General features: G+C 36.2%; 4 protein-coding genes across 4 annotated transcripts; 1 reads left to right on the forward strand and 3 right to left on the reverse strand.

The window, feature by feature from the left end:
• The first annotated feature begins 22804 nt into the window (after window positions 1-22804).
• Window positions 22805-23800, forward strand: LOC130511168 (uncharacterized). Its single transcript, XM_057008041.1, has one exon. It carries the CDS (start codon window positions 22805-22807, stop codon window positions 23798-23800), a length of 996 nt encoding a protein of 331 aa, XP_056864021.1.
• Window positions 23801-30646: 6846 nt separating this feature from the next.
• On the reverse strand, window positions 30647-33387 carry LOC108853361 (uncharacterized). The gene is made up of 2 exons (XM_018626779.2): window positions 30945-33387; window positions 30647-30810 (listed from the first exon to the last, which is right to left on the reverse strand). Exons 1-2 carry the CDS (start codon window positions 32659-32661, stop codon window positions 30734-30736), a joined length of 1794 nt encoding a protein of 597 aa, XP_018482281.1. The 5' UTR covers window positions 32662-33387; the 3' UTR covers window positions 30647-30733.
• A 10372-nt stretch (window positions 33388-43759) lies between these two features.
• On the reverse strand, window positions 43760-47441 carry LOC108855298 (aspartic proteinase 39). Its single transcript, XM_018629082.2, has 12 exons — window positions 47031-47441; window positions 46824-46944; window positions 46192-46619; window positions 45965-46121; window positions 45734-45816; window positions 45565-45661; window positions 45404-45473; window positions 44988-45197; window positions 44623-44747; window positions 44425-44526; window positions 44233-44330; window positions 43760-44162 (listed from the first exon to the last, which is right to left on the reverse strand). The coding sequence occupies exons 1-12, from the start codon at window positions 47267-47269 to the stop codon at window positions 43967-43969; spliced, it is 1926 nt and encodes a 641-aa protein (XP_018484584.1). The 5' UTR covers window positions 47270-47441; the 3' UTR covers window positions 43760-43966.
• Window positions 47442-52745: 5304 nt separating this feature from the next.
• Window positions 52746-55302, reverse strand: LOC108853528 (pumilio homolog 14-like). The gene is made up of 5 exons (XM_018626941.2): window positions 54551-55302; window positions 54208-54370; window positions 53509-53672; window positions 53159-53408; window positions 52746-53061 (listed from the first exon to the last, which is right to left on the reverse strand). The coding sequence occupies exons 1-5, from the start codon at window positions 55300-55302 to the stop codon at window positions 52960-52962; spliced, it is 1431 nt and encodes a 476-aa protein (XP_018482443.1). The 3' UTR covers window positions 52746-52959.
• Between the last annotated feature and the right edge of the window lie 16787 nt (window positions 55303-72089).

The following is a 72089-nucleotide window of genomic DNA, read 5'->3' on the forward strand; positions in this document are numbered from 1 at the left end:
TACACTACGTCTTCCAGCCATGCTTTGGTGTCCGGAGTTTTTGATACCACCAAGTTGGTGATGTACGTGGTTTGTCCTCTCCTTAGTGAAATAATCACTGCAAACAAAAAAAGCAATCAGTTTTTGGTAGACTAAATCAAGCTATTATGGGTAAAGCAATCACTTACGGATCAGTTTTCAACCAATCAGCGAGCTCCTTCATCTTAGGTCTGTTTAGTGTGGGAAATGGATTAACTTTCCCACTCTAAGGAGTTTCCTTCTCTCTGCCGTATAAGGAGATATCTGCGTGGGAGCAGTTTCTTCGTTCGTCACAATCCTTGCACGCACAGAAGCAGTGGGAGCTGTTTGGTCCAATACAACCAGGCTCGGTTCTGAGCTGAAGCTGGATCGGTGGAAGCGAAGCTCGGTTGTTGATCGTTGAAGCGAAGCTCGGTTGGTCAGTGGAAGTGAGAGGAACAATCTCTTTGGAGGTGACACCATCTGCTTTATCCTCCGGCAAGATCTAATATACCGAGATCGCCCATCTGCTGTATCCTCCGGCAACAATCTCTGCAATAAAAGAGAACAAGTTAACCCTGGACGACTTAAATAAAAGTTGGGAGAGGATTTGGTTCCAGCTGGAGTTCAGACGACTTAATTTGTAAGTCTTCTGGAAGGTTTTCCAGCTGGACGACTTACAATAAGTCGTCTGGAAGGTTTTCCAGCTGGAAACCTTCCAGACGACTTATTTGTAAGTCGTCCAGCTGGAAAACCTTCCAGACGACTTATATATTTACAAATCTATACAAAGACCAGACGACTTAAAGATTTGATATTAACCTCTTTGGGCAGAGGAGAAGGCTGTTTCTTTTGTGGAGAAGGCTTTTCGTTGAGGAGCAGGCTGTTTCGTCTGAGGAGCAGGCTGTTTAGTTTGAGGAGCAGGCTGTTTCGTTTGAGGAGCAGGCTGTTTAGTTTGAGGAGCAGACTGTTTAGTTTGAGGAGCAGGCTGTTTCGCCTTTTGAGGAGTAGGCTTTGCCTTTTGAGGAGCAGGCTGTCTGGTGGGAGGAGTAGGATGATTGGTTTGAAGTGGAGGCTGATCCTTTTGAGGAGTAGTCTGTTTGTTACTAGCCCCGGTTTCTGGGGCTTGTGGGGTAAGGTGTTTTTTACTAACCCCGGTTTCTGGGGCTTGAGGGTAGCCTGATTGGTGACACCAACCTTCTTCTCCACAGCTTCCAATCTATCGGAGATCTTCCTAATCTCCCTGATGCACTTCTTAAACCCCTCTTTCATCATGTCACCTAAGTCCTTGAACATGTTTTCTAACTCCTCTCTGGTCACCCAACAGCCTCTTCTCTAGCCTCTTCTGTAGCCTCTTCTGTAGCCCTCTGTAGGAGCCTCTTCTCTAGCCTCTTTAGGAGCCTCTTTAGGAGCCTCTTTACGAGCTTTCTTCCGAGGTCTCTGATTGTCTTCCTCCACCTCCTCCACAACCATCTCTTTGGCTCTTTTCGATGGAGCACAAACTTGGGTTTTGTACCAGTGACTTCCCAGCAATCCATGGTCCACTTCCACGGTCTCCGATCATACATCACTTTAATGATGTTCCCGCGGGCACGTCATCAACCTCAGAGTCCCATTTTGGCCACATTTCACTAATGTCCTTCTCAACAAAGTTGATCACGCGGGTCTGCAGTAAATAGAAGAAGAATCGAGTTAGATATTAAACAAAATACTAAATAGACGACTTAATTATAAGTCGTCAACTAAGTCGTCCAGCTGGACGACCTTCCAGACGACTTATTATAAGTCGTCTACTAAGTCGTCCAGCTGGACGACCTTCCAGACGACTTATAAAAGTCGTCTACTAAGTCGTCCAGCTGGAAGACCTTCCAGACGACTTATAATAAGTCGTCTACTAAGTCGTCCAGCTGGAAGACCTTCCAGACGACTTATAATAAGTCGTCTACTAAGTCGTCCAGCTGGAAGACCTTCCAGACGACTTATAATAAGTCGTCTACTAAGTCGTCCAGCTGGAAGACCTTCCGGACGACTTAATTAAGTGAAGATGGAAAGGTACCTGACTCAAGATAGCAGCTTTCATGAATCTGCGGCCTCTGCTGCCGTCGTAAGCCAGAATCGGTGGAGACGGACTGTTTGCTCTGGGTAGACCAATACTAGCACCCAATCCCGGATAGCTTCGTCACGCCCAGACCTGAAGAACTTGTATAAAGCCATCCACGTGTAAACAGCCAGTAATATCTTTGTTCCACAAAGAGTCCATCAGCACCTTAAACGCGACTCTCCCCCATGGATAATTCTCAAACCTTTCTAAATCCATCACTAGCCTTGCGAGAGTAGCTCGTGTAGCGCTTGAGAACTTTTTCCCTTCAATGAATCCAGTGAAGATGGAAAGGTACGCGAGTCGCTTGCGATCTTCCCTGGACCAATCCCCGCATCTCTTCAGTGCTGCTATTATCTGATCAGTACTTGGCCCAGCTTCCCGATGAACTCCCATCATCTCCCAGAAAGAAACCATCTGTGGGGTAAACTTCACATTCTGGTGTCTCAAGGTCCTCGATGTAGTCGCAGTTTAGACCAGTGATTTTTCAAAACTCTAACAGTGAAAAACCTCGCAGGTTCTGGACCAACGAGACACCACATCTCGTACTTCTTCTTAATGTCCAGCTTTAAACCGAGCAAGTGGTGAACCAGCCTTGAAGCCCAACCAAATCCCTGCTCCTTGAACTTGATGAAAACTCCCAATCTCGACTCCTTGAGCTCTTCAAATTCAGCATCAGTGAGAGCTTCCCTAAGAGCAGTATGCAACTTCGTGTTATCCGTATGATACGAAATGCTATTGTGGGGTTCTGGCTCTTCCCCTAATGTGTATAACCTACGGGGGAGTTCTGGAATATCCATCCTTTTTGTCTGCAAAATAATCAAAGACAACAATAGAAGTCAGAACACAAGCTAAATCAATCACGCCTTAATGTTACTCCAGACGACTTAGTAGACGACTTAAATATAAGTCGTCTAGAAAGTCGTCCAACTGGACGACTTAGTTGACGACTTATATTTAAGTCGTCTGGAAAGTCTTCCAAATGGACGTACTAAGTCGTCCAGGTTGAAGACTTTCCAGACGACTTACTTACAAGTCTTCCAGTAGAAAAATTTCAAGCGGACCTGATTAGTCGCAGAAGGAGTTCGAGTACTCGTCATTGTGGTTATAGATCTGAAAAAATAAACGTGAAACGGTGAGAATGAAGTAAATTGAAAGAGACAACGTTTTATGTTCATCTTTTCCACGAGTTTGATGACTTACCGGCGTTAGGGTTACAGAGAAACGCGCTACGGTTTACAGAGAAGAAGCGGCGGCGCTAGGGTTTAGAAGAAGCGGCGGCCTAGGGTTTAGAAGAAACGGCGGTGCTAGCTAGTGTTTAGAGTAAGCGGCGGTGAGAACGTTGGTGAGCACGGTGGCGAGGGCGACGGTTTGTTCGGAAAATAGTGGAAGCGGGGCCGCTAGGGTTTTAGAGGAATCGGCGGCGCTAGGGTTAGAAGAAGCTGCGGCGACAACGGTGAGAAATGAAGTGAGATAGATAGCCGACGTTGAGAACGATGGTTGTTCGGAAATAGTGGGAATTCGAATCGCCTTTGATATCGCCGGTGAGAGAGAACTGTTAGGTTTCTGTTCGCTTGAAAAGAAAAAAAAAAAAAAAAAATCACCTTATATATTGGGTAAATAATCCGGTTAGCTTAAAAAGTACATTGGTAAACTTTAAGGTTTGGTCCGGTTTAGACGACTTATTCTGGCTGATAATGTACATCAGACGACCTAATATTTAGTCGTCTGGGAACAGAAGACTAAATATTAAGTCGTCCAATACCCAAAATGAACCCCTAAACTAAAATGACTAAATTAACTTACTAACTCACTTTAAAAATCAAATTATACTTCAATAGTGTTTTACTATATACACAGAAACGAACACGCCTAGGTAATTTTAAAAATTTTCAAAAACGGTTTTAATGCTTTCCAAAATCTAACCCTAAGAACACATACAATACTACAACATATGTTGATGAAACATAAACTAAAGAATATCATGACTCACTACTTTCACTCATCTGGGCTGAAAACAATTGAAATTTGTTATATATTAATTTATATCTCTTAAGACATATGTTAATTACATAATTCCAATTTTTCACTTATCAAAATATTTTTTACAAAATTTTTAAATTATGTTTAAGAATAACTGTCCAGACGACTTAACTTAAAGTCGTCTGGACGACTTATTTTCAAGTCGTCTGTTTACAGACGACTTGCGAGGGGTAGAAACGTAAAAAAAAATCCGTTTTTTTGTTTGTTCACAAGGAGATAGTTGTAATTTCAATAGCCTTTGACCCAAGTTGGGGTACTCTTTTGGGTTTGACTCCAAGTTTTGAGTCACAATTGGTAATTCTCCCAATTAATTAGGTAACATAGGAAATGATAGAGTTACTAAATAGTTATAATGAAATTTTTTTAGTCACTATTAGTTTTCCGAATTTCAAAATACAAATCAAGTTAAGTTTTAGAAAAGAGTAAATGAGATGATTCATAGTTTTTTTCTTTATTTCATGGAATCAATCATATAGACCAACTATGGACCAAACTTTACTTGATAAGACAAATCCTACATGTGCAACTTTTTAGAGTGTCTGAAATGACAATAAAAATACAAAACTAATATTGTTTTACATCATATACTATGTATTTAAGTCAAAATAATAAAATTAAAATTGTTTGTTTTTTTAAACATATGAGTTATGAACCTTAATTTGATAATCTCCCCAAATTGTTGCAAGTTGTTTGTACTACTACTAGGTTGATCAGTTTCAAAAGGACAGAAACGCAGTCCATATATGTGTGTTTGCACCTAAATCATGACATCACAATTTAACATGAGAATTGTATAACTGTGATTTGGTAAATTTGAACAATGTTTGAAACAGGGATTCCAAGCCAAAGAATGATAAATTGCATAGCATATTTTGTGTTTTTTTCACAAAATAAAGAAGGAAAATGCCAGTCATAGTCCTTGCGTTAAATCCAGATTTGACATCAATTATTTGTGTTTTCTACATGAATTTCTATAACAAAATAATGGTAAAAAAATAAACAAGTAAAAACAAAATGCGTGTAAAGAAAAACCCGATTCTGGTTCAAGAAACTTTTTCAAAAATGTTCCACCTGTTCAAATTAGATAGTACATATATTTTATCGGATTAAAATTTCACTATGTAATCAAACTATTTTAGAATATTTAGAAGAAGTTATTAGTAGATGAATTCAGCAAGAGTTATAAAATTTTGAGATTATGAAACTTTAAAATCTTAACAAAATTCATGATTATTTGTTTGAGAACTCCTAAATTAGATTCAGAATTCTTTTTTATTTAGAAGTTTATTCATCACTGATTTTCCAATTCTACTACACTCTATTTTTATTGAGATATAATTTTTAATAAGTTTTTATGTAACTCAAATTGGAAAATATCATGTACATTCATAAGAATCTGAAAATTTATGTAATAAAAATACACACACATAGAAACTCACAGAAGTGTTGTATTTATTTTGTAATTTCTAAGAAAGAAAAAAAACAGTACAAGCGAAATTCATGAAAAATTGTGTAACAACAAAACAACAAAATCTGGAATCATGGAAAACCTGACACGAAAATGAAGCTAAGGTAAAACATGAATACATTTGTTATTAGAATAACAAAGAGCTTCTTATTGAAATAGACCACTAATATGCTTCACTATCATGGTTGACTTTTTGTTCCAACTGTGTCTACATACAGTTGAAAAAGTTATTAACATACATTTGTTGTTCAGATTCAGGAGTGTCTACTTCCCCCATTATCTTCAAAATTAGTAATTTCTTCAATGTCTTCATTAATCACTTTTAAAACACTTTTTATAAGAAATAAAAATTTATGTAATCCAACACCAGCTGAAATCAACTCTTCTTGAACCTCAAACAGGACAACGACTTAGGACCGAGGTGGAGATACTGACATGCAAATCAGACGCGGTCTTTCATAAAAAAACAAAGAGGGCGGGACTTGCATGGATCATGAGAGACTCATCTGGAAACTCCCTTGAGAAAGGATCTATAGCACATGATCTCGTCAGTTCTCCCTGGTAGCGAAAGCGCTAGCTGTCCGTGCTGGAGTCAACTCAGCAGTGAATCTCGAGCTTACGCTTTGTTCTAACACTAAAAGAAAACACGATATTGTAATAATCGTATAATGCCTGCTGTAACAGGCCAACCACCGTAAATTCCTCATAAAATTTACGCCGAAATATATTTGTCGAGGCACCTTGGTTAATCGTAAAGTACTCCTTAACCAACAAGGAAATACTTGTGTCGTAAACGACTCGTAAATTTCGTTGTATCTCAACGTTCAGACGGTCTTCCAGAACCAAGGTCTGACCTGGGCTAAAAGCCCATAAAGCCAAGGCTTTAGGCGCCATGTTTAGTTAGGTCTCTTTGGTCAAGTGGCTTTGTTTTCTTCTGATTGAGTGTCATGATACGGGTTCGATTAGGTTTTCCTTTGTTCTTAATTTCTTTCTTACAATAGTTAAAAGATTCTATCAATCGATTGGATTTTTATTCACAAATTTTAGTTTCCGTTTTTATATGTTTTAGTAAATGATATTGTCATATAAAATAAAAAATAAATCACCTCGTAACAGAAAAAAATATTGAAATTTCCTTTTCTAATCAATGTTGTTTGCCGCATGCTATTCACCTTTCTTTTTATATTCTTTTTGGTTAACTTTCTTAAAAAACGTTATATTTTCTGTCAGAATTTCAACAATCTACCCCGGATCCTCTTTTTCCTATTTATATTTTTGTATGTATTTATTTAAAGTAAAAAAAAATATGAAATCTATTGTTGTGTTCTAATACTCTATCTCTTAGACTCCTTAAACAATTGAAGGATTCAGTTATACTTACCAGTTGTCTTGTGTTATATTTTCTCTTTTTCAATTTAAATAAAATAAATCTATTCTCTAGTTTTCATATATCTGCAGAAAATTTGGCTGAAAACAAAATAAGAAATCAGCTAAATGGATACATAACAAATTAGTGTAACCTGAAACCAATGGAATTCTCACGTAACCTGTTAAAAATGCTAGATGAACGTTTTGAATCCTTATTATTAATATAGTGGATCAATATTTTATGTTTCTTGAAATCAGCATTATAAAAAACAGTTATGGATTTTTTTTGTCTTAAGAAAACATATGTTAAAAATGTTGTTATTAAGGGCATTTTTAGTGCGCTTTAGGCACCACGACACTCTGGACCGGCACTGTCCACAGCCTTAGATCGTCTATCATCGAATAACTTGAAATTTGACCTTAAATAGGCAGCTTGGAGATGGGAGTTAATGATGAACAATGTTCAGTCAACCATTACGCTACACGACCAGAAAGATAAGTTCTTAAAAGTACGTTATATTTTTGAACTATACAAATATTTAGATTAAGTTGGCTCTTCATAACCAATTTTATAACTTAGATATGGATACATATGGTAAAAGAAGATCTCAAGACTTTACAATGCAAAAAATTATATCTTCTCGACTTATTGATAGAGAAATAAAACCACTATTTACAGCAAGATTCCCGCGAACATTAAGGTATAGTATTTGTTTTCTTTTTAGATAAATATATTATTATCTTTTGCTATTATGATGTTCAATTTTTTAATTTTTGTTTTATGGGTCACATATGATTTAAAGCCAAAGTAGAAGCATGATGCTGATTTAGTGGTGATCCTTGCAACTTCAGCCCATCTTATGGTTTCAAAGATCCCATGGGAAGGAACCTCAGGAGTCATCCGCATGGGAAGGATAAATGGAAATTTCATTATAAAGACGGAGGATCAGAGCTCGTCGTGTTCTTCTGTTTCTGTTTTGTTCTTATACATGTATTTTTCTTCCCCAACAAAAATAGAGCATTCTTGTGCTCGGAACTCCTCTCATTGTTTCCATTTATTTTGATCTTTTAGTTTAGGATCATGAGATTGTACAATCTTTTTTTACTGTTATAAAGTTAACATTTCAGAAAAAAAAATCATTATAAATCGTACCAAATAAGAGGTATTTTACAACACAGTTTCACTATTATCTTCACTCTTTCCTTGTATTTATATCTTATTATTCATGATTTCATATATCTGCGGAAATGTTTAAATGATATCAGTTTGTTTTATGCTTGTACAAGAGAAAACACCCGTCATGATTTATTTAGAAGAGCATGATTTATCAAACGGTCACATATAGCTCAGGTGACTTACAAAACTTTTAAGTATTTTATTGTAGAACTTAACCTTACTAAGCATTTTTTTTAATTTATATTGGCTATCAAATGCATTGACAATCAAGTTAAGAAAAGGAAATTTGAAAGGTTTATGGTGCTTTTTCTAAGAATCTTCAGGATCAAATATATTCTTCCAATTTTTCTAGTTGATTGCTGACTACATGAAATATTAATCATCACTACTTAACTATGCAAACTAAACCAATGTACACGAAGTATATGTTATGCATGACAAGATCCCTCAACTTAATGATGTTATGTAATTAACATCACGAGTTTAGTTTCATTCATCGAAAAACTGATGTAGATGTCAGAGAGCATTTAAATATTCAAGTTCATCAATTAAAATATGACCGATCCGACCGTAATTTAACTAAAATTAGATTTTAATCCACATTTTAAAAGCGTAAGAAATTTTTTAACAAAATATAATTTACAAAATCAACATGTTTTAACATTTTTGATAAGTTGTGTGTTTAGCATTTTTAGTGTATTTTAAAACTATATAATTATATTATTTTATTTATATTAAATATGAAAGTTATATAAGATATTATATAATTTTGTTTTTTTTATTTTAATCTATTTTCTTATGAACTTTTAATAAAAATTATGTACTGTTTGATTAATTGTGATAAATACTTATTTGATATAATTTTTATTATAAAACTTACTTGATGTCAACTTAAACCCAACATAATCTGGCGTATATAATTATTAATTATATACTTTTAAGAATAAAAATAATCTAAGAATAAGAACCTAATAAGAAATTTTTACAAAATTTAAATGAATGTAATTTTTCTTTATTAAAATATAAATTAAAAATTCAATAATTTAATTAATTTAATTAATTTTATATTAAACAAATAAAATTTTAAAATCGGTAAATTGACATCAAATAAGTGTTATAATAAAAAATTAGTCAAATAAGTATATATCACACAATTAATCAAACGAATTGCATAAATTTTATTAAAAGTTAATAAAAACAGATTAAAATAATTAAAAACAAAATTAAATAATATCTAACTTTCATATTTAATAAAAAAAAATATAATTATATATTTTTCAAATACACTAAAATAAAAATGTTAATACACTACTTATCAAAATTATAAGACATATTGATTTTGTAAATTAGATTTTGTTAAAAATATTTTTATGTTTTTAAAACGTGGATCAAAATTTAATTTTAGTTAAATTACTGTTAGGTACATAGTATTTTAATTGCTAAAACGAGAGATTTAAAAGGTCTCTTACTGTTTTTTTTAATTGCAAAACATTCAGGCCGACTTAGGTTACGATCATTTGTTCACTGTTGAGCCCCTTGGTCTTAGTGGAGAATTAAGTTTATTTTTATGGATGATTTACAAGTTAATGTTTTATTTTCAAATAACATAATGATTGACATTGAGACAGTCATTGATGGAATAAAAGTCTTTATGACATTTGTTTATTGGAATCATGTTTTAGAACAGAGAGATCAAGTATGGGAATGTCTTACGCATTTTTCAACAATAAAAACTGGACCACGGTTCATGATTGGAGATTTTAATGAAATTACAAGACATCAGGAAAAAGAAGGTGATCGCCAACGTCCAGATAGCTCATTCTTACCGCTTAAGCAGATGCTTAGTGACTGTGGGATGCTGGAATTTCAATTTAATGGAGACATGTTGTCATGGATAGGAAAGAGAGCTGGAAGAGTGACGGTTAGATGTCTCCTAGACAGAGCTGTTGGAAATGAGGATTGGCACGAGAAGTTCCCTCATACCAACGTCCAGTATATGAGATTATGGAGATCGGATCATCGTCCGGTTTTAGCAGATATCCTCACAAAACTGATACGAAAATCAAAGAGTTTAAAATTTGATAAAAGATAGCTGGAAAATGAGGGTCTAAGGCGAGTAATTCTGGAGAGGTGGAAATCTCGAGACCCACCCCATGATGTGAGTATTATATATGGATCATATATCAAGCTGTCGCAAAGCTTTGAGCCAGTGGAGACGCCAGCATAACTTAAACTCAGAAAAATCGTTGGAGGAACTCAAAGAGAAGGTAGAGAACCTGTATTTGAATGATGATGCTACAACAGAGGAGATAGCGGAAGCTTTGAAGGAACTCTCTGATGCTCTTAAGGTAGAAGAGATGTTTTGGAAACAAAAGTGTCACATATTTTGGCTACGAGAAGGCGATAGAAATACGAAATTCTTCCATCCACTGACAAAAAAAAGAGAGCTAGGAATAGAATTACACAGCTGTTAGATGCGAGTGGAAATGGCGTTGAAGATGGGGAAGGGCTGGTAGCCATTGCTACTAGCTATTTCAGGAACCTCTTTGAATCTTCCAACCCAGATGACATAATGGAAGCACTATCTGAGGTATCTACAACTATTACTAAAACAATAAACAACGATCTTACTGCTCTGATCACTGAATGGGAAGTAAAATTAGCTCTTTTTGCTATACATCTGGAGAAGGCACCTGGACCAGATGGGATGACAGCCCTATTTTATCAGAAATTTTTGGATATTGTAAAGGGTGATTTAACACATATGGTTAACCAATTTATTTTTGATGGAACTATGGCGAGTGGTCTGAATGATACAAATATCTGTCTAATCGCGAAGAGGACTAAGCCGAATGAGATGTCTCAATTCCGACTCATCAGCCTCTGTAATGTCAGCTACAATATTATCTCTAAGGTCTTATGCCAGAGATTAAAGAAAGTTTTACCCGATAGGATTTCAGAAACCCAGTCAACCTTTGTTGATGGAAGACAAATTACAGACAATATAACGATTGCCTAAGAAATGTTCCATGACCTACAAACAAAGCCGAATGGAAGAAACAAAAGGATGGCTATTAAGACAGATATGAGCAAGGCTTACGACAGAATGGAGTGGACGTTCATAGAGGCAGTTATGCGGAAAATGGGATTTTCTGAGAATTGGATAACATGGATAATGAGGTGTGTCACATCGGTGAAATACAAGGTATTTATGAATGGGCAACCTAGAGGAAATATTGTTCCAGGAAGAGGTTTACGCCAAGGAGATCATTTTTCTCCTTTCATCTTTATTCTATGCACGGAAGCGCTCGTTAACCTTCTTAATCATGCAGAGAATCAAGGAAAGATAACGGAGATGTGTGTTACCCGCGCATGTCCTATCCCACCTTCTCTTTGCTGATGATAGCCTTTCTTCTATAAGGCGGAGCCCCATGAATGTGAAGAAGTGATGAAAGTGGTTAGGAAATATGAACAAGCATCTGGCCAACGCATTAATTTTGCCAAATCCTCAATACTCTTTGGTAAAAGGATTAACGCAAATTCTAGACAACAGATTGAAGGTACCCTTGGTATCCAAAATGAAGGAGGAATGGGAACATACCTTGGTATTCCAGAAGACATTAGTGGATCCAAATGCAAACTCTTCGCTTTTTTTTAAAGATAAACTAATGCATAAAGTAAATGGATGGACGGGAAGATGACTTTCCAAAAGTGGAAAGGAAGTACTGATTAAATCTATCTTACTAACTCTCTCGACATATGTTATGTCCAGATTTATACTCCCGTTAGAGATTTGTGAAAATCTTGGGAGTTCCATTGCACAATTCTGGTGGAGTTCTAATCCCCCAAAGAGAGGAATCCATTGGGCGAAATAGGAAAAGTTCTGTCTACCGCGGGAGGAAGGTGGGATTGGTTTCCGTATGATTCATGAGTTCAACCTCGCCCTGCTAGCAAAACAACTATGGAGGCTTGTGCAGTACCCTGATTCACTGGTGATTAGGGTGCTGCGAGGAAGATACTACATAATGAGTTCGCCTTTGCGAAATATATCTGTAAGCAGCCCATCATATGTGTGGACTAGTATATCAGCTGCACGGAAATTATTATTTATGGGAATCAGACACAAGATACATTCAAGATATGAGGTCAAGGCATGAGAGGATCCTTGGATTCCAACAATCCCAGCTAGGCCAGCCCGACCTGTGGCTCCAGCATTGCATCCGAACATGAGAGTAAATGAACTGATTAATCAGGAATTAAATGATTGGGATGTGGGGTTACTGGAAAACTATGTCGACCCGGCTGATATACCTCATATAAGGAGTCTTGCCATAAGCACAACTCATCGTCGGGACACCTTCTGCTGGAATAACACCAAGAATGGTCAATATACAGTCAAATCAGGATATTGGGTAGCTCGGAACTTACTGAAAGTAGATGAAGAAAAGGCGATAATAGAACCTAGCATCACAAAACTTCAAGCGTTTTCTTGGAGTATAAAAGCTCCTAAGAAGATATGTCATTTTATATGGCAACTGATAACTGGGCATGTGGCGGTAACGAGGAACCTCATAAGGCGTAACATGAGATGTGATAATTACTGTCCACGATGCAGAGAACCTGAAGAATCTGTGACCCATGCTATTTTTGAATGCCCACAAGCTTTACAAGCTTGGTATTTATCAGCGACATCGACAAGCCAAGATATATTCCCTCTCCCGAGAATATATGCTAATATGGACTATGTTTTCTGGCAAAAGAACAACATAGTGGAGCCAGAATTAGACAGAGATCCTTACCACTGGATAATCTGGTATATTTGGAAAGCAATAAATGACAAAATGTTTACGGGAATAGACAGAGATCCTCTGGAACTAGTGAGGTATGCTGAGAGTGAATGTCAAACATGGTTCAAAGCAAATGAGAAGATACCAACAACCCCACAAGTTAACAGCGGTGAAGAATCTCAAGTCTTAGGCTTGGGAAATATATGCAAGATAGATGGATCATGGACATCATCAGCTCAATTCAGTGGACACGGATGGTTCTTGATGGACAGTCTTAGAAAGGTACAGTTATTGGGTGCACGGAACAGTAGCAGAAGAGAGTCGGCTTTGCACTCTGAACTAGAGGCACTACGATGGGCAATGGAAAATATGCTCCAACATTCGACATGTCAGAGTTTTGCCACGGATTGCAAGGACTTGATCGCCATGATAAAGGAGCCCCATGCTTGGTCACAATTTGCAACAGAGCTGGAGAGGATAGAGACACTGAAGATATGTTTCTCAGACTTAAAAATCACACACATTCCAAGATTACATAACCAGATTGCAGTTTTCCTAGCTAGAACTGCGAGATCTTTCAACAGATCCTTTATTTTATTGGTTGTTCTATTCCGGTCTGATTACCTATACCACCTCAAGTTTGAGTAGTAGAATAGTCTTTCGCCGAAAAAAAGGTCTCTAGCATCCACATCAATTTTTAGATGAATAAAATTAAAATTGTGATGTTAATTACATAACATCATTAAATTGAAGGATAACATATACTTCATGTTGTATAAGTTTAGTTTGTATGATTAACCATGTGATGACTAATATTTCATGTAGTAAACAATTATTTTTCCATCAGAAAACTCTTAGTGAATCTTCTAGATTGAAACTCAGAGAACCTAGAATCAAGAGTCTATTCCGCACCATTCGATCTTATTCTCTTTAGTTCGGATGGGTTGGGGATTATATGTGCCTTCTTATATTCATTTACAACTAAAGAGAGTGGATAGTACACTGCATATCATATCTTAAGATGAAAATCCTTCAACCAGATAACGAGGTCCCCGCCACCAAACCCAACAAATCTGTCTAAGCCAAAGACAAATATGTTGCCTGTAACCGTCGCATGAGTCTTTCCCGAATTGATGAGGTAAATGGGCAACTAAAATATAGATGGTCACTGAATTCCATGTGATGACAACAATAAACACACATCAGATTCATTATTGGTCCCCAATAGCTTGTTATTTCCCCTGTTGAAAGACTATTTAATGTTGAAATCCAATCTTGGACATGATGTTTCAAAAAAAAAAAAAAATCTTGGACATGGACATCACCATAACCTCCTCACAAATAACATATAATATATATAAGTCGATATTATAATATGAAAAATGTCCACATACTATTTTAAAGCACTAAAATATGCCAAATCGTTTTTTAATTTTCTATTTCTAAAAGTGTTAATATTATAAAATTGTTTATTTCTAAATAAAATATAAATAAATTTCAAATGTATTTAACTTAAAGTTTGAAAACAGTGTGTATATGTTAATGTAATATACAATAAATTTTCAAAAACAAACATAAAAATTAGTTATTAATTTGAAAAAATTATAATTTCAAAAATAAAAACGATGATTTCAAATGTTAAGTTATATGCTTCTAAAAATATTCAACAAAATATATACTATATATAATTTGATGCAATAAATCATTGTCAATATCTACATATTATTTTAAAGGACCTAAATATGCCAAAGTACAATTTTAATTATTATTTTTAAAAATTAAGATTTTCAAAAATGTTTCTTTCAAAATGAAGAGGAAATCAATATCAAATTTAGTAAAAAAAGGAAAAAAATTAAAGCAATCATTTTGATATAAAATCTTTGGAAGATCAACTTAAAATTGACTAACAAAAAAATCTTAAAGAAAACAAGAATTTCAAATAGTAAAACAATATAAATCTAAAGAACATATGATTTCAAAATTGAGCTATTTCTTTCATACAAGGAAATCAATATTAAATTTAGTAAACAAAAAATTCAGAATAATAAAAGGAATCAGTTTATTATATAAATTAAAAATTTAAAGAACATATGATTTCAAAATTAAGGATATATATTATTTAGAGTGTTCACATAGGATTTTAAACTACGATTGTAATAATATACCAAATCAGCATTTTAATTTGATATTAATATATATCAGAAAATTATTTATCTAAAAATAAAATAAGTTAAACAAATAATATTTTATTAAAAATAATTAATTTGAAATATTAAATAAATAATTAAAACTAAACAAAACATTAACTAATAGGAACAATATTAAAATAAATCATTTTTTCAAAAATAAAAATAAAACTTTTAAATAATCAGGTATGTAAAAATAAAATAAAATCAACAGAAAACTATTAAAAATAAATTAAAATTGTAAAAATTATCTTAAAAGTTAGATTGATATTTATAGGTAATTGCTACGGGAGAGAGAATGCGTACATGGGGGCTGCAGCAGCATTGCTTGTTGTGCGGGGAGCCAGATGAAACCAGGGATCATCTCTTTTTTGCATGTCCGTTCAGTTTTACAGTCTGGGACAATGTTGCAGGGCGTCTTATGGGCAGCAGAATGGACCCGGACTGGACGGCCACTCTGAGTAGTATTCACAGCACACGCTTTGGCCCTCTTGATATTGTTCTGGTGAAATTGGTTTTTCAGATGACAGTCTATAGTGTTTGGAGGGAGAGAAATGGCAGAAGACATCAGAAGCCATGGTCCACACCTGCTCAGATAACCCGACAGATTGATCAAACTATGAGGAACCGCATTTCTTCCCTTAGGTATGGCAGTGATCACAAATATGGCAGACTTATGCAGAGATGGTTTAAAGTTGCTCCTTAGGTCATGATACCATTTTTTTATCTGCTCTGTTAAGTTTCCACATTCTTTAAAACGTTCTATTCTTTTGTAAATGCTTTTTGATCAATAAATTTGAAATTTCATCAAAAAAAAAGATATTTATAGGTAATTATTTAAAACTTAACATAATAAGAGATTGATAAGAAAAAAAATCTAGGCGGAATGGGATTTTACTTGGGAATACCTGAAAATCTGAGTGGCTAAAAAATTCAGGTATTCGGGTTTATTCATGACCGCCTAAATGATAGAGTAAATGGTTGGACCTTTAGATTCTTTTCTAAGGGAGGGAAGGAAGTAATTATAAAATCGGTGGTCACGGCCTTACCAAACCATGTAATGGCCAGCTTTCGTATTCCAAAAACGGTAATCAAGAAACTAACGAGTGCAGTGGCAAAATTTTGGTGGAGCCCGGGAGGCTCAACAAGAGGCATGCATTGAAAATCTTGGGACAAAGTATGTTTACCTAAGAAAGAGGGAGGATTGGGTTTTAAGGATTTCACGGATTTTAACACAGCCATGCTAGGAAAGCAATTCTGGAGATTAATAGAGAAACCTCAAACTCTATTTTCTCGTGTTTTCAAAGGTCGATACTTCAGAAATGCATCACCTTTGGAACCAATTCGTTCGTACTCGGCATCTTATGGATGGCGAAGTATTGTTTCCGCTAGATCTCTGGTAAGCAAAGGACTAATCAAAAGGGTGGGATCATTTTCAACCCTCTCAGTATGGAATGATCCCTGGCTCCCATCCACTCGCCCGAGACCAGCAAATAAAAAATAACCACAATCTTTACCCGGACTTAACGGTAGACTCACTCATCAATGAAAATTCGAGGACATGGAACATTCAAACGATTCAGAGTCTGGTTGACCCTGAGGATGTTAAAATTATTCTAGGTATCCCGCTAAGCAGATCTATGATACCGGATAGAGACGGCTGGCACTACAATAACAACGGAGGTATACTGTCAAATCTGGTTATCAGATTGAAAGGGTATATCCAGACAGAGACCATGTAACTCCGGAGTTGGGACCATCCATTATTCCATTAAAGGCGCATTGTTGGAAGATAAAATGTCCACCGAAGATGAAACATTTTCTTTGGCAACTGCTGTCCGGTTGTATAGCGGTTAAAAAGAACCTCAAAGGTAGAGGAATACAAGGAGATACTATATGTTCAAGATGTGGAGACCAGGAAGAATCCATCAATCATATTTTCTTCGAATGCTCACCAGCGGTTCAAGTATGGGCCTTGTCCAGGATTCCATCAAATCCAACAATTTTCCCTAGCAAATCATTATTTGCAAATATACATCATTTATTCTGGCGGGTACCCCCTGTAATCGATGATCATCATTTCGCATGGATCCTATGGTACATATGAAAGGCAAGAAATTGTAAAGTTTTTAGTAATTTGGATATTCATCCAAGGGATACTCTTCAGCTGGCAGAAACAGAGTCTCGACTCTGGAGAGAAGCACAAAGTTCACTTAACCAAGGATTAAACGTTCCTATACATACAAACACAACACAGGTTCCACTAATCCCAGGCAGGTGGTGCCTCTCGGATGGATCATGGAAGGTGAATGAAAGTTTTTCAGGCCAAGGGTGGTATAGTACGTTGGAAGGGTTTGATGGTTTAATGGGTGCAAGGAACACGAGAGTAAGTCTTTCTCCTTTGCACTCAGAGATTGAAGCTTTAATTTGGGCAATGGAATGTATGAGGAACTTGAGGCAGTATAATGTTACTTTTGCAACGGATTGTTCGCAGTTGGTGAAGATGGTTTCGGAACCAGATGAATGGCCTGCCTTTGCAAGTTATTTGGAAGACATACGAAGCTTGAGAAGGAGCTTCACCTCGTCGGAGGTGGTCCATATACCCAGGACAAAGAATACAAAGGTGGACTGTCTAGAACGCAGTGCAAGGAAGCAACCGTCTTACGTAGTCCACATGGATTCGGATCCCCCAGTTTGGTTAATAGAGTCAATATGAGTCTGTATTGTTGCTGACAAAAAAAAAAGATAAGAAAAAAAATCTAATTATGTTCACAAGATTTTTTGAAGATTGAAAATACCAATAAAATATTTAAAATCAGCTTCATAATTTGATTTTTTTATAAATATTAAATTTTCAAAAAAATAAATCTATCAAATAAATTAACAAATATCAACAAGCAAAATGAAAGTAAAGAAAAACCTTACTTGCCACATATATGCTAACTCTTCATAAATTAACATCAAACTTTTGATAAAAATTATGTCATAAAGTATGTCAAAACATACAAATATGATAATAAATAAAAATAAATAAATATTTAATATTAATACTTAACCTAATAAAAAGGTAAACTGAAATTTAGTAATTAAATTTCTATTTATATTTGTATTGGCTGTAAAATTATCTAAATTTATAATATGTTATATCAATTTCTTCAAAATATAATGGTTGATTGTGATTCTTTTTTACCGAGTCATTCATTATTTAGTTTACAATAAATTACAAAAATCTATAAAAAAATAAATGATAAAGAGAATAATTTACTTATGTAAGACATATATTGTTAAATAGGTAGTTTATCTATGTTTTTAAAATCATTTATCTATGTGTTTTCAAATTGACTTTTGTCAATCAAATGAATTAACATAGTTATTTACTTATAAACAATTAAAATTTTAATAAATTTTGACATATATATATATATATATATATATATATATATATATTTTTTAAATCATAATTAAAATATTCACTAGACTAATCAAATATGGTTTTATGAAACAACCCTAAATAGTTCATAATCTACAAGTTTTTTTTAAATATGGTTATTAACAATTAGGAAAAGTACATAGTGACTTTTCATAAGTGTTTTGTCACCTATAATAGTTATAGGACATATGCTTATGGAACTTTATTAAAGGAATTAACATAACATATAAATTTAAAAATGATCTCACGTGAGTTCTGCCAATGAGAGATATTTGAAAGAAAAATGTTACTGAAATATACAAAAAAATGTAAAAAAAAAAATCAAAAGTGACTAACAAAACAAATAGAAAAAAAATATGAAAAATATTCATTATACATTTGTCAATGGAAACTCTATTATCTAAGTTTATGAAATATGATGTGAAATAATAAAACATCATAATACCACCAGTAAATAATATTGTAACTAGATCAAGTAGAAGATATATCTAATATTTTTTCGTATATGGTTATTTTAATAAATAGTAGTTCAAAGTTGAATATATTTATTTCCCTTTTTCTAAATATAATACTACCACATATGCATTTAACAAAATTAAATATGAGTATTTCAATACATATATGCACAAAATATATAATAATTATACTTCCATTGTAAAATTTGGTAAATAGAAAGTAAAGTTAGATATTGTGCATATGGATTAATTTTTTATGTCATTCAAATAAAAAGATAGATAAAACAGTATAATAAAAATATTTATAATAATGTAATACAAATTAATATGAATAGAACAATCAATATATTTCTATAAAAAATAAGATTAATAAGCAATATAAACATGTTTATAAATACACTTACACACATTTACATACACAAAAAAAAAGATATCTACACATTAGTTTCTTAAAGAGTATAATTGTATAAAAGTCTAAATAAGAAAAATTGATATACCATGAATTTCACCCGCTTTTAGCCATGGTATATAAGAGTTTTCAATTATATTTATAACGTTTTCAAAGTCCTTTTAGAGTATTTTCAGGCACATGTACTTACCTGGAGAAAGTAATACTTTTGAGGCATTCTTGGAGCATTTCTACGAATGAAGAATCGACCGATAAGCAACATGTGACATCGGACGATTAAAGCCTATTAAAATCGATCGACAGATATCAAAGAGTGTCGATCGACATCAAGCCATTCGATGGATAACGATTTGAAAGATTTCAAGTATCACAAAGTATGCTATTTACACACCAAGTCCCTGGCCGCCTGTTAGGCTTTATATATTAAGGTTTTGTATCATTTTAGAGGCAGACTTGCCTAGAGACCTAGTGGAGAAGATAAGCAATTTGGCTACCTTAGGAGAAGAGTTAGAGTTGGAGAGATAGATCTGAGACTACAAAACAGAGAAGATCTTGAACTCCCTTTTTATATCTACTCATACTCTCTTTGTTCCTTATTTCATATTAAGATTTATTCAAACCATCATGATTTTGTCTCTCATGAATATGTCTGAATAAACCTAATTGTTAGATTTAGGTTTCTCATAAGGATGAATCTTGTGATGAGTTTGTGATAATTGTTAGGGTGATAAAATTAGTTATTTCATTCTAGTTGCTCTTAATACTAGATTTAGGATTGATCACCCTTAAATCTAGATCTTAGGATTGATGAGATAACCTACTACTGTATACTCTCAATACCCTAAAATAAACTAGAGTGATCTAACTGACTAGACTCATGCGAAAGGTGGTCTAGATCATTAGAGAGCGATATTAAACCAATCCGATAAAGCTTGCTAGAATTACCGTCGATCGATACAACTATCGTTGTAGCGATCGATTGTTTGAAAGGTGTATCGATCGATTAGACGAAAGTCGTATCGATCGACTCTTTTCCGTGATCAACATACGACAGTTGAGATCCGGGATCTAGTCAAAGGAGACCCTACTGGTCGTACCTATTGTTTGAGTTCAAAGAATTAAAACCCTAAAGTCACTTTCAATCTGCATAATTTCATACCTGAGAAGTTACCTGAATCTAGCTATTTTCCTCACCAAGAAACAACCTTCACTTCAGCTACCGAACAACTGTCTTGTTCACCATATTATTTACTGCTTTAAAACAAATAAACCATTAAGTCTCTCTTCATTTCTAATTCATTAAGCCTTTTAAGTAATCCTAGAGTCCTTGTGGATTTGATCCCTAAGTAGTACTACATATGAACCTCTTATTTAAGAGAATAATTCACTTTTTAAGGTAATTTGAGTGATATCAAAAATATAAAGCATAATCTGAATAAATTTTCATATAAAATGCATTATAAATCATTTATATTTTTTTATCTTAACATTAGTATAAAATGATACTAATTATTAATACAGACTCGCGCGTAGCGCGAATTGAAAATCTAGTAGAGTCTAAAAGAATATATATAAGAAAGCCATTAAACCCTAAAACATTTAGATAATTATCTACAAACTTAATTAAATAAATAATAATATATTTAGAAATATTCCAAATGTCTATTTGTATCATTCTCTTCGGGTTGGAGAAGATTCGTCCTCAAATCTTGATCGTAGTCTTCGATTCCAATTTTTTTTCCAATAAAAAATTTTCCTCGAATCTTCAATAGCATGTTTTGCACAATTTTTGCACGGATCTGTTTATAACCTGAATCTTTATAAATCTGTTTTTGTTGTAAACCAGATGGTTTAAGGATTGCTCATAACCAGATGGTTCAACAAATCGAGGTTACACTTAACCGAGATTGTACTAAACCGAGATTTATTAAACCAACCATGTGTTAATGGGTTGGGCCTTGTTTCTCCCTTTATTGTTAAGTGGCGATTTCTTAACTAAAGTTAAGAAAGTCCCACATTGCTTAACTTTGTAATAGGCGGCCAAACTCCAACCTATATAAGGAGAGCCTTTGTTTGCTTATGAATAACATCTCATTCTTTTACAAACAAGCATCTGATCTCTCTCTCTCTCTCTCTCTCTCTCTCTCTCTCTCTCTCTCTCTCTCTCTGGTTCGATTAGTTCTTAAGCAAGAACACTAGGATTAGAACACGTTATCAGCACGATCTTGCTCAAGATCAACCAACTCGGAGACCATCATAAACCCTAGCCGCCGCCAACCACTTCTCTCTCTAAGATCTTTTACATTCAATTGTTTCTTAGATCTTAAACTAATCATACTTTGAATCCTTTCTTTGTTTGATTGATTAAGGTTTCTAAGAAAGGAACCAAGGAGAAAAATCGGCAAAGTAAAAGGTTAGATCTCAAAACCCTAATCTTACTTGCAGCTCAAGTTTATTTCGGTTTCATTTTCCGATTTTAAAAGGTTTATGATTTTATTAAAGTTGATCTAGTTCTTGTTTAAATCTTATAAATCGATTTTATTAAATCTTATAAACTCTATTAGATCATATTTGATCAGATCCGAAATTCTAAACCTAAACCCTAAAATTTCAGATCTCAAAACCCTAAAAGCCCTCATAACTTTAGTTTTGTAAAGACAACAAGCGATACCCCTTTTAAAGGATGACACGTTATATGTCTAAACAAAACATAAGTCTATGTTTAACCAAAACTTAAAATCTGATTTGAATCTTTAAAATCTAATCCTAAAAGTTTTGGTGAATTCACTTCCCAAGCCTTTTAAAATCTAATCCTTAAAGTTAATATCAGATTAAAAGAAACTTTAAATCATAAGAATTTTTTTAAGCATGTGATAACATGACTTTCATTTTGTATAAGACAACAAGTGATACCCCTTACTAAAGGATGATACGCTATATGTCTAAAACAAAATTAGTCTTATGTTTCCACATTCTTTGATCAATGATCCACACCATTGTGTGGTTAGATCTTGATTCTTTAGTCAATGATCCATACTACTTAGTATGGCTAGATAATAAGGTCAATGATACGTACATAGCAGTACGAGTAGACCATGGTCGACGATGTGTACCTTCCGGTATGACTAGACCACATGCCATTTTGGTCGATGATATGTACCTTCCGGTACAACTAGCCCACAGGCTGCATGAGTCAATGAAGTGTACCCTAGGTACGACCAAGACCATGCTCTCATCCATCTTATTTTTAAAAAGAAAGTTGATGGATGAATTATAAGAAAATAAAATTTTCTAAAGACCTAAACACTCTGATCTTTGTTTCAGATGGCCAAAATCGCCAATTTGGATTTTGCACCTCTAACTGTGAGGGGTGACAATTACCTACAATGGGCACTAGATGTCGAGATTTCTCTTGGAGAAAAAGCCTAGAGCATTGTATTGTTCCTCAGAACAAAGCTACTAAGAAAGCGAACTCTAAGACCCTCATGCTCATCCGTCATCACATTGAGGAGAGCTTAAAAGCTCAGTACCTCACAGTGAGTAATCCATACGAGTTATGGAAAGAGCTTCAGATGAGATATGATCACCAGAAGACCTTGATTCTTCTGGGTGCCACCTATGAGTGGCTTCATCTCAGGATTCAAGACTTTAAGTCTGTGAATGAGTACAACTCAGCCATGTTTAAGATAGTCTCAAAACTGAGGCTATGCGGCGAGACTGTAACTGATAAGCAGTTGTTGGAAAAGACTTTCCAGACAATGTCCTCAAGCAATTTGTTGCTTCAGCAACAATACAGACAGAAAGGTTTTAAGACCTATAGTGAGCTCATCTCATGTCTATTGCTTGCAGAACAGAACAACGAGCTGCTCTTGAAGAACAGTGAGCTTAGACCACCTGGATCTAAGCCTGTCCCTGAGGCAAATCATACCTCAAATGAGCCTAATGATGGTGCTGAAGCCAACCATGTCCGATATGACCCTAAGGGCCGCGGATCCTCATATGGAAGAGGACGTGGCCGTAAAGGTCATGGGCGAGGACGTGGACAAGGTGGCAACAGCAAAGGGCATAACACCCCTTATGACCGTCCAAACCAGTCCAATAATGGACAAGGTAAAGGCAGAGGCAATGGGACTTCTTCAAAGCCACAGAATCCTGCAAGCTCACCTTGCCATAGATGCGGAATGATGAATCATTGGGCAAAGAATTGCCGCACAGCCAAGCATCTGGTCGACCTCTATCAAGAGAGTCTTAAGGGCAAGAATCCGGAAGCACACATGATGTACAAGGATGGTGAGGACGATTTTGATCATGACAAGGATGACCTCATGGATTTTGAGACTTCAGACATACTCACTATGCTGAATGATGATCCAGTTGAATGATGTTATGCATCAAACGATTTGTGTTTGAATGCTTTTGGTGTTTTTAGGCTTTAAGAATTTTTTTAAAATGCTTTTGCATTCTATGTTTTATTTTAAGAATAAACTATGTTTACTTTCATTTTCAATAATAATATGAATGATTCAGATTATATTTTTATTGTCTAGAATGAAAGGAAGTATGGACACACTTGTGGTTGATAGTGGAACAAGCCACACGATTCTTAAGGATAAGAAATTCTTTGTTAATCTAACATTGAAAGATGCCAATGTGAGCACAATAGCTGGTGTATCATCACTAATCAAAGGCCACGGCCAAGCTTATGTCTTGTTACCAAATGGGACACATCTAGAAATAGATGAAGCATTGTATTCTCCAAACTCTAAAAGAAGCCTGTTGAGCTTTAAAGACATTCGCAAGAATGGTCTTCATATTCAAACGAGTGGAGAAGGAGCCAAAGAGTTCTTAAACATCTTTGAGCTCGACCAAGACCATAAGAAGGTCTTGGAAATGATACCAGCTGTATCCACTGGTCTTTACCATGCTCAGATCAGTGCGGTCGAAGCCAATGCTATAACAATAAGCAAAGAGTTCAAGGAGAACTTTGCTTTGTGGCACGACCGGCTAGGGCATCCAGGAACATCTATGATGCGTAGACTTATTCTAAATTCTAATGGTCATAACCTTAAAGGTAGACGAGTTGTTCCTAAGATCCATACATGTGTACCTTGTGCACAAGGAAAACTCCAAGTCCGACCATCACCAGTCAAATTGACAAAGGAAACCATAGGTTTTCTGGAAAGAATACAAGGTGACATCTGTGGACCAATACGCCCACCAAGTGGCACGTTTAGGTACTTCATGGTACTCATTGATGCGTCCACAAGATGGTCCCATGTGTGTCTATTATCCACACGGAATCTAGCCTTAGCTAGACTTCTTGCTCAAATCATCAGATTGAAAGCACACTTTCCAGACTTTCCTTTGAAGACTATACGTCTTGATAATGCTGGTGAATTCACTTCCCAAGCCTTTTATGAGTACTGTATGTCCATGGGGGTGACAGTTGAACACTCCGTGGCACATGTCCATACACAGAACGGCCTAGCCGAGTCCTTTATCAAAAGGATTCAAATGATTGCTAGACCTTTACTCATGAAAAGTAATCTTCCAGTCACAGCTTGGGGACATGCAGTATTGCATGCTGCGGAATTAATACGCATCAGACCATCTAGTGAGCATAGATATTCACCATCCCAGCTCCTCATGGGTCGAGAGCCAGACATCTCCCATCTTAAGACTTTTGGATGTGCTGTTTATTATCCAATAGCTCCACCACAAAGAACAAAGATGGGAGCTCAGAGAAGGATGGGAATATATGTTGGATATGATTCTCCCTCAATTATAAAATACCTCGAGCCAACCACGGGTGATTTATTTAAGGCCAGGTATGCAGATTGCCATTTTGTGGAATCTGAGTATCCAACATTGGGAGGAAATAATAGCAAACTGGTAAAAGAAATTACATGGAATCATACATCCCAAGCATGGCAAGATCCTCGAACTCAAGTCTGTGATCTTGAAGTTCAGAAGATTATACATCTTCAAGAGCTAGCTAATAAATTGCCAGATTCCTTTGCTGACCCAAATAGAATGACCAAGTCATATATACCAGCTGCTAATGCACCAATAAGAATTGATGTCCACAAGGGACAAAATCAAGTTGCTACAGAGTCTAAGACACGTCTGAAACGTGGTAGACCAATTGGTTCCAAAGATAAGAATCCTCGCATAAGTAAGAAAGGTGCTAAACAGACCGTGGGCGAGGGGGTGAAGGAGCTGGTCGATGTGGTCGATCCGTCCGTCCAAAAGGACCGAGACATGGACAAACCAACGTCCGGACATGGGCCGGGCGTACCAGCATCCTCAGACATGAACATTGGCACAGTTGCTAAGGGGCCTAATGAGATTTGGGACGCCAAAACTCAGGGTTCTGAACCACCTGACAATGAAGAGATCTCTATAAACTATGTCATGTCTGGAAAACAATGGAACAGAAAACATGTCGACGTGGATGATTTATTTGCATATCATGTAGCACTTGAGATCATTGAAAATGATGAGGATCTAGAACCCACGTCCATTTATGAATGCATACAAAGAAAAGATTGGCTTAAGTGGAAAGAAGCCATAAACGTGGAGTTAAACTCTTTCAAGGAGAGAGGTGTTTTTGGATCAATACTCCTAACACCACACAATCTAAAACCAGTGGGTTACAAATGGGTCTTTGTGAGAAAGAGAAATGAGAATGGTGAAGTCGTGAGGTATAAGGCCCGACTTGTTGCACAAGGATTCTCACAGAGACCAGGAATCGATTATGAGGAGACTTATTCTCCCGTGGTGGATGCAACAACATTCAGATTCCTTATAAGTCTGGCCATAAGAGAAAATCTTGATTTACGGTTAATGGATGTAGTAACCGCATATCTTTATGGACCACTGGACAATGACATATACATGAAAGTACCAGATGGTATTGAAATACCTAAGGATGCTAAAGGTTCTCGAGAACAGCATTGCATCAAGGCTTAACAAAGCTTTGTACGGATTGAAACAATATGGGCGTATGTGGTACAACAGATTGAGTGAGTACTTACTGAAAGAAGGCTACAAGAATGATCAAGTAAGCCCATGTATATTCATTAAGAAATCCGGCCAAGGCGTGTATGTTGATGATCTAAACATACTTGGAACGGCCAAAGAGATTTCCCAAACAGTTGAATATCTCAAGAAAGAATTTGAGATGAAAGATTTGGGAAAAACCAAGTTTTGCTTGGGACTACAGATTGAACACCTTAAGGATGGAATCCTTGTGCATCAAAAGACCTATACTGAAAAGGTTCTTAAAAGGTTCAACATGGATAAGTGTCATCCACTTAGTAGTCCCATGGTTGTAAGATCCCTTGGTCTAGACACTGATCCGTTTAGACCTAAGGCCGAGGATGAAGAGGTCCTTGGTCCAGAGTATCCTTACCTCAGTGCCATTGGCGCCTTGATGTACTTGACTACACATACTAGGCCGGACATCTGTTTTGCTGTGAGCCTATTGTCCAGATTCAGTTCATGTCCGACCATGAGGCATTGGAATGGGATCAAACACATTCTAAGATACCTACAAGGAACTAAGGATGTAGGTTTATTTTATGCTAACCAAAACAAAGAAGATTTGGTTGGTTTTGCTGATGCAGGTTACCAGTCCGATCCACACAGTGCTAAGTCCCAGACCGGCTATGTTTTCACATATGGAGGCACGGCCATTTTATGGAGATCAGTCAAGCAGACCATATCAGCCACATCATCCAATCACTCGGAGATATTGGCAATCCATGAAGCAAGCAGAGAGTGTGTCTGGCTGAGACTCATGACACACCATATTCGGACAGCATGTGAATTCACGGATGGTAAAGACGAGCCGACTGTTCTTTATGAAGACAATGCGGCCTGCATAGCTCAGCTCAAAGATGGATACATCAAGGGTGACAAGACTAAGCACGTTCTCCCCAAGTTCTTCTTCACCCACGATCTTCAGAAAGAAGGAGAGGTCAAGGTACTCCAAGTCAGATCAAGCGAGAACTCAGCCGACTTCTTCACTAAGGCATTACCTGTGACAACCCGTCCGGTGGAACACCTGCCTATTTTCCCCAGGTTCACAGCGCTGCAGCGCACCGACCCCAACCCCTCTATTATGAGATCTCACTATCTCCATAATTAGGTTGTTGGTGAGACTCGAACCCAGGTCTTCACCCTTTAACAGCATTCCCACAGGACAAGCTGTCACCAATTGACCTGCAGATCAATTGGTGACAGCTTGTCCTGTGGGAATGCTGTTAAAGGGTGAAGACCTGGGTTCGAGTCTCACCAACAACCTAATTATGGAGATAGTGAGATCTCATAATAGAGGGGTTGGGGTCGGTGCGCTGCAGCGCTGTGAACCTGGGGTCCATGGGCAGGTGTTCCACCGGACGGGTTGTCACATAAAAAGTCTCACCAACAACCTAATTATGGAGATAGTGAGATCTCATAATAGAGGGGTTGGGGTCGGTGCGCTGCAGCGCTGTGAACCTGGGGTCCATGGGCAGGTGTTCCACCGGACGGGTTGTCACATTACCAACATGCACGCTCAAGAAGCTTATGCAGCAGATTGGTATGCGATCACTGAGAGACCTTCAGTGATGTTCACTTCAGGGGGAGTAATGCGGCTGTACTCTTTTTCCTATCCATAGGTTCCATTTTTACCACATTGGGTTTTGGGTTTACTATGGAAAGGTTTTAACGAGGCGGTATTCCAAACGCATTACAAGCCCTAGACGGTTATGTCATTCAGGGGGAGTGTTGTAAACCAGATGGTTTAAGGATTGCTCATAACCAGATGGTTCAACAAATCAAGGTTACACTTAACCGAGATTGTACTAAACTGAGATTTATTAAACTAACCATGTGTGAATGGGTTGGGCCTTGTTTCTCCCTTTATTGTTAAGTGGCGATTTCTTAACTAAAGTTAAGAAAGCCCACATTGCTTAACTTTGTAATAGGCGGCCAAACTCCAACCTATATAAGGAGAGCCTTTGTTTGCTTATGAATAACATCTCATTCTTTCACAAACAAAGCATCCGATCTCTCTCTCTCTCTCTCTCTCTCTCTCTCTCTCTCTCTCTCTGGTTCGATTAGTTCTTAAGCAAGAACACTAGGATTAGAACAGTTTTTGCACAAATTTTGTACGCATCAGATTATCAAGATTCTTCATAAAATCTTCATAAATATTATTTCACCCTAATTTTGCACGCCTCTGACTTTCAAAGGATCCTACTTTGAAGACAAAATCAATAGCTTGAACATCATCTTCATACACGCCACAGATCGAATCACCATAGCTCTTTCGATAGATCTCATGGTTCTCTTCTCTCTGAACAAGAGGATTTTCGCCCCGGATAGGATAGATGCTAATACTCACCATGACATCCGGAATCGTTCTTTGATATAAAAACCAAAGAGAGATGTAGCGAAAGTTACGATAACACAATGAATCATATTTAGTCTGAGAATACCTAAGATCAAAGTCTTCTTGATTCGTTGAGAACTTCTTAATTCGTTGAGAACTCTCGAGTTCTAGCCGTAATAAGGAAATAAAGGGTTTCAAACATTTCTCTTATAAAAATATCAATATCAATAATCTCCATACATACCTAAGTCTAGATGGGTATATATAATAAAAGCAAAAAACTCTAAATAATAAAGTTAATTATTTAAATTAATTAATAAAATCAATAATAAGATATTTGAAATAATATCTTATTTAATCTAAGAATACTTAAATCAATGTCTTCTTAAATTCGTTGCGATCACCATTGATCTACCGAAAACAAATAACAAAAGAGAAAACTCTTAATTTTATTAATCAATCAAAAACTGAATATATAAATAGAATCTAAAAGAATATATATAAGAAAGCCATAAACCCGTAAAACATTAAGATAATTATCTAAAAACTTAATTTGTTTTTGACGTAATATCTAAAAAATTAATTAAATAAATAATAATATATTTGGAAATATTCTAAATATCTATCTGCATCAAATATGTTGACTTTTATGACATCAAAAGATTGTGTTTGCTAATAAAACTTAATTATCTCCTTGTAGCATGGAAGCTAAGTAGCTCGGTGACTCGCAACAAGACCATGACGGCGCAAAAGGAGTAGGCTCTATTTGTTGTTAGTCATCCATTACGGTATCAGACTATCAGTTCAACCCAGTCGGGCAACATTGGTGTTGGTCTGGAGCCTCAGAGATATAATCACAAACTTTTAATGCATCATAGTCGCCATGACTTTATTATTCTTTTTTTTTTTGACGGCAAACGGCTATTCAATTATTCAAGTTTGAGGTGGTCAGACCGGAATATAACAACCAACAAAAAATAACTTCTTATGGAAAGATCTAGCTGTCTTAGCTAAAAAGTCTGACGCGTTCTAGGAACATAAAAAATCTTGAAGTCCGGGAAGCATGCGAGTAGTGTCTCTATCCTCTCCAATTCCGTCCAATTCCGTAGCAAAACTTGGCCAGGCATGAGGTTCCTTAATCATAGCAATCAATTCCTTGCAGTATCTTCTTAGCCATGACTTTATTATTCAATTGATACTTCCGGTAAGAAATTATATTATAAACATATACAGTTTAGTCCAAATAATATACGAAAACTCGTGAAATTGTCTACACTAAACCATACATTCAAGTAATAGAATGATCACGCGGACCTCAATGTGGTTTTGTGGTCCTCCCCACCATATGCGGTTACACCTTTCCCCTTTAACTTCTTCACATAAACTACTCCCTTCCACTTAATCCAATGACAGCAAACACAACGTAGTATTTTAACCCCAGAAAAGAAAACAATGTTGTACTTATACGAACCATAAATATATTCAAAATACGAATTCAAATAGTTTTTATAGGATTTCATAGTAAACTTTCAGAATATTGACAGGCGCGATCTTATTATATACATACGAAAAAGATCTTTTCACACTATATAATAATATACAATAAGAAAACTCACTTTGGAAAAGTTTTCACACTGGTATTAGATGGAATTGAATAATAAAAACTTACTCCAAAGACTATGCTGATAATACAATAACATGTAATTGAACGATTTGTGCTAATGTCCTTGTTTTGTCACCATCCAGTTTAAACTCGCATATTATATTTCGTCCTGTTTAATAGAAAAAAGATTACTACTCCAAGGTGATAAACTCTTTAAATATTCTGATACATATCCTTCACAAAAATACTAATCTTTCTATCTTAAGAACAAAATGCAGAAAATAAAACTTGTTTATGAGATAAGAGTAGCTAGCTAGATGCTACATAGATTCATCAGTCCAAGGGATCAGGTTTCTTCCTTTGTATCATCATATCCTTCTTCCCCGGTTCTTCTGTTATCGTGGATAAGCCTAGAAAAAAAATGAATTTATCTCATCAATTTTATTTTTTTTATTTAGGAGATCAGAAAATCAGAAAACTTATAATCCTATACGCATAAGAAACTGAAAATAAAATTCTTTAACCCATAATAAATTGAAAATACCATGAATTTTGTCTTTGAGCATCATCTTTCGAAGCCTCCTTGCTCTAGCCTCTTCAAACAGCCACGTTGACTCCATCTGTTTGCTGATCATTTGAGCAGCATAGTAAGGGATTTTTCCACGAAAGCACCGGACACTAACGAACATGATACAGTCCATCAAGCTTTCTCTTGAAAGCCCTTTGATGTCATAAGCTCTTGACCTTGTCCAGAGACTCTTACCATGCGAGTTCACGGGTTCAGACAAGCAAAGAGCTCTTGTGCAATCACTTATGGCTGCGTCTGCATCTCCAATAAGTAAGTAACACTCTCCTCTATCGCTATATAGACTCATTCTCTTTCTCCTAAGTTTCAAAGGGCATAAGCCTATTGCTTCGTTGTAGCATTTAATAGCTCCGTCTATGTCTCCTACACAAAGCAATTGATTTGCTTGCTGCTTAATCAAATTCACAACTACACTAGCCTCTGCCAACTTTTCTTGATTATCTCTCTCTATATACTTTCTCTCCCTCTTTCTCCTCTCAACTTTAATCCTCCATATTTCTTTCAAAGCCTTTTGAGCCTTGTATGTGTAAAGACAACCTTTCTTTTTATTGTTATCCATTAGAAGAACCTTGGTTATCCTATCACCTAGGTTTGCTCTATCATTAAGAGCTTTAAGCTCAACTAGGTCTACTAGATAAAACAATGATGTCTGTAAGACTTTATACCTTGTTTCTTGGTCTTTGAGTAGAAGCAATAGACAATCTATACCCATGTATTGCCAATCATCAGAAGACCGGGAGAGATTGCATAGGCTCAATATCATTTCTCTGGAATTTGAAACATGTCCTCGCCCTTGTTTGCTATAACAAAGAATCCGGACTAGCCCGATGCCTGCAGGAGTGTGGTTAACCAATCCACCCCACATCTGGCTAAGCTCCTTGAGAAAGTTTTTGTTGCAAATAAGAGAAATAGACATTTGCTTGTAGGCAAAGCAACTGAGTAAATGAAGTGACCAGCATTGGAGTTGGCTTGCCCATTCCTCAGCTTTTCGGTCTTCCATCTCTACCCCTCCAAGTCCTCTTGTAAGCAAGTCACAATGATATCTCACTCTTCCTTCTCTTTCTTGAACACTCAGAAACTCTTCGTACACAACATATACACATGTCGTTGCAATGTCCATGGCTAATCTCACCACTTCATTCTCGTAACCAGCCACTGCCTCAAACGTCATCTCGTAGCTCGCCAAGTGACCTAACGCCCTAACTACCACTCTTTGCTCGACCCAACTCATTTTCCCTCTCATAAGCTCCACTAACGGAGCGATGACACCGGCCTCCACAGCTCTCACAGCAAAATTAGGCTTCTTCATGGTGTAAGATCCAATGATATGAGCTGCATAGTATGGAACATACACATTTTGACCAGTCATTACCCATTCTACATCCTCAAGACTTTTCTTCAACAACTTTGTCATACACTCGAAGACTCCTAGAGACGGTAACTCGGGGTTCTCGGGGTCGTCAATGGCGAATCTCCAGATGAAACTGAGTGTGAGAGCGAGCTCTGTGTCGTCTCTTGTCATGTGCATATCTCTAAGAGATAACTGTAACCATGCTTTTCTAACACAAGGGTCTTTTTCTTCCATGACACAAAAGAAACAACACGGTCTAAAGCCGACAATAGCGTGGGACCTCCTGGTCATCTTGTTCGTACCCTTGCAAGAGAAGTGGTCCATAAGAGATTTCTGATTTGTTTTGGTGTTTTGGCTGTTTTGGCTGATTAAAGAAGGTTAAATACAAAAAGGTAAAATAGGGTTTGTATGTGATCCAGGTGGATCAAAGTGGGAGTTTCTTTGTTTATTTGAAAAGTGGACCTAAAGTGGCCTAGTGACGTGATGACATCTAGCGGCCGCATGAGAAAGCGAAATGCAAATGGTCCTTTCCGTTTAAACAATTCAAAAAGTTGATTAATGGTTTTGTAGTACAGTCGTTTTTACTGGCACTCTTTCGAAAGATATCTAAACAGATGATACGGCATGCCTGGTGCATATATAAAATTGATTGTAGAAATTGTTACACGAACGTTTTATATTCAAGAGCATAAGACAGAAATACACATAAGACAGAAACTTCTCCAATAGTTTAAACAACAATGAGGGTGAGCTTGTGCTTGATTTACAGAAGCTTTATAGGTTTTTAGGAGTTTGGAAGCTCTGATACCACATGAGAATTTAGTGAATATAGTGTGAAAAAGATGGAGAAATAAAGAATGGATGAGACTGAGAGAGTAAGTAAGGAGAAAAAAGAGATTGATGAAGAAAGAAAACTTCTCTTTACTTAGATCTGAAAAATATCATTACAATAGATTATGAAAAAGAAGAAGCATAATAGAACAAACTTACTCTAGAAATCAAAACACTTGGTTCACGAGGAAAGTAATAGTAAAATATCTATTTGTTTTTACTATAGTTCCACAGATACTATTCATACTGGTAGACTTTCCTTGTTTTTCTTTGGCAAGCCTTGTTTGTTTCTCTTTGGCAAATTTTGCTAACATTAATCTTGACAGACCTTGCTGGATAAATACTTCTTCCTTTTATTTTCATACTCAACAATTTTTTCTTCATTCCAACAGTAAGTGTGAAGGAATTGAAAAGGTTAGCACACACCAACATTTGTGTTCATGCGTTGTATTTTTCAATGACAACCGGTGCTAATATTTTTGTCTTGGATATTCTGACGTTATAATGTACCATCAAATTTGTATGTGAGTGATATATCCGATACTCGGAGTTGATACAAATTCTTTTTGATGCGAAGCTGAATAATCAACTCATGACATGACGTTAAACTATCATGCTCGTTTTACTAAATCTGATCGTTTCATTGAAGTGAATGTTGCATCATCCATGTAAAATATTAGGGGAAAAACAAAGACATGGATGCGGCAGAAATTGTTATCGTGAAAAAAACGAAGAATAAGATTACGTCTTTATAATGAAAAAACTAATAAAAATTTACACGAAAATTAAAGTGATTGGGATATTAAAAAGCAAACTAAAAATGTATGCTATAGATGCGGCATAAAAACACTTTGTACATATTTTTCGTACACCAAAGCATTTAGCTTATTTGTGTCGAGAATCACTAAAGAAAATTAAAGAAAAGAAGTGAAACAAAGTTCATCTATAATGATACTTGCAGATCCTAAAATCTACACTAAATATTTAATAGTGTTTGAGATATAAAACTAGAGAGATAAAAAGATGTAGACAACAATATCCTTAGAATACAACGATTTGAACATATTCCGGTTGACGAAAATAAACTTTTATTAATTTGTGAAGGTTGAATACAATAAAGAAATGGGATCGAGAACTACAATTGAGACCAAACAGAGAAAATATCTAGGGCGAACTCGACGAGGTCGAAGTCAATTGCAGGTTCTCTCTCTAGGTTTTTCACGTGTCCTTCTCTCTTGACTTGGCTTCTTACGTATAGCAGCTTGGTTCCGCAATCTCTTCACCCGCTTGCTCGATCTTTAGAACTTCTTCCTCCATAATCGAGCTCATCTGGTGTGAATTATGGGTCCTTTGCATACTGATCCTTGTTAAGTTTGTAACCGTTTCGGCCCATACTTCGTCTCGACATAAGACCCACGCTCGACCTCTCTTTGGTTAAGAACAATATGTTGATGGTTTTGGGCCTTCGGTCCACTCTATTTGTGGTCAAATTTGGGTCCAACATTTGTCCCCCAATCTCTTTTATTTGATCGAGAGTTAAAGAGACGGTATGCTCACTTCGCCGATGTTTACCAATCTTGTCTCGAGACGTGCTTTCTCCCCGACCGTTGGTTCGCGCGTTTTCTCTTCCTCTTCTTTTTTGGTTTTTGAGTTTAACCGCTTTATCCGTTTCTAGGGCACGGCCTAGGTTATAATTACTCTCCTCGGTGCTAGCGATAGAGACATTAGAGCCGCTCTTGATCTATTTAAATATCCAAAAGATATCTTTCCCAACTCTAGTTGCTTTTTCCTTTTTTTTACGATATTTTGATTTTCATCAGTTATTCTTCTTTCTCTCGAGATGGCCTCATCGTTTTCTTTCCCTCTTCCGATGACTATGAGAAACCAGCTCGAGAATTTGTAACATGTATGGCGTCGATCATGCCGTCTTCTTTGATCTAGCCTCTGCGTTTGAGACTCCTGTGACCGTTCGAGAAGGATATTGTGGAGCCTACCTATCTTTCTTCGAGACTTGTGGCCTTTTATTATTGAGATACTCGCAGAACTTGGTCGGTCGTTTTCTCACATGTGCCCTAATTTCCTTAGGCATCTTCTAGCGCTTTTGGTTACGGCTAGAGAAGAAGGTCTTCAGTTCGGTCTTGATGAGCTGCGTCGTCTCTGCGTGCTGAAACGAAACAAGCAAAGTCTGGGAACTTTTCTCATGTCTCCACGTCCTGGCCGCCAGATCATCGACGAAATTCCTTATCGGGAGAAGTGGCGGGAGCAATTCTTTGTTTTTAAAGTCGACCAGGTATCTATGGGGAACTTTGATTTCTCCAGCTTCCGCGGGACTGGGTCGAAGACATAGGTTGGTTTATTTGTCATAATTTGCCTTTGTTTGCTTTTGCAATCATATCTTAATTTTTGAGAAATTTTTGTTTCTTTAGTTCACTCGGGAAAGTCGTCTATGTTCAATCAACTCCGAGGCTTGTTGGCTGCTTTACGGAGGGGTCATACTCAGTGGTCGTTCTTTGATGGGGCTCGAATCTAAGCCGCTTTCTTGCTATCCAGTGGGGAAGGTGTGCTCCCGCAATTGAAGGGCTGGTGGAAGAGAATGAAGGCGACCGTTCTTTGGCGCAAGAGGTCGAGGCAACTCCTGGCGCAAGAGGTCGAGGCAACTCCTTCCAAGCTTCCCTCGCCTTTAGTTTAACTCGATACGCATTTATCAAGGAGGTCGTCTTTCCAATCCTCGAGGTTGAATTTGAGACGAAATGCTACAGGAAAGTTGTCCTTGGTTCATGCTTCAAATGCTGAGGAGGTGGATACTGCTGCGACACAGAGGTCCCTTGTTTCTTTGACTCCAACTCGCATGATAACTCTGTTGCTCAGAAACACAAGTGAGCTCGATCATCAAAAGCCGTCACGTCAAAGCCATCTCGTTCCAATGTTGGGAAGCAAAAGCCGAAAAGAGGGAAGTTCATTCACGAGGGTGATGACCCACTGCATATGTCCGTGGATGACCTTATTGGTCTCGCTCGTCGCACCAGGCCTCAAGTCTGTCGCCCTCCATCTCTTTCTTCCTCGTAGGAGAAAGCGGCCTATGCTAAGATGGCTGGAGTGAACTCCAAGGTACATGGCTCGTTACATATATTTTTTTTTCTGAAAGAGTATCACGTGCAGGATGATCTGATCTTCTCTCTGTGCCTTATTCAGATTATGGAAGCTTGAAATGAGTATGTTAAGGTGATGGAGCATCGAGCGTGCGTTTTCTAGGAATCAGAGATTAGGAGACTTTCGGAGGAGATCGAATCTGTCAAGGAAGAAAGGAAAAGGCAGGCCGGAACGGTTATATGTTTGAAGGAAAAATGGCAGAGGGCCCGCCATGAAAGGGCGAGCTTCGAGGCCGAGGTCATTTCTCAGAGGATCAGGATTGTGGAGCTCGAGGCCGAGCGAGATCGAGACATCCAACGCGCTTCTTGTGCTGCTCGACGTGAGATCGCAGAGGGTTATATAAACATTATAAACTCGTCTAACTTGATTAAAACTTGATAAATTAATTAATACTCGACATATGAAATATCGTGGGAAGTTCATTCGACCACTAGATATTCCCGTGGAGACATTGATTTACCCGTCGATTTTATTTTTAATTCTGGTCGCACTAACTCCAAACTGATCATGTGGGAATTTTCCTCGACCAAATTCAACGGCTCGTGAGGGTCATTACACTTAGTGTCTTCAGTTTGGGTCTCTCGGTTGTGTTCTAAGGTCAGGTCGTCTGTTCTCGGTGGTTTCAAGTCTTTTTCTGGTTCTGCTCAGGTAAGGTTTGGTGCTCGACACTTGTGTTTATTTATGATTGATTCACTGTGAAGCTTTGTTATTGTGGTGTCGTGCGTTCTTTGGTTTGGTTTTAAGCCGATGGATTCTTCAGATTTTTTTGTAAAGAACTGTGGAGTTTTTCCAAAATTGTATGTTGTCTGATTATTATGATTTCCGACCGTCTTTTTTGTTAGATGCGTGGAGATCCGTTTTTTCGTGCCTCCTGATATTACGTATATACGCACACCAATTAACCTAATGTGCACACTATCACAATCGAATGGTATGTCGATGTAGCACTTTAGGATTGAATCCACAGAGACCAAATATAACACTTTATTTCTATTGGATCAATACTTAACTAAAACAATTATGGGGTTTTGAGATTGAGGTTTCGTGAGAAACAAGTAATAAGATTAATTAAAGTATGAAAATTAAAATGAAGCCAGCCTAGGGTTATTCATCGGGTGTTAAAGCTTATGAGCCAAACAATTATTCAAGCATAGTTAAACGTAAGTCTAGAATTCAGATTACTCAAGGTAGAACAGCCCACTGTCGTGGAACTCTCCCTTTGCAAGTCGCTCTTAATACCTAAGCTCTCGCTTGGATCAAGATGCGACAGCAAGCAATAGAGATGAAGGCCGATAGGTTCATAAAACATCCTAATATCTAATTTCGCTGATTAGGGATGCAATGCTCATTCAAAACAGATCTAGCAACCTATTACACGGTTAATGAACAGGTTAAACCTATGATCTAACATTAAGCGGCCAGTTTATTGCAAGCAATAAGAACAGTTATAAATGAAGACAATCAATAGATTCACTTATCTATGTTTAGCTCACGAAATTAACACCCTAGAACCCTAGACTAGCTAGCCGACTACTCAACCATAACAAGAGAAAACATAGAGATCAAATATGAATAATATTGCATGTTAATAAAAGAGATAAAAAGAGGGTTCAGTGTAATATTCTCTATGGCGAGAGAGATGGAGCCTTCTCCATGTAAAAAGTAGCAAAATCCAAAAGTAAAAAGCTCTAGTGAGTTTTCTCCGTGAAAAAGAAGCGTAGAAGAATGTAGAAAAATAGAAAAAGAAGATATATCAAAGTTACTGGCGGCCAAGAGAGAAAAAGGAATAATTAGGGTAAATCTCGAGATTCATGTAACTTCCTTAATAATCTCTGCCGCTGGAACATGCACTTGGGTGCTCCGCTTGATCGGAAACAGTCATCAGACTACTCTGCGTGAAAATCACCAGATTGCACTCTTTTCTGCCTCTTTTGTTCCAACTGGTACATCTCCCATCCAATGCAACTCCAGACCTGTAAGACTGGAAAAATCTAGGAAAACTCGATAAATACTTGAAAACCAATTGAAAAACATATATACAAAATGTCTAAAACACCATATAGCACCTCCCTTAGCTAAAATTTGTTCTTGAATGATGTATATTTATGGTCCTCTGTCAGATTGTATCTTGGAGCTGTTCTACCCACTCCCCCAATAATTTTGACTGTCAATAATTTTTTGTTTTTCCTGATTTTTTCATCTCTTGCTTTGCTTTATTATTTTTTGTATCAGTTCTATAAGTTTTCAGTGATCTTGTTCCTCCTTAGTTTATGTATTAGTAGTTAGTTTTCAGTTTTTTATCTTTATTCCAGGCAGTGGCGGATGCAGAAATGCATTTAGACGGGGGCACATACATTGTATCTATTTTTAGTTGGGGGCATTTCATATATACTATAGTAATCACTGAGGAAAAATTAAAATGAGACGGGGTCACGTGACCCCGTACGTCTTGCTGTGCATCCGCCCCTGATTCCAGGTAGTAATGTTTTACTATGTTGGTTGTTGATTCTGGAAGGAAATTAACTTGTCGGCTTGATGTATTTTTGTTTGAATTTGAATATTAGGGTCCAATTGGTGACTGCGGAATTGTTAAAATTAGTGGTGCGGAACTAAAGTGCAGGACGGTTCAACTGCGGTTTGTGCGTTTTGTAGGATAAATGCGGTTTTGATAAAATTAGCGGTGCGGAATTGTGTTGATTGGTGAAAATATATAATTTGCGGTATTGAAGAATAGGCTCCGAATGGTGACCGCGGATTTGGTATTAAAAGCGGTGCGGAATTAAGGTGTGGGACGGTATAATTGCGGTTCATGCGGAATTAGAATGCGGTACGGAACAACTGCGGTTTTAGGTAAAAAGCTGTGCAGAATATTGTTTGATTGGTGACAATATATATTTGCGGTATTGAATAATTATATAATAAATAAAATAATAGTAGTACAAATTATAAAATATATTAGAATAATATAAGAATATATTAAAATAATGAATACTCCCTTTGTTCCATATTACTTAATGTTTACCTTAATGCAAAATATTAAGGAAAACTATTTTTTATTAAAAGTATTACTAAACTATAATTTAACACTAGTTTATTTAATTATAAATAGAAATAATAAGAATTCAATTGGTTACACAGTTTTTGATAAAGATAAAATTATATAGATTTGTGCAAACATTATCTATTATAAGACAACAAAACTTCTCTAAAATATCAAGTATATTTGGTTTTGTTCTCCGGTTCCGAATAAATATAAACATGGTTATATATTCCTATATGTTATAAAAAAGATTTTGGGTTATTATTTTTGATTTTTATCTTTTTAATTAACTATTTTGAATAACTATATAACTGAGTATCATGTCTGATTTTATAAAAAAGTTAAGTATTTTAATTTAATAATAGTAATTAATAGTCGATTATTTATAGAATTTAAACACGAAAATTTGAATAAAAACTCATATATGTAAATATTTTAAATGTTAAATAACAAAATATAAAATATATGATAGAATTTTGGTTTTATTCTGCATATAGATTTAAAACATATATACTAGAATATATAATATTTAGATATATTTAACATATGTATCACGTACACTTACCAAATATATAGGTGAAATATATTAATCTAAGAGAAATAAATTTATAATGTACTGTGTACTTCAAATAAAAAATATTATATAATGTACTGTATAGTGCGTTTTTAGTTGGCCCGCTGGTGCTGGCACAAGTGAACTGCGTTTTTTACATTTATGCATGTTTTTGTTGTCTTGGAAATAGTGTTCGGATTTCAATTCTTTTTTTTCAAGCCTGTAAATAGGTGTGATTTGTTTGTAAACAGGTGTGTTTTGATGAGTTAGTGGGTTATTTTTTCAGAAAATCTTGACACTTTTATATAATAACCATCATTTTGATACATTTGAAGCATATGAAGTTGTTGCAACATTATAAGGTACATGTGTTAATTTTTTTTTTCATTTCACTTTCTTTAATTTATAAAATATAAATAATTATGTTTAAAATAATTTAATGTAATTTTCATTTATAAAACATATTTTTTATTTTAGAAATATAAAATATGTAATATACATAATATAAACTAATATATATGTTAAAACTTAATTTTTAAGTTAATAAGTTAGAAATTTTATAGCTGTGTAGAATGTATAATGTAAATCATATGTAAAATTTGGAATTGATTTAGTTACTTTTATTGTTCAATAAAATTTATATTAATTTTGTTTAAAAACGACTAGCGCAATTATAATTTTAACAATAAAACAAGATATGACTATAAAATCTCATGAATATCATATTAAATTTCATATTTCAGATATATAAAATATTTTAAAATAATATATATATTTAAAATTATATTAGTATCACTAATATTTTAGTTTATAAAATATAAATACATTATATCTATCTTGCAGTTACACTATTCATTATAAATGTCACCATTCATATTTTGTTATGAACCGCACCGCTTAGACGAACTGCAAGTGTTCCTCTGCGTTTTTCTTGTATAAACCGCAATAAAACCGCACCGCAATAAAACCGCACCGCACTTACCAATCCGCTTGTCCCGCACCGCCAAGTCCGCTGTTACCATTCAAAAACGCCTTTTCTAATTTATATTTGTGATTGGTGCACATGCAGAGCCGTGCTTACAAAGAAATTGAAAAGGCATTTGCCTCAGGCCCCTAAAAAATATAAATATTTTAGGGCCCCAGTTTCACTAGCTCCTTCATACTGCAATGGTTAATATTCTTTGGTAGTAGTGTGTCAACGTGTGTTCAACCCTCAAGCTCAATTTGCATAATAGAGTATTTTTCTAATTAAATTTATTATATTATCTGAAGTTCTAATATTGTTATTTATGAGCTGCCTTCAATCTTTGTTTGTATACCACATTATTTCCTCTATGATTTATATATGTTTTTAATCCATAAAAACTTTCTGCTTGTAAATAAAATATTTTGTAAGAATTGTTTTTAGCATTTAGATTTTGTCGATTTGTTAAAAATTACACCATTCAAATATAACTTATAAATACATTTTTAACTGTAAAATTTATTTTCTTTAAAAAAATTGCTTTAGGCCTCTCAAATTTCTCGCACGGCACTGTACACATGTTGCGTTATTGCAAATACCGCAGTGAATTCCGCATGGTGATGGCGGATTTGTTAATAAAAGCGGTGCAGAATTAAAGTGTGGGACGGTACAACTGCGGTTCGTGCGGAATTGAAATGCGGGACGGTGCAACTGCGGTTTTAAGTAAAAAGCGGTGCAGAATATTGTTTGATTGGTAACAATTTGCGGTATTGAAAAATTATTTAATTAATAAAATGATAATGAGATAGGATATATAATATAGTTAAATAAGATAAATAATATATTCACATAAATTGATAGAATATATATTATCATAATAAATATATAATAATATATTTTAATATAAATTTTAAAAATGCTTTTTCAAAAATGAAATAAGAGAATTACACTAAAACATAAAATAACAAATAGTTAAGTACTATCCGACAGAGTAATACTATCGATTGATGACCCAAAAAAGAGAAATACTATCGATTTCGTTAATTTTTCCATAAAATATTTGTAAAATAAAAGTTTTAAAATAGTTTTAAAAAGAATTTTGGACTTTAAAAAGTAAACTTGAAAAAAAATAATTTTAAAAGAAACAAATTCGGAAAACAAAACTATAAAAAATTGAATTTTAAAATATATAACTTTGAAAACCAAAAAGGTATCCGAATATATAAAGAAAACTGGATCACTAGTTTTACCGAATTTAGACCGGACTATTTTACCAACTAAACCGAGATATTACACATGTAAACTGTATTAAAATAAATAATTTATACCATAAATATTTAAAGAGATAATTTATAATTATTTTTAATCAACATTGATGACACTAAATTACTAGATTAATTTGATGTATATTTGTTAATCTATATATAACATTATTTAATATATATGTTATATTGATATAAATCCTACTTTCAAAATATGTACAAAGAAAAAAAAGAAAAATGTGTTTAATGGACAAATAAGAAAAAGTGTACGTACATATCAACACAACTAACTAGAAAGAAAATAATTTATTAATTATCATACAAAGGGCGTTTTTCTTTGAACCGCATGTTCTCGTCTGCGGACTGAAGTTGTAGTGCGTTTTTTAAATTTTATGTGTATTTGGTTGCTTCGAAGAACGTGAGCGTATTTGTAGTGCGTTTTTCTTAAAACCGCTTTTTTCAGTTTGTAAATTGTGATTGGTGACTGGAGTGTGGTTTTGTAAAATACGCACTCAATTCCGCAATTTACATGTTACCATTCATTACCTTAATCTAACAGAGAGAAACAAAACAATGGTCGAAGCATTGAACGAAGAGAAGTGTGTGTTCCATTATTTTATTGTATGTAATAAATTTTGTCAACAAATGTGTGCCATCTTCAATGCATTGAAATTGGTAATAAAGAACCTCAACATATACGAGAATAAGGGGGATGAATCAGGGACAATGATTCTTCGTCCTATTCCTTTCTGAATTGGTATCTTATTCTTTTGTAACCGTGATGGTTTAATACACTGGTATCTATTGTGGCGTATCAAAAACTGGCAATTTAAAGAAATGACTAGATAATGATTTTCATGCAACTGTTATACGACCAACGATCTTTTCCCATAAAAGCTTTCTTATGTAGTCCATTTTTATTAAACAAATAGTCTAGAGTTTATGATTTAAAATGTATGGTGACTTTTATTAACGACACATTCTTTTTTTTTTGGTTACCGGTTTAGTTAAAAAAAGTTTTATCACATCATTGTTATTTACCTAAATTTTCTAAAATTCATTGTGATTTACAAATTAATATTCACAAAACTTGAAATAGTTGGTCAAGTTATTGATCAAGATACTAGTTTTTGATTTCTTAGTTTTTAACTTTTTACCCGTTTTTTTCTTACATTCAACTTTTATTCATTTAAGTTTAGAAATATGATGATAAGAGCTTAGAATGAAACGACTAGAAGCCCAGTCACTGAAGCAAATGTCGATTACGTTTTATATACAAGTTTGTCTTTTGCTTATAAAGAACTTATGTCATAGAACGATCACAAAATATAACGTAATATACAGATTTGTCTTTTGCTTGTAAAGAACTTATGTCATAGAACGATCACAAAATATCTGAGGTTCAACAGAGTTCATCATATGACATGTCTTTGGTGGCATAGAAACGATGTCACAAACGATCACAAAATATCAGAGGTTCAATATCTCTTCCTTTATCTTCCCTATCTTTTCTGCCATAGAAACGATGAACTCTCAACAGAGTTTGAGTAGCCTTTGTCTCACATAACGCCTGATCCTTGCAAATACGGAACACTATTTTCTCAATACAGTAAGAAGAGAAATAATTCAAACAATTTTCTCTCTTCTTTTTGTTTCTTTCTTTCATTGTACATATAAAAATATAAGGTAACTACAACAATTTACTTTCAATCAAAGTGTCTTAAATTGGACGAATCTTTGTTTCCTGAATCCTGGGGTTTAATTTTCTTTCTATAAATTCAAATATATATATATAGAGAGAGAGAGACTCTGTTGAGTGCTGGGGAGCCTCAAGCATTAGATGTTTCAGAGGACGAGAGAGGCTGAAGTTCTTGTTCTTTAACAGTAGCACTTACAGGCTCATAAGTTGCTTCTTCTTGTTGTCTCCTTCTCCACACCAACGCAAGTTTGACCATCACCGAAATAACCAGTAACGAGATCATTACTCCCCCCACCACTCCAAGTAAATGCTTCTCCCACCAGTTCCTGCAACCATATCAGACCCGTAAATAAAATCAAATCTAGCAATGATTCTGCAACCATGTGAGAAACATACTGTTTCCGCTTCTGCTCAGCCTTCCATTCTAGTAATTTGTAGCTTCCAAATTGACCCGGTAGGCGCAACTTGTTTTCCTTCAGAAGCGACATTATGTTCTGCAATCACGTAAACAAGTACAACTCAAATACTTTCATGGTCTAATGAAAGATACGTAAACCAATAATGATCACAAGCGAAAAGGACAAGTACCAATGCTGTATTATTGGAAATGTACTCAGAAGATTGTGGGGGATAGATTCCCCATTTCAGGCGATACTCGTTTCCGCTGGTTGAGATACTCAGCAAGCGAACCTAGCAATAAGAAGAGAGCCATTGAGATGATCTGATCACACAACAAAAGCACCTTTAACATACATAACTAGTGGAAAGTGCATGTTTTAAGCTTGCCTGTGAACTTTGAATCTCTAACTCGTGGGCAATGAAATCTGCGATTTCTGAGAAGTTGGGCTTCACTGAAGCATTATTCACACTAATTGACACTTCGAAGGTGATAACTCCAATCCGAAAAACACCTTCACATTCGTAAGAAATAGCCAAATAATAGGTCACACCAAAATATAAAATCCCATATTGCCAATGACTCTGCTAATCATGACGTTGATTTATAACAAATGAGTTGCTGATTGTAAGAGTAATTTTACATCTCTAGAAATAGACTTCTTCTCTTATGAGTTTTAAATAATAATAAAAAACAGTCAAAGGAACAAGAGAGATGATAACAAGAGTGTTCTAAGATAATCCAAACAAACTACCTGGAAGATCTACTGTAGGAGACTCGCTTGAAGCGGGGCCTGGGCTTGGAGAGATATGAGAACTTTTATTTTGGGTAGCTGGTGACGTTGGTGCAGGAGAATCTGGTGGTGACGCCAGCCTCCTCCATAGATCAGAACAGTTGGTTTTCAAAAACCCGAGCTTGTCATTTTCACGGTCATAAGTGACAAGCGTATTACGAACAACAATTCCTGATCAAAAATGTAAAAATGTATAAAGATTCTACTCATCTCTCATGAAAGCATAAAACAAAAAGAAAACGGAAAAACTGAAGTTGATTTGAAATCAAAGAGTGAAGAACAAATGATCTATCTTGAAACTAATCAAACATGATACATGGCTTCATAGAAAATGGGAAATGCATGCAAGATACGTAAAGTGAGTCTGCATACGCTACCTCCAAGGAGTGTTGTTGAGTCTCTATCAGGAAATATTCCAAGGCAGTAAGCGCCTCTTACTTTAGTGTGCTGTAAGAAAACACAAATGGAAACTGTTAATGATTGCTGAGATTATCAAACAAGCAGCTTAAAGAAAAAAGATGAAGCCATTTTACTGTACCCTGAACAAATAGTTCTCGGGAGAAAGGATAAGTTTCTGATGATTGCCAAACTCCATAGCGATCTCGGGGAAAAAATTGTGTATCTCAGCCACATCCCTGAGCGGGCATCAGATATTTTAGACGTTAAATCAATTTGAGGTTTCGTAATATTTGAAGCTTTAAACAAACCTTCCAGCGCCAGAGAAACAAATATCATCATAGTTTGGGTCTGGACCATGGATCCGTTTGAGAGATGGGATCTCCTTAATGACCTGCAAATATAGGCCATCAACATTTTATCTCCTACAGTTTGTATTCTATTAGGTTTTTTTTCTTTGAACACATTTTTTTTTGAACACAACATTCATAAATCACGGCAAGACCACGTCATATAATAAAAGTTTATCTGCTTCATCTTACCGCATCTTTTATGGCATTAAACGCTTCCTTGGGGAAATAAGCATACGTTGTTCCACTATCCAAGACGGTTCCATGCTTTGCGTTAAAGACCTTTGGGTTTAGCTTCAGAGACTTGCCAGCCACGTGCATTTGTTTCAGGTCAATGTTGTAGTACGGACTGCAAAACACCCGAAACTAGAGTGATGTGTGAGAAGCTCTCGAGATTTTTAAATTGAAGTAAAGTGTACCTGCGGAAGGGATCGGAACGAGCAAACACCATTCCAGGTGGAGGAGATATTTTACCAAGCACCATAGCACCACCACCAACTTCCATGCCACCATAACACAAAGAGAAAGAGTCGTCGATGACACCCTTGTCAACAAGCTGATCAACAATACTGAGCTTACCACGACCCAAACCCATAATACCATCAGCACGCTGGCTGAAAAGGTCCCCAGTCTCAGCGTTCTCGCATCCGAAAACAGAGCGTTGAGGAGAAAGCTGGCTCTGGTTGCCGAAAGAAACCAAATCCTCGCTTAGAACCCCACTACTGGAACTCATCTCAGCGTAGCGTCTTTCGTAGATACATAGTTTGCCATCATCATCACAGTTACAATCAGGATTGCATTTCACAGCTTCATAGGTGGAAGATAACTCAGGTTGGAACTTGGGATCCTGTACAACAAGTCAATACTTTCTTTTTTGAATTATACAGAGGTATCCTGGCGATGCCGAAATGTTAATTCCCTAGTGGCCGGGATTCAAACCCAGGTAGCGGAACTCACAGCTGTAAGCCCTTTACCACTAGAGCTAGAAGCCCCGGTTTAAGTCAATACTTTCTTCTAAAGATGTTACTAAGTAAATTAGTAATAAACCTACCTGATGCTTCCCACAGTGTTTGCAAGTGGAGCAAGGAACATAAGTGACAGTACTTCCAGTATCTACAATCAAAGCGAACTCTTGGGGTGGTGTTCCTATCAATAACCGTGTCGTGTAGTACCTGCCGTAAGACACAGTAGAATTTTCAAAAACTTAAATTGATTTTAAAAAAAAAGAAAGATCAATCAATTGGATGAAAATTCAAACCCGTTGGCGAGGAGGTCATCGTAGAGATTCATGTGAGCGTTAGGGAGCTGCGATTGATGCAGACGACGGCGGCGGCGAAAATCCTCCTCTACTCGGGGCGGTAGGGATGAGTAGCTAAGCGGGAAAATCATCCCTGATTCGGCTGCTAAATCGATAGTTTTATCAGCCGTGGTCAGATCGGAGAATAGATAGATGGAGAAGAGGATGATGACAAGGAGGAGGAGAGAAGCTCGATCCATTGATTTGATGGAAGAAGGCCGGTGGCGATGGAGGAGTAAACTCCACCGTGACTCCGGTGTAGATCCACAGTGAAAGTTAGAGAGAAGAGAGAGAGAGAATGAATTGGTCACCGGTCACGGTGGTTTCATGTTTTCAATAAATAATTATCTTTTTATTTTATTTTTCATCGTTAGTGCTTCTAACGACGAATAGTCACGTAGCAGATTTTAACATGTTTGATGCTCAAGTCAACGACTCTCAAAGTCACAACTCTTGTCTTGCTAAATTGGATTTGATTGGGACGGGCCGGTTTGAATCACTCCTCTAACCGTGACTAGCTCTTTTTTCGGTTTTAGGTTGAGTTACACGTTCAAAACCATTCAAATTTGCAAAACCAATTTATTATCTCTAATATTTCTTAGTTTATAATATATAGGTGTTCCGCATCTTGTTCGGATTAATATATCTATTTTTAATTATAATGTTTATTTTTATAAAAAGTAATAATTTATTTATATACAAAATTTAAATTATTGTAAATTATGTTCTTTTATTTCATAATTTTATTTATGTGATATAGATTTTTGGTCAGAATATTTTCTATTGTAATAATTGAATTATAATTATTATTTTTTGTCATCTGAATTATAAAATTTGTATTTGAAATTAAACATATATTGTATTTGGACTGAAAAGAAATCATGCGGCACTAAATAGATTATTAAAAAACACAACTATAAAACATCAACAAAATAATGTAGTTTAGGAGTATTTTATCCGATAAAATGAATCATTTAAAACCAAACCAAACATAAATAGAAAAAATAGTTTGATTTTTTTAGTACCATATAAATCAAATGGATGTTATTTTTAAGAACCCGCAATATATAAATATGATTCAATATATTAACGATCAATCCAAATAAACTAAAGAAGCCGATTAATTCAAATATATTAGTATATTATATAAATTTTTTATAATAATCTCTATTTGATCAATATTTCCAATAAAAATCAGAGAAATTGAATATAATATTAATCACTGAAATCATAAATTAAATATAAGATAAAAATAATGATGATACTATTGGTATATATTTTTAATATCAACTGCTAACAACTATTTATTAATTCATGTCCTAAATATCATGATAATTATAATATATTAAATATATTTTAAAAAAATAATAGTATATATATATATCAGTAGTATATGTTAATGTTTATTAATTATATTAAATATCATATAAATATATAGATATCAAAATATAATTTTAAATAATAAAATTAATTAAAATTATACTTATCCAAAAATCATAGAAAATATGAAAAGTAAGAAATTTACCTAAAATTATGGAGAAAATGACAAATAAGCAAAATCAATTAATCTTAAATATCATATAAATATATAGATATCAAAATATAATTTTAAATAAGAATATTAATTAAACTAATGATTTATACTAAAATCATGGAAAATATGAAAAGTAAGAAATTTAGTTAAAATTATGGATAAGATGAAAAATAAGCAAAATCACTTCATAAATAATAGTATAGATAGTTAAAACTTTTTTCTGTTTTTGATATTTTACAAACTACAAATTTTTTTTGGAAATGATGCTAGAAATGGCAATGGCATTATCGCATCTCGAGTCACCTAGCAAGTCACACTCGTCCTCAAGCAGCTATAGCTAGATAGACAAACTCTGCTTTGTTACCTCCAAAAGCAGAGAAAAACATAACGTAAAACCTAAGTTACAAAAATCAATCTTTTCAAATTCTCAGTCATCCAATATATGTTCTTCTACCATCAATTTTATTTCTCTTCTTACACGTTAAAGTGTATATGTGATATACAATTATTAGAATGGATATATACAGATAACAAATAAATGAAAAGTTTGGGGGTATTCTCACAACTCTCTCTAATGGTAAATACTAGATAAGTTTTATTTATAATTCCAAAATATGGAATTGAACTGATCATCTAAATGAATTCAACCATAAGCCCGAATCTTTGTCTAAATTAATCACTGTACATATAACTTTGGGGGGTTTGCAAATATAGATTAATGGTGAATCTTGATTCTCGCAACATTTGATTCGAATCCCCACAAACTATTTAGCAAGAAAGTCTCAGAACTTGACTGCCATGGTCCAGGTGCGTTGAACACTAGGGTATTTGGTCATATGTTTAGTCCTCAATTTCACCACTTTTTCTTTCCCAGCGAGTTCCTGAGCATTGTTGCATTCAGAAGCACTTCTTCAGTATCTATGTTCTTCACACAAACCACCCTTTCATCTCCGTTCCCTATGAATCCTTATGTAAAATAGCTAAAACTCAAGAGCTGCTGTTGGCGGTTGCATTGCATGTAAATGATAAAGGGAGAAAGCTTTCATACTGTATTCGCCTTTCAATACGGATGTTGTCCTCGTGAAAGCTCATTAACCACTTCAAGCTGCGGATTTTTCTCTATCAGTGCAGGCAGTTCTGATTCCATAAATATTCTGCATAAAAACAATCAGCCAAGTTAGCATCAGAATGATACGAGGGTAAACCGCTAAAAAACTACAGTGTTCCTGCAGCAAGTCAGCAACAAGAAGGCAGAAAAAAAGAGAACAACACAGTTAGCAGAGTGGTGAGATTACCTAGTGATGTTTTTTTTTTTGCGGCAGGTAGAGACGAAAAATAAATGGGAAAATTGTCTTTTAAATCACGAACTTTCAAATTTGGTTGAAAAAAAGCCTGAACTTTCTCTTGGACCATTTAAAGCATCAATTTAATTTGACTAGCCATTTTAAACATCAATTTAGTTTGACTAAACCAAATTAAGCACGACGTTAACTCGGATAACAGAATGATTAAACAGAGTTGAATGTCGTCTCTAATCTCCGTTAAGTCCAAAACGACGTCGTTTAAAAATCTTTTAAAAATATGCATTTGAGTGGAATCGAACCCGTGACAATAGACACACACATGTAAGGCTCAAACCACTAGACCACTTAAATATTTTTAACATGATTGACTAGTAATAGTTAGTATTGTGAAACCTCCAAATCATCTTATTCAACCCTAAATCCCTAATTAATTTTATAAATATTAAAAATTGTAAATAAATTATTAACTATTCAAAAATTTGTGAACATTACTAAAAATATTAAACTTATAATAATTATTAACTTAACTATAATATTAAGTTTTATTTACAAGTATTATTAAAAATACTACTTATAATAAAATCATTTTGTTTTATTAGTAATTAAAAATCATCTAGTAATTAAAATTATAATTAACAATCATTTGGTATACTATTAATTAAAAATTATAATTAATTATTATTATAAATCAGACAAGTTATTATTAACTATAATTGTTTATTATAATTTTTAATAATACTAAAAGATTATATTTTTAAAAATCATAATTTAAAATCATTTTGTATTATTATTAGTTAAAAAATATAATTAAAAATCATTTAGTTATTTATACTCACAAAATTTCAAATAACTAATAAGCTATTTACAAGTTTTAATATTTATAAAATCATTTAGGGATTTAGAGTGGAAGAAGATGATTTGGAGGTTTCACGATAATAGGTATTATTAGTCAATAAAGTTCAAAAAGTGCAAGTAGTCTAGTGGTTTGCGCGTTACATGTGTGTGTCTTTGGTAACAGGTTCGATCCACCCAGATGCGATTTTTTAAAAGATTTCTAAACGACGTCGTTTTGAACTTAACGGAGATTAGAGACGGCATTTAACTCTGTTTAATCATTCTGTTATCCGAGTTAACGTCGTGCTTAATTTGGTTTAGTCAAACTAAATTAATGTTTAAAATGGCTAGTCAAATTAAATTGGTGCTTTAAATGGTCCAAGGGAAAGTTCAGGCTTTTATTCAACCAAATTTGAAAGTTCGTGATTTAAAAGACAATTAGGGGAATTTGCACCCAATAACTAAGCAAAAACCCAAAACTAACTAACTAACTAATTTGACTCTCTCTCTCTCTCTCTCTCTCTCTCTCTCTCTCTCTCTCTCTCTCTCTCTCTCTCTCTCTCTCTCTCTCTCTCTCTCTCTCTCTCTCTCTCTCTCTCTCTCTCTCTCTCTCTCTCTCTCACATTGATAAAGTTATATTAAACTGATAAAATTTGTATATTTTATTTTCATAAATATCAAATATTTATATTGCAGATATAATACGAAGATATAATACATTGACTTAACATTCTCAAACCAAAATAATACATGTATAAAAAATCGAAATATCTTACACTTTTGTATATACAATAATATATTATCAAAAATGAATAAATGTCAACCACGTGTCAGTGGTCGAGTGGTATGTGCTCTCTCCCGTTGTCCGCAAGGTCGAGGGTTCGAGGTTACCTCTCGCAGATTTGTGGTGATTATCTTGAGGGACCTTTGGGTCCAATACGGAGAAACTCGGATCTGCTGCGCTGACCACTGGTGGTTTAACATAAGGTGATCAATGCCTTTGGTGGACTCTCCGGCGGACGACGCCCAGATTTCCGAGACGGTCATTAGGCGACGCCCAGATTTCCGAGACGGTCATTAGACGCTAGTCGGGTTCCTCTCGAGGCATCCGAATACGAGGAACATCAAAAAAAGAAAAAAAAATAAATGTCGAAAATATTGATAAAAGAAAATTTAGCTTTGAAGGTCGGCGGCTCAAATTGAGCATATATTTAATACAAAATAATTTTAAAATATGTTGTTTTCATGCATATATTATTTTCAATAATTAAGTACAAATACAATAATATAAATATATAATAACAAGTGACAAATACATGTGACGGTTTTAATCAATTGATTAATTATAATATGTAAACTATGTATTTGAAATAGTTTTTTTTGTAAAACATATGTATTTGAAATAGTTGCCTAAACATTTAAGTATATTATTAAAATTAAAATATATACCGCTAATAAACTAAAATAAATATGTATATATATATATCTATATATATATATATATATAAAACTGAAAAACATCCACACATTTGTGCGGGACAATATCTAGATTATTAATCTTTTCGAGCGTGGATCATTTTATATTCTTTCTTTTACTAGTGACGTTGTTATAAAAAAAAACCCATTACTAAAATATATGATTTTTTTTTGTAACACACTAAAATATATGATTTGAAACAGTTTAAACATAGCAAACGCATACAAAACATGCAAGTAAAGATAACAAACCATCAACGAGGCAAGCAGTCAGTGGCGGAGGGAGAAAATTACATTACATGGGTCAAACTGATAATATTTGCATTTTACAAGAGGATCAACAAGCTTATTTCTTCAGATTTTATGAAGATAGTACATGTAAATTTATTTTTTACAAAATTTCATATGGGTCATTTGACCCACATGCTATTATGGTAGCTCCGCCACTGCAAGCAGTGATATGGGGGAAAGAAAGTAGAAGAGAAAGACAACAAAACAAATGCAACTAGAATTAGAAATAGTCTCAAATCTTCAACATATATAGAGAATAGCTAAAGAACAAACACAAAAACATAAATCTCTCAAGACAAGACACACAACATACTGGTGAGGACAATATTGTCTGGTCATGTAACAAAACATGTTTCACACAACGAATCCTCACCTACAAAGATCAACAATGACACAACAAAACACTTATGATAACACATACATTCTTCTTTCTTTTTCTTTGCCTCTGGCTCTAGAGATTGAGTTTATCCAGAACTTTCCTCCCAAACTTGTTGCACCTCATCAATGGTTTATTACGCTCTATATGGCTCATCAAATTGAAGCGCAATACGTCCTGCAAACACCAAAACACCATATTATCTCCAGCATAATCTTTACGCAGAAACTAAAGACTAAAACATTAGACAGTGTACGGCCTTGATATTCATTACCCCACACACAAACCATGCGGTTTGAATGACATAGTTTCCAAAAGGGTCTATAAGAAGTGTATCAATATCGGTAAGCAATTCATATATGATCATGCTATGGTCGATATAATGTATTTTCAAGAACTTCTGCACAACATGACTTCCATATTTGTTACGGGAGAGGTACACGTAGTTCCCTAGCAGCTGTTGCACGAGCAAAACTGTTACGTTTGGATCATTCAGCTCCACTACATACTGCACCACGTAGTTTCTGAAGGAGAATATATATAGTAATTGTGAGTAGCCAAATGAAGATATAAGATAACAAAACGGTTGTATGTATCATTCGTTATTTCATAGCTCATGTTTACCCGAATCTGTTCACGCAGAGTTTCAACGCATTAGCGATTATCTCACGAATCAAACGTCTCGTTAGCACCTCACAACCAGTACCAAGACATTGCTGAAGCATGCAGCAGCCATGTTGATCAATTGCTAACCCCAAACAGTTCCGAGCTAAAGCTTCAATAAGATTCTGTAACGAACAAACAACACAGTGAATAGAAGAAGAGAGAGTGTCATATTCCAAGACTAAACCTATTTGGAAACAAGTGATTCAGAATCTATCACGGCTAAATTTGCTTGTATCACAAGCAATAAAAATACCAAGTTTACACCTGCTAAAGAACATACCACACAGAGACTAGAATATATTTTTAGTCACATGACTTGTACAAAAAAATCACGAACTGAATTAACACAGAAACTGCAAGATTAAAGATGCAACTTGAAACATCAAACTGATTCATTTACTTTGACTTGCTACAGTAGAGTTATATAACTATATTGTATATGAAAGCGACTTCCTGTTTCGAAAAAGACTGCCTTTTTAAGAAACAAAGATCAAAACTGACTCCACGGCCATGTACAAATATTAAGCACATGACTAATTTTTATCTAACCAATTTTAATTTTGGAGATATATCCCTATAACTAACAAAGAACCAAGCATATCGCAACAAAATAGTTCAAGAACAGAACCAGAGTGGTGTGGATGATGAGATGCTTACCCGGTTCAACGAGGGAGGAAACTGGTTGAAGCATTGCATAATCACATGTTTAGCACCGTTGCTCCTAGTAAATGAAAGTATTCCCATGCTAACAGCTCCAACTACCCGCAGAATCTGTTCTTCAGAATGAAGACACCTCAACAGCGACTGTATCGAACGGGTTCTGGTAATGCCAAAAAAAAAAAGAAAAAAGAAAAATCACAAATAAAACAACACCGGTTAAAAAAAGCATTATCCGTCTTTATCCTTAAATCTAAACTAAAACAATCACCAGGCCTAAAGCTAACTACATTACAAAATCAGAGGATGATCATATAAACAAAAGGATCAGAAGTGTGTGTACCCGACAGGATCAATGCACATCTTAATAAATCCTAACTGGTTCAGACTGATCACATCGATGATAAGACTGATCTGTTGAGAGCTACACTTGTGCATAAGCTTCTGAAAGACTTGAGAAGCTAGAGGGTGTTCCATCAACTCATAGATGCTAGAGATAAAACCATTGAAGATCACATCAATTGTCTCCTTTGAACAATCATTGATCTTGTCCTGCAAGGCAAGACTCGAGTCTGGATCCTTAGCAAGCAAAGCAATAATAGGTCCCATTCTCGCATTCTCAAGAGACAGAGACGACGGGTTCACGAAACCTTTGTTGCTTCTCCAACAACCAAACACATTGTCAAGCGTGACATTACTCTGCCCATACGATCCTCCGTTAACGTAATCGTTCAGAAACGACGATGTTCTTTGAAAGTAGGGATTCATCATATGTTGCAAATCTACTTCACGCTGTGGAGGAGGAAGAGACCAACCCCCGCCTTGATTTTGCTGCAGTGATGATCGATTGGTCCAGAGATTATCAAGTGACGGATTCTGCTCACGAAGGGAGAGCATAGCGAAAGAGGAATCTAGGGTTTCGACATCAACACCAGTCGGGAATCGAAACAGCGGTTCCTCGAGAGATCTATGAGAAAGTTGCAACAGAGACACACCTCGTCGATACATCTCCGCCGGAGATAGGTTCACCTCCGTCGTCGCATTTCCGGCGCGTTCACGTTCACCGTTTGAGTTGACTGGAGACGACGATTCCATGACTAAGGATAGAAGCTGAAGAGAAAAAATCAAAAGAAAAATTATATTAGAGAGGAAAACAGAAAGAGAACTTTTTCACTAGGTTTGTGGAGATTTAATACGAATGTAAATCTATATATAGAGAGAGAAGATTTAAGGCATTAATGCAGAAAAGAGTGATTAAGGTAATTAATAGAGATTTAGTTTCAGAAAGATATTAAATAATTTAAAGTTCAAACAAGGAAATTCTAAAAATGTTGAATAACGTTTGAACTCTTCTGAATCTTTTTTGATGTTTTCCCTTCTTATATGCTAACTTTGCCATGCACATTAAATATTCACAAATATATTCCAAAATGATTCGGTACAGTCAAAGTCTTGGTTGCACTTCAACAGAAGACTCGCGTGGACCACACGAGTTCCCTTCTCATTGGTTAAGACATATATATTTTTGTTTCTTTTGATAATGCGTACCAAAATCTTTGATCTTGTAAATGATTTTAGATAACTATCAAATGTACCAAAATCTTGGTGGTTAAAAAAAAAGATAACTATCAAATATACTGAAATATTACCAGTTAAACAAAATACACACAAATATATTTTTTGTCATTCGCTTTTTAGTTTATTTGTATATTTAGGTATCAATTAAATAACTACGGTTAAATATTTTTTTTTGTTAGTTTGGTTGTTCTATTCCGGTCTGGTTAACCAGACTACTTCAAGTAGGGATGGGCGTTCGGGTATCCGTTCGGGTTCGGATCGGGTATTTCGGATTTTCGGGTATTTCGGTATAGGAGTGTAATATCCATTCGGGTATTTCTTTACTTCGGGTCGGATTTAGGTATTTTTAGTTCGGATTCGGGTATTTCGGGTCGGGTTTTCGGATATTTAGATTTTGGAAAAAAATATTAAATTTTTCATTTCTCAAGTTTTTTTGTATTTAAAAAATATAAATTTCACTTAACTGACTTTTATTTTCTAATAACTGAATGATTAATAAATTTGAAGATAACATTTTTCAAATAAAAGATAATAAATTGATTATTATTTTTAAATTTTGGATGTAACTTTTGTTAGTGCATGAAATAAAACGCTTGACATGCATTTTAAGTGAGTAAAAATTCACATTTTTCCAATTATATGTAAATTATATAATTTTGAACTATGTGCATAATAAAAATAATCATTTTGAATAAAATTAAAGAAGTAAACTAGGAATATAGACCTAAGTATACTAGGAATATAGACCTAAGTATACATATGTTCGGTTATTTTCGGATATCCATTCGGGTTCGGGTATTACCCGTTCGGGTTCGGATATCCAATCTCTCCTAATTCAATATCCGTTCGGGTATTTTGCTACTTCGGTTCGGTTTCGGTTCGGGTTTTTTCGGTCGGGTTCGGATACGGATTCGGGTATCGGGTAAAATGCCCATCCCTAACCTCAAGTTTGAGTAATAGAATACCCTTTCGATGTTAAAAAAAATAACTACGGTTAAATATTTGATTTAGGTTTTAATTGTTTTGTATATAATTTATTACTAGAGTTCGACCCGTGTGAATTTTTATTTTTATTTTTTTATAAATAAATAACTTTATAATAAATAATAATATATATTTTAAAATTTACCAATTTAAATAATTTTTAATATGACATTTTTAAAGATAATAACTTATAGCTTATATTGAGTAGTTTTATTTTATCTTATAAACTATCAATTATATTGTCCATCTTTTTAGAATTTGACCCGTATATCTCCACAAATATATTTTTTTTAATGGATCAAAATTTTATGATAATGTATAATAAAATTCTTGTATTTACTATTTAAAATATATGGTGCTATATATTTTAAAATTTTCAATATTTATTATACAGAATTTACATTGGACTATTATTTATATGAAATATATGTAATATATATATATATATGATTATTTTTTATGTGACTTTATTTTAGTTATTATCAAAAATAATAAAAAATATATAATTATATAGCTTTAAAACAACATTATTCATCAACTATTTAAAGCTAGGGTTATTAATTATTTCCTAACACACACACATATATAAATATATATATAATAAAATGGGAAAAGACAAAGAATAGTAAAGAAAAGTTTATTAATTATTGTTGCCATGATTTTTTGCTAGAATTTTATTTTAGAAATGCATTATTAAACAAGGAAAATACAAAGAATCCTAAAAGTAAATTAATTAATAACTTTAATGGCATGGCATTGTAAATAAGTTGAATAATTAAAGTGTAGTTTATTTTTATACTTCTCTTTTAATAATATAGGTTTAAATTTAAAATACTTTTGTGTATATAAACTACGCTACTCAATTTTTTAACTTCTTCTATTTACGTTATTCCATCTTTAAAACTATGTACAATTGTTAAAACGATCAATACACTATTTTTATTTTGAATATTTTACTTTTTATTTTCTTTATTAATTTAACATTCATTCAATTATCACATTTATCATAGTTTTGGTTTAATAAAACTAAGAGTTCGCCTCGACATTTTTTCTTATTATTAGATCAAGTGGTAGTCGGGATTAACTTGTTCCAAAGACCCGCTAGCTCTGACTCGATCTGATCTACATGAGAAAGAAGACACCACTGCTTTATTGCCTCTTTGTAAGAGAATCTCCACCCGAACTGTTAGACATGAGATATGGGGAATCTTGTAACCCACAAAATTATATTGTAGAAATCGAAATGAGACTAGCTTTGAGGCAAAGGTCGGGAGTCAATTGTGCAGCAATTCATGCTCACCAAATTTGAGAAATCTGTCTCAATACGTATCATAGTAATATGCAAATCTCGTAAGCATGACATGGTCCAAAGTAAACTCTCCATCTTAATGTGAAGAGCCGGGCGACTTCTACAACAGCCTTAGAGTCCAAAACGTTCAACTCTCATTTGATCCATATGGCTCCACCCTAGTCCACAGATGGAACCATGATTGATACATGAGACATGAATTTGGCATGACGGTTTGGGGTTCATTTTATCCTCTTTGTCTTCTTTGAACTTTCCTTTCTTCCAGCATTTTGCTTCAACAGAGGCTAGTTGGAAAGTAGCAATTGGAGAAACATCATTTTCATTGAATAATTTATCATTTTTTGTCTTTAATAGGTCAAATAGTGGTTTTGAATAGGACATGTTTTTCTTCTTCAAAAGCAAAAAAAAAATTATGTTTTGGTAAATAAATGTACTCGGGAAGAAACATAAAAGAGACGAGTAGTTCGATAAAACTCAAACCTGCAAGGACATGGAACATTAAAAAGAGATGATTGATAAATTCCTTTGGGCCACACATCTAGGACATATCTTGTCAATATCCAAATCCCTAAAGGCTAGTCGTTATGTCACCTCTCATCTTATGAGTGTTTTACACATGAAGTATTTCATCTTTACCCTCGCCCAGCCCCCCCCCCCCCCCCCCCCCCTCCTCCCCCTCCCCCCCACGTACTATGTAAACCAGTGATAATTGGTTCAAAAATATGAATATGAGCGCTCTGTAGTTTGGTCATTCGTATCAAGTCATACCCAATTTTAACCGAGTAAACAATGGATTGCGTGTGATTCCATGTGTAACCATCCATGGAACACATAGTACTAGGTCTCAACTTGAGGATCAGAGGTAAGTCCTCAGAATAAAAGTAATCTCGTAAGAGGGAGATATTGTAAATGTTGTAAGTCACTTGATCGGAAGCCCTTAGTGGTGGGCATCTATGTCCATAATCCACGGTTAATAGGACTAAAGTCGGTCATCTCTCTCAACCTCTTCTTCTTTGTATAAGACATATATTAGTATGGTTTTAATCTTGGGTCATAGCTTCATGGGGTAAGGAAGTCTTTCACCAAGCGGACAATATCTTGGCGCATCACATGCAAACATCTCTATAAGATTATGCTTGTCATTTCCATCTGGCATTGTGGCTTTATCTGAATTTATATCAAAGAGAGTTTTTTTTTATTTTCTACTTATGATAGCTCATCTATAAGAAGCCGGTTGTAGATGGGAAACTTTATTAGTTATGTAACGGAGAGAAGTATCCATGTCTGTAGGCAAATAGGTAGAGAAGAGATCCTGAAAATAGTGAACATACACTTTCTTTTCTCAATTTCACTCTATACCATCTTACTATCCTTATATTTAGTTCTATAATCCGATTTGAACTCGTCATGCCAGAGTAATATGCTTTTTTGTTGCCATAAGAAATTTTCTTCCCTACAAGTTGAGATTAGTTGCCTCCTCAAATCATCAAGTCCTCCAAAGTAGTGTGATTGTCCTCTTGAGCCAAGTCAATTTTAATTTTTAACTTCTCGATAAGTCTTGCAAAATTCGTTTGGTTATTCTTTTTCCAAGATATTGTATTATTTCGTCAATAAACCATTTTATGTTGAAAATACATGGACGGATTTCACTAAAAATGGTCTCAACCAAAAACAAAAGCTTCCTTGAATCCAGGTTTGCCGACCTTTTTTTTGTCAAATCTAAAGCTTTTCTTTGATCTCATTGAGGTCGACTTGATACAAGATATTACCGGTCTATGATCCAAATCCTATAGTTTGAGGAACTCAGGACTAGTATGAGGAAAAAGTGAATGTCATTCCTCATAAGCCACTGCTCTGCTTTATTTCATTTCACTTTTTCAGAATTTTTTTCCCATCTACAAGAATAAATTTCCAAGGGAACTCTAGCTTCCTACATTTTTTCCAATATGATCTGTAAAGGAGAAAAATAATCTTATGGCCTCCTCCTTTGTTTTCTCTTCTTGTGATAACTGTAATTTCATTAGTGTCACCAATCATTACCCAAGCATGGCTCCGGTTCAAACTCAATTGTGTTAGTCATTCCCAGACCAAATCACAATTTTTAATAACCAAGTCATCATAGCAAAGGTCACATAGATTACATATCCTTCAAAAGTAGATTTAGTATCAATCATGTAATCATCTTCATACAAAATAGATACTGTAAATCCTAAAATCTACACTAGGTATTTGATAGTGTTTGTAGAGTAAACTGGGGAGTGAAAAATGATGTAGGCAACGATATCCTTAGAACACAACGATGTAATCGGAAATCGGTTGACAAAACTGGACTTTTATTGAATAAGAGATCGATTACAATGAATGGAAATGAGATCGAATACTACAAAGGAGATCGAACAAGATCAAACTCGAAACAAAGTAAAAGTAGGTCGAAATGTGTAGTGTGCTCCCCCTAGGATTTTCGATGTGTGTTCAAGAGTTTACCTCTCCCTCCTTTTATAGTCATGTGATCCCGTGATTCTCTCAACCTTCTCTGTGACCTCCAGGTTTCTCGAGACCTCTTATCGATCATGCGGGCTTCTGCTTATGCGGCCCACTATCTTGACTCGGCCCAATAAAGAAATGACCGAAATTGGGTCCAACATTTTTCCCCTTGTCTCTTTTCCTTTGATCGAATGGGAAAGAGGCGGTTCGGTTCTCGCCCGACGGAAATTGATTCGATTTTGTTTCGGTTATCGAGATCTTTTATCTGTTATTTCGCGCTTCTCCAAGCGTGTAACGGCTATGTTTATTCCTAGGACGAAACCTAGGTAATTATTGCTCTAGGGCTAAACCTAGGCAATTATTACGTTCCTCGGGAATAGCGATAGAGCTGTTTGTGAAGTGTCTTTAAATAGTGAAGAGTTCTCTTTTCTTTTTCAATTCCGATCTTTCTTCCTTTCTTTCTCTTGATTGTTGGTATTCTCTCGTTTCTTATTTCTTGTCAAGATGGCTCTTTTTTCTTTTCCTCGTTCGACGACCACAAAGAACCAGCTCGAGAGTCTATATTCTTCGTTTGGTGTTGATCGCGCCGTTCTTTGTGATCTCCCTTTCGATTTCAAGATCCCGGAGAGGGTTCGAGAAGGATATTGCAGAGCTTATTTGTCCTTCTTTGAGACTTGTGGTCTCACTTTTCCAATTCCGAGGCAAGTATTGGAGATACTCGCTGAGCTCGGACTTTCCTTCTCTAAAATGTGCCATAATCTACTCAAGCAGCTTCTGGCGATCCTTGTCAGGGCCAGAGAGGAGAATCTCTTGTTCGATCTCGGCGAGTTGTGTCACCTATTCATGATCAAACGCAACAATCAGAGCCCATGGACTTTTTGATGTCCCTGCGTCTGGGTCGACATGCCATCGGGGGCTTCCGTACTGAGACGAGAAGTGGCGAGAGCAAGTTTTCGTCTTTAATATCGACTCGGCATCTTTTATTTCTCCAGGCTTCCTCGGCTTTGGGCCGAGGACATTGGTAAGTTCTTTCTCATTCTTTTTTTTTGTTTTAGATAAGCATTTTCTGAAAATTCATCTTTATCTGTTCAGTTACACTCGGGAAGCTCTCCGATGTCGGATCAGCTTCGAGGTCTATTGGTCGTTCTGAGGCGGGGGAGACCGACTGGCCATCTTTTAGTAGAGAGCGGATTCGGACTTCGCTATCGCGCCCTCTTGGCTCAGGGATGCATCCCATGATTTCTGAGCCAATTGAATTGATTGGAGACGCTCGTTCTCCCGATTGCAGAGAGGGACATTCTCCCTCTGAGCTTCCTCCCAGCTCGGATCGTCTCGCCAGACGTCTATCGTGGAGGTCGTCATTTTAGACCTCCGAGTCGATCTCGAGGAGATCGTTTCGCAGAGGTCTCCAGTGTCTTCGCAGGAGGAATCACCCATTCGTAAACGCAAATCGAAAAGCGTTTCTTCGGGACCATCGCGACCTGCTTCGAAGAGGTCGAAGAGACAGAAGCTTGCACGAGATGTTGGCGATCCGATGTGCATGACCGATGTCGATCCTTACGATCTAGTAGAAAACAATAGGCATCAGGAAACCAGCTCGATGTTCTTTGTTTCCTCAGAGGAAAGGGAGGCTTATACCAAGATCGCAGAGGCGAACGCCAAGGTTAGTCTGTTGAGAGCAAAGATTTTCTTCTGTTTTCGAATAATCGGTCTAAACTTGGAATGTGGATACATTTTCCTTCAGGTCATGTAAGTGTGCAACAAATTGGTTTTAGTGATGGGAAGTCGCGCAGAGACTTCTCGGAGATCGAGAGCATCAGCTCGGATTTGAAGAGAATTTCGGTGAAGCTCGAGATCGCAAAACGTGAGAATAAGGAAGACAATGAGAAGATCGTGGCCATGACAGAGGACTGGGTGAGAGTTTGGCACGAGAGGTCGGCTTTGGAGGCCGAGGTTGCTAATTAAGGGGCGAAGATGGCGGATCTCGAAGCTGGAAGGGATCGAGATGTTCGGCGGGCTTCTCATGCTGCTCGTCGCGAAGTATCGCGGAGGTATATGGCCATTCTGAAGTCCTTAGAAGGGAGATGGGCTAGCAAGGAGAAAGAAACGGCGCCCAAGATTCAGCTTCAAGAGGTCGTCGCGAACATCGATCTCCTAACCGAGATTAAAGAAGGAGGATTAGTCGTGGATGAGGAGCTCGATCGCTTGAAGGATATGGAAAAGGATTGTGGAGTCCTCGTTGATTCCTGTCCCATCTTGTATTGGACTATTGCTGACCTCGATCTTCCACAGATCTCAGAGGATTCTGATCGAGGGGAGCCGTCGGGTGTCGGGGAAGAAGCGAGTTCTTAGTCGATTCTTTTATTTTCCTTGTTTTTAGTATTATATTATTATACTTTTTTGTAATCGGATATTCACGAAGTCGTGAGAATCTTTTCCCCTTGAATTTTCTAGGGCCTTTAATTTGAACTATTTAGATTTTGAAGCATGCTCCAGTTATTCTATATCTTCAAGATTTGTATCTATCTTTTGTCGTTAAGATACTTGTAAAGTCTCAGTCTTTATAAGACCTTTATCTTGACTTAGGTTTTCTTGTTAAAGCAGCGCCCTGAGATATCTTTTGGTTTTTGCACCGAAGAATCATGTCATTTAGAAGATAAAATCCTCGTGATACCGATAAGGTGAAAAGCCGAGTTGGAAACGTTGGTTCGGAACATATTCGATCCGGAGATATCAGTGAATCACTCACTGAATTTCATCACGAGGAGACCCGAATTCCTCAGGTTCCACTTCGGCAAGATGGGAGGGATCTTGGTAACAATGATCAAATTGTTCGTACGAAATCGAGCAGTAAGACTGGTTCGGAGGGGCGTGATCGCCCTTCCAAGAAGGCGAAGACGAACGGCTCCGATCATCATCCTGGTGCTCTTGGTGACGTAATCGCGAAGCCATTTCATTGGCAATTCACTCACTCCAAGGATTGTCCGATCACGGAGGATCCAAATACCGTGGCCCATCTGGTAAGGCATTTTAAGCATGCCAGATGTCTGCTTCATTCTCTACAAAACATGACTGAACGCGAGGCCTATGTCAAATGGCCGTTTCTCATGCCAAGGTTAGTTCGATATCTTTCCGGTGCTTCTATTGAGTTTGTATTGACTTTTCATGACTCGCAGGGCATTGAGAAGTGTTTGCAGGATGTTCCCCGATCTGACGAGATCCTCGAAATCAAGAAGGTCGTCCGAGAACTGAAGCTGAGTTTGAAGTTGGCGCAAGAGCGAGAGCGTGCCAACGCCGATCGACTGACTGCTGCAGAGGAGTTGGAGAATCGAGCTGCTTCCCTTGAAGCTCGTTTTCACGTTGCTGATAACGAAAGGAAGTCGGCCCTTGAACAAGTTTTGTTTCTTGAGTCGCATATCGAATCTGGTGCTTTAAAGCATGCCGACCACCTTTTCCGCTCGGAGCATGAGGCTAAGAAGGGCTTGGCTGACGGCTATTTGGGCATCCGGATCTCCTTAAAAGAAGAGTGTGAGAAGAAGAGAGCTACGGCCGCCTGCGAGATCCAGCTCGGGGGGATCGTGGTGAAAATCGACCTTCTGAAGGAAATAATGGACAACAACCTGCTGGCTTCTGGTGAACCGCAGCGACTTCGAGCTATGGAGATCAAGCTCGGGGAGTTTGACGTGACTGCGATGTCGGCTGAAGGATTGGATCTTCCTCGTGCTTCGGAGGATTACTTTGCTAAAACGGCTTTTGACAGGAGTGAGTCGAAGCATATGGATGAAGCTTTGGAGATGGAGAGTTCGATGCTGGAGAGTAACTTTAGGAAACTGTTCTTTATTGTTTGCTTTCTGTATTTTTTATTTCTTTTAATTATTGAGTTGAATAAAGGAGGCGCGGCTTACTAGCCTTTGCCTTGTTTTTTATTTCAAGGAAATAGCTCTAGTTTTTCTTTTGGAGCATTTGTTCGAATCGAGCAGATACTCTGTCGATGCCTGGTTGGCGTGGTAAGAGGTTTTTGCTAAAACTGTCGTGCCGTGTTTCTGGCGGGACCGAAATGTACTCTAAGACTTGATCAGGTCCTCAAATTTACATTTAGTCGTTAAATAAGTGAGATAATTACATCATAGTGAAGTTCGTATCCAAAGTACCAAAGATTTGTAGAGGTTGTTCTTATTAAAAGTATTTAATACAATCGGATTCTAAAGTTGAAGGCGACCCGGGCGACTCGATTCTTGACCCGATATAAATTGATTTTGTTGCTGCGAATGCTCCCTTCTGGACTTCGATGTTGAGAGGTGACTGAACTCGTGTCGTGAGCTGCCAATGTACCCTCGAAGAGGAATCAAGTCATAACGTAGTTCGATTATTTCCCCTGGACTCAGGATCATTTTGGCTTTTATTTGTGTACAGACATTCGTACGACTATGGTGGGATTGCCTTGAGGTCTTGATTCTGACTAGGGGTGTGGCTTGATGTCCTTGAAGCTTGCGAGGTAACATGTCCGAGAACTTTTCTGACTTCCTTGAATGGTTTCGATGCCTTTCGGAGTTGAGAACTTCAGGTATTGGTTGTAAGTCGATGGTAGTGCCTTCATACTGATCCATGATTTAGAGACTCTTCCCATAACTCTTCCGAATAGAACTATGGCCTTACCTCTGACCAATGAATTGATTTAGCAACTGGCTGTAAATGCTGCTTTGCAGATATGAAGTGAAATTGTAACCAGTGACTTCACTGGAAACTCAAATGAGTCTGAATTGAATATTTTTGGATGCGATAACCATAATTCCCATGTTAAAGGAGGTTTGGAGAAGTCAAATGGCTATGACATAAAAAAAATTTTGGTGAAAAAATTGAAGTAGACAGCCCCATAACTCTTTCGAGGTTACATGTAGTAGCAAATATAGTGGAAGAAAATGATGACCCGAGTTTGAGGAGAAAGTTTTTTATAAGCGAACTGCAACTGAATGCATGTTTTACTAGTACTACACAATCTATAGCCAGGTACTGGCCCAGTTCAGAAGATTAAATAGAAGAAGGTTGTCCAGGCTAAAGACCTGAAATATGTTAACCCACATGGTTTACCATGAAGAAATTCGTCAAGAAGTCACAACATAATTTTTCATTGGAATATGCTTGGTTTCAATATGCCACACAAACATGTTGCAGTTCATATAAGAATTTATGCAGAAAGATTTCTTTTGTTGCTTACAAGGGTACTATATATTAGACACCAAGTGGAGTGGAGTGGCCCATCCACCTTATATACTACTAAAGATCCCTTCCAACTACCGATGTGGGACAACTATGTGTCTAATACGCCCCTTCGAGATGATGGCTCTCTGAGCGTCAATCTCGGAATTGGTTTTAAGTGTGAAGCCCATCTAGCTTAACATGGTATCAGAGCCCACGATCCACAAAGTCCAACCCGATCCACATCGATCCGTGCCCAAAGCTGGCCCATCGATCTTTGCCCATAAATTCCGAGATTGACGCTCAAAGAGCCATCATCTCGAGAGGGCGTATTAGACACAAAGTGTCCCACATCGGAAGTTGGAACTAATATTCACTAGTATATAAGATAGATGGGTCAATCCACTTATCGCCAATTGGTTTTAAGTGGAAGCCCAAGAAACTTATCACTATATAACATTATCTTTGATGTATGCATGTATCATTACCAATCCATTAATAATTACGGTCACCATAGGCATGGCCGTATTTGGTTTTGTTGCGATGAAGAGTGATGGTTACTTTTTCTTACATGAGTACACAAATAATCAAGTGTGCAATCTGTTATATAATTCTCTCACTCCGAGTTAGTTAAGCATGTCGGGCCTTGGGACAGAGAAAGACGATGAGTTGGTCGAGGAAAATAAAAAAGTGCATTCCATGGCCGAATATGGGATTAAGTCTGGACGGAAATGACTTAGCTAAGAAACAAGTGTTAATAACCTTTTGTAACATATCAATTCGTGAACGTCACACAAGCTTATTTGTTTCAAGAAAACATGAATGACTTGACTTAGATTATGAGAAATGATCAAGAATAAGTTATGGTGAAGGGAAGGAAGGATAATAAAATAGTTAGTAAAGGCTGATAAGTACGCTGAATGACTTAGCCGAATAGAACATGATCATGTAGATATGCTGGACGAACTGGTATTGAGATACTAGATAAACCATCTAGAGTACTAGCTGACCAACCTGGACGAGCTGACCGGAAACTCAGTCTATCTTAATGAGCTAGTCAAGTACTGACCTAAGATATGCGCTTCAAATGATGATGTGGTTAATTGACGGTTCTATGGGTGTGATAAAAAAATTCGCTTGGTTAACCGCCCATGATCTAAAGGTGCAAACTAAATGAACTAATAATCGATATTGAGGTGAAAGAGAATGTGGTTTTAGGAGAGATAAACTGCTTATTCCATATGAAGAATTATTGTTTGGGGAGGGAAAGAGGATCCCATGACCTAGGCTTTATTATACTACCCAAGGGACAATTACACCAGAAGATGTGAGGGCCATGAATCCTAATGATGTGGCACGAATCAGGTCGTGATGGATTCTAGACAATCTTGTGGTTTGTGTGCAACACAAAGGAAATGAAGTGGACTTATGTTAGAACATATAAAATGATGAAGATGTGTCTTTCGTTATGGTAGATAGTAACATGTACTTATGAAATGGCTGATATGGAAGTTCAAGCTATCATGATTGAGTGCATATGATATAAGTTCCACCACTGGGTGAACTGAAGTGTTTCTGGTCAAAGGATGAGTCGGATCATGGATTTGGGTCATGCTTGAAGAGTTTGGTCCATGATTGGTTCGCCTTGATGGGTATCGGCTTGTATGATGTGAGATGTTGATCCGCATGAGTGGAAAGTCCATCTTTTAAGGTCGATTTGTCACGAGAAGACAAATGGGCAATTCATGTGTGGGTGATTGTTATCTGATCCATGTGTGAATTTATTAAGGTGAGGCTGTTCCATATCGTAACATGTTCCAAGGATATATGAGGTTTTTATTGGGATGAGCCATTAGTGATGGCAGAGTACGAGTTGAAAGCTGAGGAGAGGTTGAACTGTCGCATGGGAAAAAGGCATGAGCATAGTCGACACTGGATATGATATTCCATGGGCTATGTATTGATGGCTCATAGTGTGGTCATATGAAAGGCTGCAGTATGGTTAATGACAACCGCTGGGAACCATTATAATCAACCATAGGCAAAATTGACCCGAGCACAAGGTAAAATCCATTTTTCATAAGTGGTGTGGTTCGTGTGAATGTGGATCATGGCATGTCCACGCAAGGAAATATGACCGAGTAGAATCGTTCATGGAATGATTCTTTTAAAAGACAAACAAAAAATACAGCTCCTAATGATTAATGGTCAAATTTGTTCAACAGATATATGAAATATCAAATCTGATTTTCAGTAAGTGGAATTTTGGGTTTTCCTTCATACAGAGGATAAAATAGATTATGATCGTGTGCTATACCTACCTTATATTCTCGATTCTTTTCAATTAAAATATATTGTCACCATTTACTCATTATTTTTTATTGTTCTACCATTAACTCTAGAGATCTAGTGAAAAAAAAAGAAAAGCAAAAGACAACCATAAAATATTTTATAACTTGCCTGGAGTTTCTCAGATTTGGGGTAATATATAGTGTCTCCTTATCACCAAAATCTTAACCATCGTCTTCCACTCTTAGTTTTGTTGTCACCAAACTCCAGACTTTATCTTCTCTTACAAAATTCGAACTCTCTCTCCCAGTGATTTGAAAAAGAGAAAACAAACTAATTTCTCACAATTTTTTTGTCACTTCTTATCTTAAAGAAGTGCTTTTTTTTTCTAGATCGAAGAAGAAAACTATAGAACGTATCATTGTGTATTTAAAGTATAAAATTGGTAATGGAAAGAATATATTTTGTTATATGACAAATGACAAGTTCTAGGACTGTTCGTTGATATACTTATATTTTACGTTTTTAAAAGATTTTTACTATATTATCGAAGTGTCTTAAAAGCAGTCTTGTTCTTCATAAGGTAGTTTTGTAATTAGCATTTGAAGTCTTTATTTTGTAAAAGTGTTAAAATTCATCGCCAAATTTTTTTTTTACAGAAACACGGGGAAAACATGAAGCAGAGTACATAAAATACAAGCAAAACAGAAGCACTAACAAAGCGAAGAAAAATACTGAACTACAGGCAAGAAGATATACTGAAAAGATACATCAATACAAGATCAGAAATTTTCATCGAGGGAAGCTTGCAATGACAACGAGTGGCCAAGTCTGGTTAAAATTACTTGCCCAAGGACCATCTCGTAAAGATTGGGTTTAACCAGAGATGAACCGAAGAAGACCCATCCAATTCTGCAGCCTTCAGGGAAATCATAAAACGAAACCAATGTAGAAGAAGACCGGGAAATAAAAAGATATTTCTATTCTTTGGTAAGAATACCCAACAAAAGACGCCACACCACTGAATCTGCACCAAAAAGATAGAAATGACTAGCACCACTTTGAGTCAAAAGTGGACATGAGAGAACCCTAGATCAAGCCCATGAAACTAGCTGGTTCATCAGATGCCACCACTGAGAATAATAGCCTGGTTGACAGATAAGACGACTCTCATCCCCTCACACACACATGACAGAGAAGCGCAACAAATCAACCCAAATGGGACATATTGTTTGTCAAATGAATCCTCCGCGAGACCAGAATAATATCTAAAATAATACACCAATAATACTGAAAATAAGCATAAGAGAGACATAATACCTCTGCCATCACCAGCTCAAAAAGAGAAAAGCGGTAGAGACCAAGCAAGCTGGTCCACCTCCATCGAGAATGAGGAGATTAGAAAGGAGACAAAACCCACTTCCACAAACTGGATCTGACACAATATCTGAGCTACCGCCGCTGCACCCAACCAAACATACCACTAATATACCCCCATCTAGCCTTTGCTATGAGAACATGTAGCAACATGAAAAGAAGCAAGGAGGGAGAGTGGGAAGAGCAGTGAAGAAGAAAGAAGAAGAAGAAGAAGAAGAAGAAGAAGAAGAAGAAGAAGGAATAGAGAGAGAGAGAGAGAGAGAGAGAGAGAGAGAGAGAGAGAGAGATGAGAGAGAGAGAGAGAGAGAGAGAAGAGAGAGATGTGGAGGGGTCAAACTCACACCTAGATTTTAGATCAGGTTTTATGTTTAGAAAAGGTTAGGGAAAGATTATCGCGGGCTGAATCCTGTAAGAACTTGATGAATGAACTTCGATTTGTATTGATATAATAGAAATGGATGGTTACAAAGATGATCTTTGATGAATACAAAGATTATAAGAGAATTACAAATAAGAACGTTTCAATGAATGTTGAGTAATATCAGTAAGTCTCAGTAGTCTCGGATCCTCTCTTGGTCTTCGACCTTCTCTTTTTATAGCTTTGGACTTCTTTAGGTTGTTTGCAACTAATCTCCGAGATCCTCTCCGCTTGAGGTGGAATCTGCAACAGCTTCCCCTTGACCGGGTCCTGCGCTTCTTCTGGTTGCGACGTGAGCTTCCTTCGTCGTGACCTCCTTAGTTAGGATCCTTAGCTTTCAGCCTCCAGTTCTAGCTTAGCTCTCTTTTAGATTTCAGACTCGTGATGGCTTGTCGTGGCCCATCATCATCTTTATTATTGAATAATCAGCTACCGGGCCATATTCGGGGCCCAACAGTTGCCCCCAGCTCTCGAAATGAGGTTTCGTTATTCTCGGGAGCTAGACCTAGCCGCCCAAGCTAGATTCTCTTGTTGAGATCATGATTACTAGCTATCTCAACCGCATTTATTCATATCCGATCGGACGGCTGTAATCCATCTCTAGTCAAATCAACGGTTTTAGATTTAAGCGAGTTTAAATTTCAATTTCCGACTTTCAAGACGTGATGGGATATTAAGCTGAGAGAATTAACTGCTTGTCTCTCCACTTTCTCCACGCCTCGACGGTTTCCAAGGTAATTCACACCCTCTTCTCTTATTTTACCGTTTTTTGTCGTTATTTTTTTTTATCCGCCTCTCGATCAATCTAGTTCTTCATCTTGAATTTCTCTCTGAGATTCTGCCTTAGATCGATTCTATTCTTTACTTCCTGTTTTCCCTTTCCTTCCCTATCATGAGTCGAAAAGAAGGTTCCGGCGAAGTTCAGATCTCAGCCTCCGGCGCCCGTATTATGAAGGTCAAACAGGAAGCTGGTGAGAAGATGGCGGAAGCCAAGAAGAAAAAGAGTAAAGACTCGATCGGAGCAAGAGTTAAGAGGATGAAGAAGAAAGGCGGCAAGAGCGCCTCCTCCGGTCCTCACTTCCCTTCCCTCTTGAAGGGTCAGGACGTTGTCAATCTTGCCGTTCAGGCTCACGGCAAGAGTGATCTAGTTAGAGCTTGTGCTGAAAACGAAGAACCCCGAGACCGCTCCGGAGGGTTGTTTCTGCGTTCATGAAAATATATCTCCAAGTGCCACCTTAGATTTCCTCTTCCCACCCCCTTTGCTGGATCTCTTAGATCATTACCAGCTAGCTCTTCCTCAGCTTTGCCCGTCGATCATCCGAGTGATAAACGGGTTCATCACTAGAGCCAAGGAGGAAGGAGTTATCGTTGGGTTATCTGAGTTAATGAGTCTCTTCTCGATAAAGGAGAGCACTTCCAAGGATGGCGGGAGCGGTACCTACTATCTCCCCTGTCGTCCAGGGCTAGGCATTTTCAAGTTCTCAGCCAGTGATGATGACTGGCGCAGGAAGTACTTTTATGTCAAGATTGACCCTCCACGGTTCTGTAGGCCGTGACCTTAGGAACGCATGGTCTGATATTTCCGGTTAGGATTTTAGGGATATGCTCACATGTTTATTTTTGTCATGTTGTGCTAATGCCTTTTGACTCTTTTTGCAGAAATCAAAGATCCTGTCAAGTTATCTAGCAAACTTACCAAGAGCTCTCTACAGGAAGCTACAGCATAGCCCTAACACTTGGGTAGCTTACACTACTTCGAGAGTTGGATCAGCTAGGTTCCCTGAACGGTACCAAGCGTCCTTCCCTGATCAGTGACGGTTGCTGGTTTAGAAGGTATCTTTTTATTCACAATTCATGATTTTTACTAATCGAATTTGTCTTAGCGACTAATGGAATTTTTTTTTATGTCTTAGTTTCTGAAGGTGATTCCATTCTCGAAGTTTCCTCCGGAGCAAGTACTTCTTCGAAGACTCAATCACAGAAGATGCCAATTCAACCTTCCTTCCGTTCCAGGGGTAGATCGACCAAGGCTGCCAGCTCCTCTAGAGGGAGTGATAAGAACCAAAGGAGGATCCTTCCTCGACTCTGTGAAGGAGGTTCTTGATGAAGGAGGCTCTGCCCCTGCTAAAGGTGTCGGCTCTTTGGAACCCAAGGTTCAGGAAGTTGGCCTCCCTCCGAGGTCCCGATGACTGAAGCTGATCCTCAAGTAATGAGGGATCCTCCGGAGTCTGAGCCCCCGAGGAACAA

The sequence above is a fragment of the Raphanus sativus genome, chromosome 4, assembly GCF_000801105.2.
Source record: "Raphanus sativus cultivar WK10039 chromosome 4, ASM80110v3, whole genome shotgun sequence".
In the NCBI taxonomy this organism is placed as follows: domain Eukaryota; kingdom Viridiplantae; phylum Streptophyta; class Magnoliopsida; order Brassicales; family Brassicaceae; genus Raphanus; species Raphanus sativus.

What these genes read in the sequence shown, in the direction of transcription:
- LOC130511168 (XM_057008041.1), top strand. Translation starts at nt 22,805, where the DNA reads ATGGGCACTAGATGTCGAGATTTCTCTTGGAGAAAAAGCCTAGAGCAT.
- LOC108853528 (XM_018626941.2), bottom strand. Translation starts at nt 55,302, where the DNA reads ATGGAATCGTCGTCTCCAGTCAACTCAAACGGTGAACGTGAACGCGCC. An exon ending in CTCTGCGTGAACAGATTCGG is followed by an intron (nt 53,409 to 53,508) that starts GTAAACATGAGC and finishes ATTCTCCTTCAG; the next exon opens with AAACTACGTGGTGCAGTATG. An exon ending in CCGCATGGTTTGTGTGTGGG is followed by an intron (nt 53,062 to 53,158) that starts GTAATGAATATC and finishes TGGTGTTTGCAG; the next exon opens with GACGTATTGCGCTTCAATTT.
- LOC108855298 (XM_018629082.2), bottom strand. Translation starts at nt 47,269, where the DNA reads ATGGATCGAGCTTCTCTCCTCCTCCTTGTCATCATCCTCTTCTCCATC. An exon ending in TCCTACAGTAGATCTTCCAG is followed by an intron (nt 44,748 to 44,987) that starts GTAGTTTGTTTG and finishes ACGAATGTGAAG; the next exon opens with GTGTTTTTCGGATTGGAGTT. An exon ending in GCTGAGCAGAAGCGGAAACA is followed by an intron (nt 44,163 to 44,232) that starts GTATGTTTCTCA and finishes ATATGGTTGCAG; the next exon opens with GAACTGGTGGGAGAAGCATT.
- LOC108853361 (XM_018626779.2), bottom strand. Translation starts at nt 32,661, where the DNA reads ATGGACCACTTCTCTTGCAAGGGTACGAACAAGATGACCAGGAGGTCC. An exon ending in GCTCAAAGACAAAATTCATG is followed by an intron (nt 30,811 to 30,944) that starts GTATTTTCAATT and finishes TTTTTTTTCTAG; the next exon opens with GCTTATCCACGATAACAGAA.